The sequence below is a fragment of the Brachyhypopomus gauderio genome, chromosome 11, assembly GCF_052324685.1.
Source record: "Brachyhypopomus gauderio isolate BG-103 chromosome 11, BGAUD_0.2, whole genome shotgun sequence".
In the NCBI taxonomy this organism is placed as follows: domain Eukaryota; kingdom Metazoa; phylum Chordata; class Actinopteri; order Gymnotiformes; family Hypopomidae; genus Brachyhypopomus; species Brachyhypopomus gauderio.
In genome coordinates this window covers 22,948,268-23,020,356 of record NC_135221.1, presented here as the reverse complement: position 1 = coordinate 23,020,356, position 72,089 = coordinate 22,948,268, and the positions used below count along the sequence as shown (strand labels likewise).

At 41.1% G+C, this 72,089-nt stretch overlaps 2 protein-coding genes, 1 long non-coding RNA gene and 1 other non-coding gene across 4 annotated transcripts; 2 read left to right on the top strand and 2 right to left on the bottom strand.

Annotated features, from left to right (window-relative positions):
* Positions 1-25,893: 25,893 nt before the first annotated feature.
* On the bottom strand, positions 25,894-27,338 carry LOC143527696 (uncharacterized). The gene is made up of 3 exons (XR_013134234.1): positions 26,959-27,338; positions 26,194-26,378; positions 25,894-25,975 (listed from the first exon to the last, which is right to left on the bottom strand). It is a non-coding gene; the product is annotated as an uncharacterized LOC143527696 (long non-coding RNA).
* A 26,041-nt stretch (positions 27,339-53,379) lies between these two features.
* Positions 53,380-53,451, top strand: trnad-guc (transfer RNA aspartic acid (anticodon GUC)). Its single transcript has one exon. It is a non-coding gene; the product is annotated as a tRNA-Asp (tRNA).
* A 3,293-nt stretch (positions 53,452-56,744) lies between these two features.
* On the bottom strand, positions 56,745-59,259 carry LOC143527516 (regulator of cell cycle RGCC). The gene is made up of 5 exons (XM_077022785.1): positions 59,134-59,259; positions 58,768-58,941; positions 58,375-58,455; positions 57,895-57,960; positions 56,745-57,462 (listed from the first exon to the last, which is right to left on the bottom strand). Exons 1-5 carry the CDS (start codon positions 59,153-59,155, stop codon positions 57,455-57,457), a joined length of 351 nt encoding a protein of 116 aa, XP_076878900.1. The 5' UTR covers positions 59,156-59,259; the 3' UTR covers positions 56,745-57,454.
* Positions 59,260-59,931: 672 nt separating this feature from the next.
* Positions 59,932-62,674, top strand: pcdh20l (protocadherin 20-like). The gene is given in 9 exon segments (XM_077021049.1): positions 59,932-59,952; positions 60,386-60,455; positions 60,458-61,009; positions 61,012-61,124; positions 61,126-61,510; positions 61,513-61,572; positions 61,575-61,952; positions 61,955-62,111; positions 62,113-62,674. Coding segments are annotated over 9 exon segments (2,298 nt in total).
* The last annotated feature ends 9,415 nt before the right edge of the window (positions 62,675-72,089 follow it).

Sequence of the window (72,089 nt, the reverse complement as noted above, 5' to 3'; positions counted from 1 at the left end):
TAATTCACAGGTTTGAAAACTCGTTCTCGCCCCTACTGTGCAATTTGGTTAGGAATACAACCGAACTAAACTATCAAGTTGAAAGTCATCATAGTTTTCTTACCCATTTTGACCCAGTTCCCAACCCAACTTTAAGAATAGATTAACGGTGATAATCGCCCAATAAGAGTATCAAATTAACGAACGCCGTTAACGGCCCACCACTAATATATATATATATATATATATATATATATATATATATATATATATATATATATATATATATATAAATATATATTGTAACATATGGAACACGCAGAGAGATCCTGATGCGGAAGTGATCGATTTTTATTAATACAACTCTGTACAGTGAGCCACGTAGAAAACACAATGATGTTTTGCTGGTGTAGGGCTGTAGCGGAGTAGCGGTGGTCAGGACGGTCCGGGGTCAAGAGGCGAGGGCAGAGTCCGAGAAGTATCCAGGGATCAGGCGGAAGACGTGGTCTAGGGAACAAGCAGAGTTCGGTGCACAGGAAGACAGACAGGAATAAACACTCGGTATGCAACAACATGGAGGCAATACTTCGCAACCAGGAAGTGTAGTTTGAGTGTTTAAGTATACGTGGACTGTGGGCGTGGTGGCACAACAGGTGAACCTGATTATGTTAGTGGCCATTTCTGACATTACCCCTCCACAACGGAGCGTCTCTAGATGCTCCACGCCTCGAAGGCGGCCGGCCACGACCCCGGGGGGCAGGGAAATGTGGGTGTGCATCATGAAAATTGGCGATGAGTGACGGGCAGAGGACATTGCGTGCGGGCACCCAGGCCCGCTCCTCGGGACCATAGCCCTCCCAGTCGACAAGATACTGGAGACCCCCACGCCGACATTCCAGCAATTCCCACACAATGTAAGTAGGTTGACCGTCAATGTCCAGGGGCTCGGGGGGGCGGTCCTGTACCAGGGCTACTGACATGGGGCAGTAATGAACAGGCTTTAGGAGGGAAACGTGGAAGACAGGATGGATGCGGTATTGTGGGGGTAGTAGTAGCTTATATGAGATTGCGTTTACTCTGTGAAGGATCTTGAACGGCCCAATGTATCGAGGTTTGAGTTTGTCAGGTGTTTTGCTACTCAGCGTCTTTTCATGAATCCGAGATAATGCGTCAGCCTTGGTATTCTTGGACCCTGGTCGGTATTGCACCGTAAACCTGAAGCGGGAGAAGAACAGTGCCCATCTAGCTTGTCGGGGATTGAGTCGCCGAGCGGATTTGATGTACTCTAAGTTTTTGTGATCCATGTATACCTGGAAGGGGTGCTCCGCTCCCTCTAGCCTGTTCCGCCAGTATTCAAGAGCCAGTTTCATGGCCAAGAGTTCGCGGTCACCTACGTCGTAATTCACCTCGGCCGGTTTCAGCTTCTTGGAGAGATAGGCACACGGGAACAGTTTGGGCGGATTACCTTGTCTCTGCGACAGAACAGCCCCCACACCTACGTCGGATGCATCGACTTCGACTACGAAAGGTAACGTGGGGTCCGGAAGATGTAGTATGGGAGCGCTGGTGAACACGGTTTTCAGCCTGTTGAATGCTCGATCCGCTATAGGCGTCCACGTGAAGTGGCGCTTTTTCCCCCCTCTCAGGAGGTCAGTAAGGGGGGCCGCCACCGAACCGAAACCCCTGATGAATCGACGACAGAAGTTGGCGAAACTTCAAGCGCTGGAGATCCTTGACGGAGCAGGGCACTGGCCAGTTAGCGACGGCTTCCACCTTGTTGTCGTCCATGCTGATGCGCCCTGGTTAGAGGGTACAGCCGAGGAAGGAGACGGCAGGTGCATGAAACTCGCATTTCTCCGCTTTCACGTATAAGCCATTCTCCCGTAGACGCTGTAAGACCGAAGAAACGTGTTGTATATGTTCCTAGACAGAGGGGGAATAAATCAAAATGTCATCTATGTACACGAACACGTATTTATCAATTGGGTGCCCGGTAATCTATGCAAGGACGTAACCCCCCCCCATCCTTCTTCTCTACGAAGAAAAAACCCGCCGTGACGGGAGACGTCGACGGGTGAATGAACCCCTTCTGGAGAGCCTCACTGACATACGCTTCCATGGCGGCATCTTCTGGACGGGATAGTGGGTAAAGCTTCGTTCTCTTGGGTAAAGTCACCCCGGGAAGGAGGTTGATAGCACAGTCACAGGCTCTGTGGGGAGGGAGCACACTAGCACACTCCTTATTGAACACGTCTGTGAATTCTCTATACTGCTCAGAGACCGCATCAGAGAGAGGCGTATCAGGGCTCTCGACTGTCGAGGAGCGAAGGGGTAAGTGCACACAATTCTGTAGGCAGTGCGGTCTCCATGCTACTAATTCCCGTTTCTGCCAGGAGATGACCGGGTCGTGCTCTCTCAGCCAGGGAAAACCGAGGATCACTGAATCACGAGGGGCAGAGACCAGATAGAATTGCCTCATCTCTGAGTGAAGCAACCCGACACGGAGGAGTAAAGGCTTGGTGCGTAGATTTACCACACCAGTGCCTATGGGTTGTCCACTCACTGAATTTATTCTTAAGGGGGGATCTACTTCTTCAACGGGAATATTAATAATTTTTAATTTTAATTGTATTAATTAATTTAATTAATATTCATTAATATTAATATGAGAATTTGGAATATTAATATAATATGGAAATATTAATTAATTTTAATTATATTAATTAATTTAATTATATTATCCCGTTACTGACAAAATGACGCCGTTACCTAATGCCGTTATTTTTAACGGTGTTATTCGCAACACTGCCTATGAGCACCTAAGAGGTAACGCCTATGAGTACCCAGTGAGGAACCGTCAGGGCCCTCTACGCCCTCTCAGAGGGCCTAAAAATATTCTTTAAATATAAATATATATAATATAGTTTATCCGATTTTTACTTACAGTAAAAACAATTACAGAAATATAAGCAAACAAATTATTCACCCGTGTCTATTCAATCTGTGTTGGAAGGTGAGGGGTTAAGTGGAAGCCTGTGAGCCTGTGTCTCCCCCTATCAGGACTGTGATGCCCGCTGTTTGTTTACAGAGGGCCTGGCAGTTATAATTCAGCGCAATACCAGTTTCAAATGACAGCAAAATTGACCAATCACATATTCCCTCTTAGTGGGCGGGCTTAACTGTATGATAATTTCCGCCCGCTGTGGCGACGCTAGCTGTCATTAGCGTACCACCGCTAGCTAGTTTCGATTCATTCCTTTGATGCCCTCGTGCGCGTTGTTTACATATTCCACTCCCGAGGAACACGGAGCTGTGAACCTTATTTTGTTGGAACCTTATTTTGCTTAAGAAGTTATCTAGTACAGATGTTATTGTTTATTGCGTTTCTAAAGCTGTACTGTCATCTCAGTTTTTTTTCTTTATTGCAGTTAATTAGGAGAGGAAACAAATTTTTTCCGGGGGATGGGAGCGGTTTGCTACATATATACACCCACATACAATCTCCCTCAGTCTCCCCAAGGGGACGCCAGGGTTTTTTCTTCTCCATCTGAGTCAATGAATCCACATAGTTCACACCATCACCCACTCCCTGTCTACCTATAAGTGGCTGCATGTACATAACAAAGGGTGGCCTTAATGGGATGCAAATGTCCCCAGAACTGCCCCCTGGTGGAGGCCAGGTAGAAAACGTTTGGAATTAAAATGCTGGGAGTCCTAGTGTTCATGAGGCTTCATTTGCCCATCACTAGAGAATACAAATGAACAGGGAGTACAAAGCGGCTAAATTTACACACAGAGAAGACCAAGATTCCAAATGGCATACAAGCAAGCGATACTTACAATAACCGACAACACAAGAGACTAAACACAAGACTTAAATACACTGACCAAACAAGGAACTCAACAAGACACAGCAGAAAGCAATAATGAGGGGTGGAGAACAAGGCAGGGGAGTGAAGTCAGACACAACTAGGAATTTCAAAATAAAAGACAAACACAGAACAAATACAGAAGACATGACTGACAGGAGGGACATGACTCCACAGGGGGCTGGAGCCAATCCCAGCATCATCAGGTGAAGGCAGGTACACCATGGACAGATCGCCAGTCCACCACATAGTCCACCAACACAAACACACACACACACACACACACACACACACACACACTCACACCTACAGGCAAAATAGAGTGACCAATCAACCTAACCACTACATCGCCATGCCACCCCTACAGTATAAATATATAAAATATATAAAAGTATAAAACAAGTTACTCTATATACTTTTAATATTCTATATTTGAGATTGTTGCAGGAGACACTTTCATGTTTCAGTTCTAAAATGTTGTGTCCTTCCTATGATGATATTTAATTCTACAAATTATGCCATTGGAACTTGTTTAGGCAACAAATATCTTCACGTATGCCATGTTCTTGTGAAAGGCCTGGGTAATTGACCCGTTGTTGTTTATCATGCCAGTTTACAGCTTTCAAATCTCATATAACTCCTTCTATAAAGTCATGTGGCTCTTGTACCTTGAGGAAACAATGAAGTAATGAAGACTGGATGGACAGTTTAGTGACAGGCATCCAAGAGCAAGCAATAAGAAATCTAGAGTTTCCACATTAATTGTGTGTGGCCATTTTATACATGAAGAAGCAATAACAAAGCTGTTGGACTGGGCTGTGCAGCAGTGTCATACAGAGCTCCTTAAGGAACAATGAGCCAAGCTGCTGCACTGACTGGAACAGTAATGATTCCGTCTATGTGATGGATGGCCTGAAGAAACCCAAGAAGTGAGACAAACATCTAACAACCATGCTGAACATACTCTCTCTCTCTCTCTCTCTCTCTCTCTTTTTCTCAGTCAATACTCTAGAGTCCACCATCGGCTCCCACTCCTCTTAAAGATAATTAGCTCTAGTTTTGCATTCACATGGCCCTGTTCCCCTTAAAATGCACAGCAATAGGAGATATACGGTAATCGTATGCACTATATTGTGCACATTAAGGAGGTAACTGCACATGCTCTAAAGTGCAGTAAAGCAGTGGTGTGGTGAGCCAACGATGCAAGTGAATCACATTAACCTTACCTACTTCAGGTAATGACCCAGATGCAACTATGGCATTGTAAAAGGAACAATAAATGCATTCTTTAATATTATTAGATGTTATGCTACTTTCAACAATAAAATCAATCACCAAATATCATGAAAGCAGCTATAAAACTGTACAGAGCTGATTTTAAGTGGGCACAGCAAATAGTCATCAGGTTAAACCTTCCAAATGTGTTTGATATTAGGAGTGGTTCAGATGTTTCCTATGACACGATGTTTCATAGCTGAGGAATTGATGTTTAGTCAAGGACTAAAGGACTGAGAAGTCGATGTTTAGTCGACTGACCTTAACAGCATGCAGAGGAAAAGAGGCCTTCTAAAAAAAATTAACTGATGACTGTTTTTATTTACATTACTAAATTGCTGTAAATAAAAATCCTGGTTACTTTTATTTAGCAACTGAGGAGGCTATTTTATATTTTTGTAAACCTGGAATATTGAAGTGTGTGGTGTCTCAGAGATGCAATACTGTTTTTTTTTCATGATAAAGAACACAGCAGAAACAAAGTAAAAACCAAATGATAATCCCATTTTTGTTTTGCAGGGCTTATGGCTCTGATCCCAGAACTGTTAGAAACAACTTAGATTTCTTTTTAATTACATGTAAATACATAAGTGAGTACATTTCACAAGCTTATCATATGCCAAATCACACGAAACTCACATATTATGTTCATCTACACACCCTCTAAGACATGCTCAAGTATGATGGGAATTGCACCACTAGGTGGCGCTATACTCGAAATTCCTAGATTACACCTACATGCTTTCATGTAGAAGGACAATCATGATCTCATATGACTCTACGCAAAATCCCTAACAACTTTGTAATTGCAAGTGTTTTGCAAAACTGTATGGATTTTTGTGTATTATCCAATACATATTTATCAATCAATCAAATTTTATTTATATAGCGCTTTTTACAACAGTTGTTGTCACAAAGTAGCTTTACAAGTGCCGGGTCCTAGCCCCCAGTGAGCAAGCCACAGGCGACAGTGGCAAGGAAAAACTCCCTAGTTTTTTGCATGAGGAAGAAACCTTGAGAGGAACCAAGACTCAGGGGGGGAACCCATCCTCCTCTGGCCGACACCGGTCACCATGACAACAACAACAATTTATACAGAAAGAAGAGAAAGAAAAGGAAAAAGATGTAATAATGTCCATCATGGTGTAGGCATCCGGTTAGGCAGGAGGTGGCTGGCCCAGGATGGATCGCTGGTCTCCTCATCTCATTATTCCTCAAGCAGGCGGGCAGCCATGTGGAGAAATGAAACAGGGAAAATTAGCGCTGCATGGGGACATATACAGGACAGGTGAAATTATAAACATTTCTGGAGTGTGGCAGCAACTCCGGCATTAAGTTAAACTATTACAGCCTAGCTAAAAAGAGGCAGAACCAGAAGGTAACACAGGCTTGGGGGCATCCTGAGACAATGGCATCCATCCACTGCACCGTCAACAAACTTGAGTGACCTCGAGCAGTGACAGGATGACAGCACCAACACCCCAGTCTACCGTAAAACCCTTTGCCTGTGAACCCCTGGATCTGTACCTTTATCTAATTTACACTTTTCATATTGGTCCTAGGATTTTCACTCCATCACCTCAAATCACACCTTATAATACTCAGCAGAATGTGACATGCAAAACTTATAGAACAAATTGTAAGATTTTCACAATTAAAAATTTTGCATATGCATCACAATGGTACCGTCATGACACATGAAGTGCATATTTCAATAACTCCGCCATATTATGTCTGATTGTAATGAAAATGGACGGACACATTCACAAGACCACTGTGATGATATCTGCCAAGTTTGAGCCATCCACAAATCCGTCCACAAATGGCTGTACTGTGAATATTTTAATTTTCCATGAACATGCATGCTGATCAAAGGTAAATATTTTCCTCAAAAGATCTAGATTTGAGCCTGTAATCAGGTCATCTCCATTAGCTCAATGGGTAGAGCAAGGTGCACCCAGCCACAACGCACGTGGACAAAGGCGGTTCGAATCCCATGTTGGCTAGTACGCCACCGTAAGTTAGGCAAACTGACATATAGATTCTATTTTTTCAACATTCACAGATTCCCTTCATATACCTTTGAATGCCATCATGCCAGGTGTGCCAGTTGGTGCCCAAATCTTGCCAAACATCAGCTTGGACCCCGTAATCGCCGCTTGCGGCTATATTTATTCTTTATTATTGTTTATTATTCTCCTTTGCTGTAGATGAGTAGACTTATAAGTAGGGTTAGTTACATTCCTGAGCCAAATCATTCCACATGTGTCACGGTGAGCAAGCCTGGAAGCCACCAGAGGGCGCACTTACGGACTGACACACCCACACATACACCCACCTCAGTCCACAGCATACCCTCACATACCAAACCACTCCGTCACGTCCGACACCTCCCTCCTCTCTGGTCCCGCCTAGTTTCCCTGTTCCCATGGTTTCTCCCTCTGTCTGCCACGCCCCTGCCCTCATTGTCCCCACCTGCGTCTTGTTTCACCGTCTCATTTTCTGTGTATATAATCCCCTTGGTGTTACTCTCCTGTGTCGTCATTGTTTATACGCGAGTTCTCCATTGGTTCCCTGTTTGCCTTCGAATTTTGGTATCCTAACTCAGAGTCCTGCACTGGTCCGTTTTTTGAGACCCGTACCCACCCATATCCGCAGAGTACAGCACCCACCCGCCCATGAACCTGTGGCTATTTCAAAGTTAAATCTGTACCCGCCCGGACCCGTTAATATTCTACCCGTTACCCACCCGTGCCCGTGAAAAATCACACAAATTGAAAGTATTCCTATAGGGCACTTTATTTTTCAATGCGCCACAAAAACGTCACTACAACACAAACTAAAATTTAAGGTTGCTAAAAGTAGCAACTGGTAAAACGCAAGAAAATTTATGTAGCCAACCAGTGCCATAACACAATGCAAAACAAGAGGGAACAAATGCCAGTATAACAACTAAATAAAATCGCATAGGTTCACAAATCTATCCTAGGTTACTGTGCAGGAACAGTATATCGTCCATAGTCCCAGGTTTGAGCTGCGTTTTGCGCTCTTGGATCACAAATCCAGCGAAGGAAAAATCTCTCTCTCACAGCGCTGGAGCAGCATGCTAAGTTCTCTCTCATAATTTTTCCTTGTTCTAGCATGGCCACTGATTTAGCTTTGTAACCACCAAGCAAGCTACAATAAATGCCCGGTACTGCGTTATAACCAGCCTCTGCTCATGTTTCCACTGGAAAAGAACCAAAGTTTGGGTATTACCCCAGAACGAGTGAAGAGTAAAGTTCAGCCTGCTCTGGCCAACGGAGCTACGGTATAAGTAAGCTCCCCCTGAGCTTTGCGACCACGATCGGGAGGCGCTAATCAGGCAAAAGGTATCACTATGTTCATTACGTAGCAAATAAAAGCCTACTAAAATGACCACTTATTCACGTGCTTCTCGTGCTACCCGTATTTAACTTACCCGCCTGCATACCCACCCGTATTTAACTTACCCGCCCACATACCCACCTGTAAAATTTTGGTATGTGTAAAACCCACCCGTTTCAGCATCTATTTGCCCGTACCCGCGGGTCCCCGACCTGGTGCAGGACTCAATCCTTACTTGTTCTTGTTTTTAGTTACGTTTCTAGTTATCATTAGTAGTGTATTTTGTGTATGTTGTTTTCCCTGTCATTGATGGTTGTCCGTTGTTTATTCCCTGGTTATCCGTTTAGTTAGTCATTCATGGTTTGGTGTTTGTGCCCGCTGCCCCTTTAGTAGTTACTCCCTTAGTGTTAAGTTTCTCCCAGTAATGTTTACGTGGCTTTATGGATTAGCATGTTCTCGTGCGTATCATCGTTTCCCAGTTGTCTTGCTTACCCGTTTGTCTGTATCTTCCCCTCTGTGTTTAGCTTAGTGTTGTTCTGCCTTTTGTTTAGTGGTTTAGTGTTTTGTTATTGCCTTTATAATAAATATTCTAATTCCTGCATTTGCGTCACTCCTGCTGATCTAAATTGTTACACACTCCTGCGGTCACAATACCCAAACTAATAACACCTGGCCACCACTAATTCACCCAACTCATCACAGGTCTTGCAGTCCAGTGCTGCACATTGAAGAGTCAGTAACACTTTACATTACGTGTTTACTTACTAACGTTAACTAATGCATTAGTTAACATGAACAACATATGAAGTAACACATTAACAATAATTAACTAACGTTAATTAAACATGTAACAGGTGCATTAGTTAATGCTGTGTTTATATGAAGTGCAGAGTAAGTGGTGTTGACTAACATGAAGTAATGCATTAGTTAACATGAACAACACATGAAGTGTTGGGGCTTTAAACTTCTATCTACCACTTTAGCCCAGCGCGTTCGTTTGATGGGAAAGAGATAGCAGGAACAACATACCAAAATTATAGCAATACCAAAAAGGCCTTTATTAAAACAGGGATATCTCTGGGGATCTCACACATTCTAAACATTTACATCAGAGATATCCGAAGTAAACTGGTAACAAGCAGGTTTATGTACTACTGCTCCACCCCTTCAGTACTCTTGCATGGTCATACTTAGAGTTCTGAACGTACATGCATGACTTTGCATTATTTCATGTTCTCTGTGTCCCAACCTAATAGGGTGTCATTACAGGCAGTTGGTGCAAGTGACCTTCTGTGGAGCTTATCAGTATAGAACATATTCTACAGACACTTCACTCGCTATAGACCAAACTGTTCTCTGTTACAACAATCTGCTATATGGCCCCTTGTGAGGCCCTTCTAAGATTATGTATAAACTTTAATAGTTTAAGGCAGCAATTATTTATCTAATTAATAATTATATATCTAATTTTAATATCAATTTTATTGCTAAGCAAAAACTTATTTTCTCAACAGAAGTAACACATTAACAATAATTAACTAACGTTAAGTAAACATGTACCTTTGTTTTTATGAAGTGCAGACTAACTGGTGTTGACTAACTAACATGAAGTAATGCATTAGTTAACATGAACAACACATGAAGTAACACATTAACAATAATTAACTAACGTTTACAGTTGTGATCAAATTTATTCAACCCCCACTGAAATAAAGTGTTTTGGCCAGTTTGACATTGATTTTGATCATTTCAGTCATCTTATTTACAATTATATCAAAGAGGCACTTATAAATTAGACAAACATAACATAATATTTATGATGGAATAACCACAAATGTCTTTACTGTGCTCACATCATTATCAGTTTTATTCAACCCCCTAGTGACATTATTTTTTAGTACTTAGTACAACATCCTTTTCCAGTTATGACAGCTTTCAAGCGTGAAGCATAGCTTGACACAAGTGTCTTGCAGCGACCTATGGGTATCTTAGCCCATTCTTCATGGGCAAAAGCCTCCAGTTCAGTCACATTCTTAGGCTTGCGCACTGCAACTGCCTTCTTTAGGTCCCACCAGAGGTTCTCAATTGGATTTAAGTCTGGTGATTGCGATGGCCACTCTAGAATGTTCCAGCCTTTCATGTTCAACCATGCTCTAGTGGACTTGGATGTGTGCTTCGGATCATTGTCCTGTTGGAAGGTCCAACGTCTCCCAAGCCGCAGGTTTGTGACTGACTCCATCACATTTTCCTCCAAGATCTCCTGGTACTGAAGGGAATTCATGGTACCCTGCACACGTTGAAGCTTTCCTGTACCATTAGAAGCAAAACAGCCCCAAAGCATAATTGACCCCCCGCCATGCTTCACAGTAGGCAAGGTGTTCTTTTGTTCATAAGCCTGGTTCTTCCTTCTCCAAACATAGCGCTGGTCCATTGTCCCAAACAGTTCTAATTTAGTTTCCAAAACCTGTTCCAAAACCTTTGTGGCTTGTCCACATGACTTTTGGCATACTGCAGTCGACTTTTCTTGTTCTTTGGAGTCAGCAAGGGGGTGCGTCTGGGCGTTCTGGCATGGAGGTCTTCGTTATGCAGTGCGCGCCTTATTGTCTGAGCTGAAACTTCAGTGCCCACATCTGACAGGTCTTTTTTCAGTTCCTTAGCAGTCACGCGGGGATTTTTCTCCACATTACGCTTCAGGTAGCGCACAGCAGTCGCGGTCAGGATCTTCTTTCTGCCACGACCAGGTAACGTTTCCACTGTGCCCTTTAACTTGAACTTGCGAATGATACTTCCGATAGTGTCTCTTGGAATATTTAACAACTTTGCAATCTTTTTATATCCATTGCCATTCTTGTGAAGAGCAATAACCTCTTCTCTTGTCTTCTGGGACCATTCTCTTGCCTTCACCATGCTTGGAAACACACCAGTAGATGTCTAGAAGGAGCTGAGTATCACAGTCCTTTTAAATCTGCCTAATTGGTGCTTATCATGCTTGATTGCTGCTCATTGACATCCACAGATGTTTTCAATACCTGATGGAAAACACTGGAATGAACCTCTGTTCTTAGGAGTGGTAGTCGTAAAGGGGTTGAATAATTGTGTCAATGAAGAAATCACAAAAAGGCCATTTAATACTTTATGACAAAAAAAATTGATGCTATCTTAGTTGCATTTAGTTCTTTAACAAGTCCTTGTAAGATTTCATTATGAACACAATTACAAATGTGCACTGAATTCCATAAAACCCTTCGCAGCATTGGGGGTTGAATAAATTTGATCACAACTGTACTAATGCATTAGTTAACATGAACAACACATGAAGTAACACATTAACAATAATTAACTAATGTTAAGTAAACATGTAACAGTTGCGGTTCCTGTTTTGGTTCTTTGTTGCTCGCACCCTTTTAGAGCTTTAGTGTTAGTGTATGTAAATCAGTACAATGTAATATATTCCTATAAGGTCGCACCAATATGTTACATTCTGATGTATGTTATGTAATATATTCATTTAAGGTCGCACCAATATGTTACATTCTGATGTATGTTATGTAATATATTCCTTTAAGGTCGCACCAATATGTTACATTCTGATGTATGTTATGTAATATATTCCTATAAGGTCGCACCAATATGTTACATACTGATGTATGTTATGTACATTTGTCTTTGTGTCTTGCACATGCCATTCTCCACACTGCAGTCATGAACTCACCTACCAGTTTTTATTACTTCTGCTTAATTTGTGATGTCATGCAAATGTGTGACACTTTTAACAAGTCATCAGGCATTTACAAATTGTAAAAATTAACAGAAAACATAACAAAAATAATATGATTTATGAGACTCCATGCTTAAAGTCTCACGGAAGACAAAATTCAAGACTAATCTCTGCACTGTAAAAAAAACCTACATAAAAAAAACTACAGAAAAAAATGTAAATAAATTTATAGTGATTAAAATCACTGCTAAATTACAGTAATAATCTGTCTGTTACGGTGACAGCTCCGGATCCTTCCCTGTGGGTGTGGTGCTTCGTTGTCTTCGTGTCGTTATGTCCATGTTTGTAGTTCTGTGGGTGTGGGTTGTCCGTGAGCGTGTTCGTAGTCTCACCTGTGCCTTGTCTCGAGATCACGTGGGTAAGTGTTGATCACCTATTTAATGTGCGTTCGCGCAGTGTCTTGTGCTCGTCTTTGTCTAAAGCTTCGTGTCTGCGTGAGAGTCGCATGTTTGTGCTCATCATCCGCACGGAGTTTACGTCTTTGTGTATTAAACGTTTCATGTTCACAGTACAACGCTCGTCGTGTCTCCTCCTTCGAGCGCGTTACAGAAAGACGAGCCCAAAAGATGCCGGGGTACAAAGCAGCACGGAAGAAGGAGAAGAAGGTCAAGCGCCGTCACACCTCTTCCCTTGCGCGTCGCTGCGCAATGCCAGTACCCATCATCCGCACGGAGTTTACGTCTTTGTGTATTAAACGTTTCATGTTCACAGTACAACGCTCGTCGTGTCTCCTCCTTCGAGCGCGTTACAGAAAGACGAGCCCAAAAGATGCCGGGGTACAAAGCAGCACGGAAGAAGGAGAAGAAGGTCAAGCGCCGTCACACCTCTTCCCTTGCGCGTCGCTGCGCAATGCCAGTACCCAATGGGGAGATGCAGCAGGACCCAGTATGTGCACGCCTGCTGCGTTAAGCTCAGGTGGCCGAAGATAAAGCAGAGGCAGCGTGCTTGCTGCTAGCCGCTGAGAGGCTGTGGGACGTGGGGCGCGGCGCTCCAACCCAGGCATTCCCCGAGGAGGAGTCTGATGCGCCAATTGTGTTGGGTGTAGGTGCTTTCGCCCTGACCCCTCCCGAGTATGAGTTCAGGAGCGACGAGTCCGGAGAGGAAGAGAGCCCCCCCCCCCCCCCCCCCCCCCCCCCTCCATTTATTCAGAGGAGGAGAGCGAGGGCGAGACCAGCTGTGTCCCCTCCATTCCCTCAGCTCCCCAGACGTCCGAAGAGGTAAAGGTCAGCCCCCCGTCATCGTTATACTCTGAGCCGACGGTGTATTACGGGGAGAGCGACGAGGACACCAGCCCTATTCCCTCCAGCCACACAATCTCCACCAAGCGCCACGGTGCGGAGGAAGAGGTCAGCCCTCCCCCTTGCATCTTCTCGGCTCCCACAGAGTATTACGGGGAGGGAGAGGATGTCAGCTGCCCTCCGTCCGTTTGTGCATCACCCTCGGAACACGACAACAAGAGGGAGGGGGAGGACAGCGCCTCTGGGTGTTCAGGGAACACTGTTCACCTCGGGAAGGAGGTTCCTCGGTCCCCCTCAGCGGTGAGCAGCATCTGCCGTTCCCGCGACTCGGCCACGGAAGAACCGATGTCCGTGGGTCAGAGCGTCTCAGAGGAGGAGGAGGAGATGGAGACGGTGGAGGGTGAAGCACCGGTGACTCCGGGAGCGCAAGAGGGTCTCGGCATGAACCTCGGTCCAAGTTGGGGGTTCGGCGCGCCTCTGGAGACGGCACGGATACCCGCCAGCACGTGGCGCCGAGTCTCGGCTCCGGTGGCGCCCAAGAAGGCGGCCGATGCTCCTTGAGGGAGGCCACCGGACGCACCGAAAAGCGCAACGGGCACTGTATACGCGGCGCCCAGGACTGCCGGCTTCCTGCCGACGCTGTTGCGGAGCGAATTTTGAAATTGTTTTCTAAAGTATAATAATCTATTTATGTGCTAATCTTTACCTTTTGCCTTCCTAGATCAATTTTACAGGTTTTATTCCGGCCGCTGACCAACTTTCTGCCCTCACAAATCAGCTAGCGTAAGTTTATATATCGGCTAGACACGGTAAGTGTTTTGATTTATTCATGGCTGGTGTTGGTTTGTTTCCCTGCTCAGAGTGTGGCATGTTTAGTCTAGACCCTTTCGCCACCGACAGTAATAGTGATAGTATTTGTGAGCGGTGCAAACTAGTTAATTCTCTCGTGGCAAAAGTTGAAAGTTTAGAGCGCCGCGTCCACTCATTATTGAGGGATAGAGAGACAGGGTCTGTAGCAGCTGTGGACGCGCCAGGGAGAACTAGCGCCTCCGCGACTCCGGCGATAGAGCCCTCACAGCGGGGCGAATGGGTGACGTCTCGCCGGCGTAGTCGGAGAGCGAGGGCTGCAGCTACCGCTAATGCCAGCGCTAGCCCACCAGAGCACCACTCCCCGGTTCACGTGTCCAACAGGTTTGCCCCGCTCAGTGCTACACCTGCTGAGGAGACTCTGGTGATAGGAGACTCTATAGTCCGACACGTGAAAATCGCTATTCCTGTAGGGGCACCAGCGGTTACAGTCAGCTGTTTACCGGGAGCCAGAGCGCTGGACATTAGTGGCAACCTTAGACTGTTAGCCCATAGGAGATTCTCTAGGATAGTTATACATGTAGGGGCCAACGATATACGTCTGCGGCAGTCAGAGGTGACTAAGGTTAATGTTAAAGAGGTGGTTAAATTAGCCCAGACGATGTCCGATGCCGTAATCTGCTCTGGCCCCATCCCAATGCGGTGCGGCGATGAGCAATACAGCAGGCTCACGTCGCTAAACCGCTGGATGTCCAAGTAGTGCTCCGAAAATCAAGTGGGCTTTATTAATAATTGGAAAGAGTTCGAGGGCAAGCCTGGTCTTTTAGGCAGGGCGACGAGGACATGTTCCAGTCTGTGTGTCAGCCCCTGTGTGTCAGCCCCAGTGGTTCACCCCACCCGGGATGGCGCTGCCCTGTTATCCTGCAGCATAGCCCGTAGTCTGTTAGTTAGTGGGCAGTGTAGTACTAGGAGCTGCTGACTGTCCAGAGTCGCGACCAGGCCGCAGACTAACGGGTTAAACCTGTCTGCGAGCTGCTTAGAGGCGTCACCAAGATCCCATAGGATTGAGATTGTGTCTGTGCCCCGGGTTAAACTAAATCATAAGAAAATAGTCCGTCCTAAGTTTTTAACTAATATTCAGACTTCACATCAAATTATTACAACCTATATGACCGATCTAAAAATTGGATTAATCAATATTCGATCGCTCAACTCGAAAGCAGTTTTTATGAATGAACTTATAACAGACCAGAAAATTGATATTCTATGTCTAACTGAAACGTGGATTCAATCTGGTGATTATTTAACTCTAAACGAAGCCACTCCTGTGGGATATAGTTATATACATAGACCTAGATTTTCAGGCAGAGGAGGAGGAATATGTATAATCTATCGTGATTGTTTAGAAATTCATCAGAAGTACTTAGATATCTCAAACTCATTTGAGATGCAGTCTATTAATGTAATTAGTCCATCTGAAAATAAAAGTACATTTTCCCTAACTAATGTATACAGACCACCAGGGCCTTACTCAGATTTCTTAAACGATTTCACCGATTTTGCAGCAAATTTAGCAGTATGTAGTGACAAAATAATAATAGTAGGAGACTTTAACATACACTTTGATAATGCGGAGGATCCACTGACAAGGGCTTTTACCTCTGTATTGAACTCTGTCGGCATTAAACAAAACGTAGTAGGACCTACACATTATCGAAATCATACCCTAGATCTAATCTTAACGCTGGGTATCGACGTAGATAATATAAATATACTTCCGCAAACCGTAGCAATCTCCGATCACTATTTAGTCCAATGTGAGATTCATCTTAACATAAATACCCGCCCGTCTCCTCTGCAGTGTATAAAGCGCTCGATAATTTCATCAACAGCAACACAGTTTATTGAAACCCTCCCTGACTTAACTGCTTTAGCCCACTCGCCATCCGATCCAGAAGAGTTAGATAGTCTAACCGACTGCTTAGAGAATACCTGCAGATCAGCTCTAGATATAGTAGCTCCATTAAAATATAAAAAAGCTAGATCCAAACAGCTCGCCCCGTGGTACACTGACCAAACTAGAAACTTAAAACAAATAGCACGTAAATTAGAGCGGAAATGGCGATCCACTAAATTGGAAGTATTCCATTGTGCCTGGAAGGATAGCATTATTGAGTACAAACGGGCTCTCACTAAAGCACGCTCAGCATACTTAGCCTCACTGATAGAGAAAAATAAAAACAACCCTAGATTTCTTTTTAATACTATTTCTAAACTTACAAAAAATCAAGCAGGCACAGAACCTCAGATTCCAGTAAACCTCACTAGTAATGTATTTATAGATTTCTTTGATAATAAAATAGAGAATATTAGACAAAATATAAAACCCTTTATTAGCAATACAACTGGTATGTCATCTGGTTTGGCTGATATTGATTTAAATTACATACCGGGAGAAAAACTTGATGCTTTTCATCCACTCCCACAATCAGAATTAGAGAAAATAATTTCTTCCTTAAATTGTACTACCTGCACACTAGACTCAGTTCCCTCAAAGTTATTAAAAGAGGTATTACCAGCTGTAACTAAACCTCTTCTAACTATAGTTAACTCTTCCATTACAATAGGTCATGTGCCCAAATCATGTAAATTAGCAATTATTAAACCTCTAATCAAGAAACCAAATCTTGATCCGACTGTGCTATCTAATTATAGACCCATTTCAAACACATCATTTATATCTAAGATCATAGAAAAAGCTGTTGTCCAGCAATTATGCCTATATCTGCATAGGAATCACATATTTGAAAAGTTCCAATCTGATTTTAGGCCCCATCACAGTACTGAAACAGCATTAGTTAAAGTAACAAATGATCTCCTCCTTGCTTCAGATCAAGGCTATGTATCACTGTTAGTGCTTCTTGATCGTAGTGCAGCATTCGACACAATTGATCATAGGATCTTGCTAGAAAGGTTAGAACGCTGGGTTGGAGTCTCTGGCACAGCCCTTTCATGGTTTTATTGTTACTTAACAAATCGCTATCAGTTTGTAGAGCTCAATAATATTCCATCCAAACGTACAATAGTCAGTGATGTCAGTAACGCGTTACTTAGTAACGCGTTACTCTAATCTTACCACTTTTTTCGGTAACGAGTAATATAACGCGCTACTATTTCCAGTCCAGTAATCAGATTAAAGTTACTTATCCAAATAACTGTGCGTTACTATTTATATTTTCCCTAGTAAAATATATATTTTTGCTTTCTTCTTGGCTCAGTTCTACTTTTGCGTCTGACCGTAGCGCTCGACTCCGCACGCGACCCTGTGAGAGCGCGAGCACGTTTTACACGTCATTCTGTGCAGTGTCCTCCCGTAACGATATGTGGTAGTGTAAAGAAACACCCCTTAAAAACAGGGGAAGGAACATTTACCTGATGAATTTTAATGTTGCTTTGTGTTCCACGTTTGAAAAGTGCTGGAATTTTGACTAACGTCGCCTACTTTAAATTGCTTAAAATTGTAATGGTATTTGGTTTCACAAGCTGTCTGACTGAACTGGGGTGGGTTTCCCGAAACGTTCGTAGCGCTAAGTACTTCTTAACCTCGTACGTTTCATAAGAGGTTACGAAGTACTTGGCGCTACGAATGTTTCGGAAACCCCACCCCAGTTCGCTTGTATTACGTTTACAAATAAATTTACAAATAATACCGCGCAGCTACACAAACGTAATGTCAGGAGATACTGTAGCGACTCCTACTCCTCACGGCGAGTCTCACCCTTTAAGTGACACTGGGGGGGGGGGGGGCGGAGCCTGCGCGAGCCAGGGTTGCGTTATCAATAAAGTTTCCCTCCTCGGGATTTTTGAATTAAGCAGTTTCTGCCTCGGTTACCGAACCTGCTTCAATACATTGTTACTGTTAAAATGCACTTCCAATAAAGTGAGTATTGGAAAAATTTATTTTGCTGCTGAATTTAACTATTAAAGTAACTTGTAATCTAACGTAGTTACTTTTAAAATCAAGTAATATGTAACGTAACTAAGTTACTTTTAAAAGGAGTAATCAGTAATCAGTAATCGGATTACTTTCTCAAGGTAACTTAGCCATCACTGACAATAGTTAAATATGGGGTCCCGCAAGGCTCCATCTTAGGACCACTATTATTTACATTATATATGCTACCATTGGGTACAGTTATAAACAAACATGGTGTCAATTTTCACTGCTATGCAGATGACACTCAACTTTACATATCAGCCAAACCTGATGACAAACTCAGTTTAGGAAAAATTGAGGCCTGTGTAAGAGATGTTAAATGCTGGATGTCTAAATGAGGACAAAACAGAAGTTCTCCTTGTGGGCCCTAAGGCCGCAAGACAAAAAATTCCAAATGTAATGCTTAATCTTGCAGAGTATCCCATTACACCTGGCACAGTAGCCAAAAACCTAGGCGTCATACTCGACTCCGACCTATCATTTGATAAATACATAGATAATACTACTAGGATAGCATTTCTACATCTCCGCAACATTGCCAAATTAAGAAATGCATTATCACAGGATGATGCAGAAAAATTGGTGCACGCCTTTGTTAGCTCTAGATTAGACTACTGCAATTCACTACTGTCAGGATGTTCAAATAGGAATCTAAATAAACTTCAAATAGTTCAAAATGCCGCAGCCAGAGTTCTGACCAGAACTAGAAAATTTCAGCATATTAGACCAGTCCTATCAGCCCTGCATTGGCTCCCAGTTAAATTTCGTATTGATTTAAAAATTCTATTATTAACATATAAAGCACTACACGGGCTTGCTCCTGAATACCTCCAGGAACTTATTTCCTACTATGAACCCCCACGTCAACTAAGATCACAGGGTGCTGGTCTTTTATTAGTTCCACAAATTAATAAGGTAACAGCAGGGGGAAGAGCCTTTTCTTATAAGGCCCCCCAGCTTTGGAACAACCTCCCAAAATGCGTACGGGACTCTGACACAGTCACAATCTTTAAGTCTAGGTTGAAAACCCACCTATTTGGTTTAGCGTTTGATAATTAACATCCCCCCTTAGATAAAGCCAGCCACCTACTGCCTGACCGGATGAGCCTACACCATGATGGACATTATTACATCTATTTCCTTTTCTTTATTTCTTTCTGTCTAAATTGTTGTTGTTGTCATGGTGACCGGTGTCGGCCAGAGGAGGATGGGTTCCCCCCCTGAGTCTTGGTTCCTCTCAAGGTTTCTTCCTCATGCAAAACTAGGGAGTTTTTCTTTGCCACTGTCGCCCTTGGCTTGCTCACTGGGGGCTAGGACTCGGCACTTGTAAAGCTGCTTTGTGACAACAACTGTTGTAAAAAGCGCTATATAAATAAAATTTGATTGATTGATTGATTGACTGGAGGTACTCTGCCGCCTATTCCGCCTGCTTCGCCCGCTCCGCTTGCAATCCCAGGAGGGGTGGCGCCACCACTAGCGCTCTGGCAGGCAGCCCAACCGTTGTCATGGCTGCCTGTTCCAGTCTGTGTGTCAGCCCCAGTGGTTCTCCCGAACCCCCTGTTCCCTCTTGTGCCCTTTGTGTTTAATGTTCCTGTGTGCGTGTTTGTGCTTGTGCCCGTGTTGAATGTATTTTCCCCTGTCTTCCCAGGGAGGGTGTACTAGGGCTGTTCGCGGCGGTTCCCACCATTGGGGGAGACGGCTCTCGGAGGCTCGTGATCCCAGCGGCTCTGGACCTGCCCATCGTTGTTGGTTCGGGGCTTTCCAGCTGCGCGGGACGCTCCGGGAGTAGCGAGCCCCTGGCGGGGGGGTTCTGTTGCGGTGACAGCTCCGGACCCTTCCCTGTGGGCGTGCCGCTACGTTGTCTTCGTGTCGTTATGTCCATGTTTGTAGTTCCGTGGGTGTGGGTTGTCCGTGAGCGTGTTCGTAGTCTCACCTGTGCCTTGTCTCGAGATCACGTGGGTATGTGTTGATCACCTATTTAATGTGCGTTTGCGCAGTGTCTTGTGCTCGTCTTTGTCTAAAGCTTCGTGTCTGCGTGAGTGTCGGATGTTTGTGCTCATCCTCCGCATGGAGTTTACGTCTTTGTGTATTAAATGTTTCATGTTCACCGTACGTCGCTCGTCGTGTCTCCTCCTTCGAGCGCGTTACACTGTGAAGTTTACACAAATTGAATGTTAATTTTGCATAGCAGTGTTGTACATAAAAATACCCTTTCCTGTATTTTTTATCTCTAATAAATGTCTACTACGTCATATCAAACAAAAAACTAATTTAAACTAGTAAAACCATAGTAAAATTTAGTATTTGAAATAAAAGCTATTTGGTGTTGTCACGTTACAGACCCCGACCCCTCCCTTTTGGGCGTGTGTTTACGTTGTCTACGTCTAGTCATCTGCGTCTGTGGATCTCCGTGGGTGCGGTTATGTCTTGTGTTAATCTGTCTCACCTGTGGCTCGTCTCGTCATCACTCGGAGTTTATGTGGTTTGTCTATTTAATGTGCGTTCGCGCAGTGTCCTGTGCTCGTCTTTGTTTAACTGTAACACGTTCATTGTATTCGTGTTTTATGTGCGCTGTCTGCGCTTTATTTGTTGAATTAAAAGTAATGTTCTGTGGAAACGCTGATCTGTCCCTCGTCCTTCGCCATCCCGCGAGCGTCACAGGTGTATTTTGTTAGCAATAAGATTACACTGTAAGAGTTACTTCTTAAACCTGGAAATCTCCATGGGATTTGCCTGGTTAAATAACAGTAAATAAAAATAATTACCAGTACTACTACTACTAATACTACTACTACTACTACCATGCAAAAAGTAACATTATGGAATGAGAGGATCATATCACTTTTTTGAAAACTATTTTCCTCAGTTGTTAACAAGTCAGTAGGCCAATGTATTCTGTGACTATGACTTAATGCAAAATGAAAAGCTGCAGATTAGCTTCTTTAAATCAGAAAGATTTTAAATTTACAAAATTTTCAAGTGCCAGGCAAAAAACTGAAAGCAGATTAAATGTAAATATTCACAAGTTATCTTAACACTTCAAATTAAAAAACATATCCAAACTGCTGTAATTACGTAACACAAATTTTAGATTTTGTTGCAGTACTTCAACAAACAGTCCACAAAGCAACAACTTGTAATACCTTTTCTTCAACAAAACAGTCCAAACAGTCAAAGCAGAAACTTCAAGTACTTTTTATCCTACGAACAGTATCAGGTTGAGGACTCAGGGGTTCAGGTTGAGATGACGCTTAGTTTTTATTCTCCACTTTGGTTCCCTTTTCTGGATTTATAGTGAAAAAACACCTGTTGGGAAAAAAAGAGATTATAAGTATTTTGAAGTTTTAGTTTAAAGTAAAATATAAATAATTGTATAGTATTACGAATTAAAACCAAGCCATATTTACTCACCTTTGAAGAAATTCCAGAGTTGAAGCCAGCTCAGATGGATAATGGATGTTGAAACAGTAGTAGCTCCCGAACATCAGGCACAACGCAGAAATGAAGGAGGGGATGTTTGGGTTGATAAGGGTCTGATCGAGCCTCAGCATGTACCTTGTTGAGGAATAGCATGATTGTCCTATAAAAAAATAATTGAACAAGATATATTATGTGCTACACTCACATGATAAAATCCATTAGTAGTACAATTTAACAAATGAGATATGAAACAGACTCACCACAGACAGTGATGGCTGCTGTTAGAGACACCTGCTCCAGCTGCACATCTTCTGCCAGACTTGTTTCATCTACATAGAAGAATATGGACTCCTCCTTCTCATCAAAGTAGCTGAGAAGAAGCAGGACCATCTCTTTCACATCCTGTGAGCAGCCACTCTGCTGTCCCCGCAACCTCTGAAGTCTTGCGTAGGTCTGAAGGAACTTCTTATTCTTCTTGACACAAACAGTGGTCAGGTAGTTGAGGAGCCTTTTCCCCTTTAAATCCAAATTGCATATAAATGTCTCTTTGAGGTTGATCCCAGTGACTTCCTTAAAGTGGACTGACATGCCAATTTCATCAAACAAAAATGGCCAGTCCTCTCTGAGGAACTTGATACATTTACCTTGGTTGACATGTTGGCGCTGTGTGTAAAAAGTGGACTTCATAAGACCTTTCACCTCCTCTGGATTGGCATCAGACTGTTGAAACATCTCCTTGAGTTTTTCCATCTTTTGCTGCTGGCTTTTTTGAGTTTCTTCACGAGGCAGGAATTGTACATTCCATTTAATGCATCCGTAAATGTCCTGCATTGCTGCTCTCTCTTCTAATGGGATCTCATCTGTGTCATCTGAGTTACTCTCATGTTTTCTTTTTCTTATTTTGGGTGTTGAAGTGCGTCTCACATTTTCAATTCTGTTTTGCAACTGTTTGACAAGGTAATGGTAGCCTGTGCCTACAATGTCTCCAAATCTAGTAAAGATTTGGGGTATTTTGACACCATTTTTTTTTTGCGACATCGGTTGAATGCTTTTTACCTACGTGAGGGCATTTTTCCATTATCTCAGTCACAACAATCCGGACCATCTGTCTCCTGAGTTTTGGGCCTGGCCTTTTCCCCCACTCCAAAGGTTGCATCAGTTCCTCTGGAAATTTAGTCTATGTAATTTCAAAGTTGTCCTCCCAGGGTGTGTCAAGTTCTGTGCTGCTAGACGAGGTGGATGATGAACTTTGGGGTGAAACTGATGACAGCGATGACAGCGATTGGTCAATCAATGACAGCGATTGGTCAGGTGAGGCTTCAGACAAAAGTGAGCTGTTTTCAGAGTCTGGTCTTTAAATGACAGAAAGGAAAAAAAAATTTACAATGTACAATATGACAAGATGTCTATGCCTGTTTAGAACATTGTGCATGGGGTGCCAAATGTAAAATAAAATGTGAAAACATTTCACTAACACATTTTTTATTAATTAGATCATAAACCAAGTGTAAAAAAAATTCTAAAATTTTATTATTTAGCTCACTGTTCTTACAACGTAGCTAACTTTTATTAAATGTTACATTCAAATGTTAAAAAATTTATTTAAATATGATGTCATCATCCTGAGACAATAGCAACTGCTAGCCCTCCGATGCAACTAAAGCTTCTCTACAAGACATTGTCTCAGGATGATGAAGCCATAACACAAGCCCAGCACCAACAGCAAAGGCTGGATTCCTTTCCAAAATACCTAAATGTGACATTCAACATCTAACTTCAACATTTAACTTTCACAATTAGATTTACACATTTAAATTTAGGATTTATTATTTACATTCATTTTGTAGCATTTAAATTTATTTAGTTCAAATTAGCTAAGAACAGCAAGCTAAATGACAGTAAAATGTTAGTAGAAAAATTGTAACACTAAGAATGTGAGTACAACAATGAAAAATGTTAGTGAAAAGTTTTTCATTTTATTTCACTCTTGGCACCCCATAATTGTGTGGCATTCTATTTTTGTTTCCAAACTGAAAGAAGTGTTCTGGCTTGAAGAGGTCTTAATACGGCCAACAGTGGCACGCGTTGCCGACCCATGGTGTAAACAAAAGCTCCGTTTGCAGCCTGCAGGAGGAACAATATTCATAACTTGTCGATGTACATCAAATATAGATTTACTTTTTCTCAGTCTAAAAATGATTTAGAGCCATGTTAAAATAGATTTAATTTGACTTGCGTTGATAGGTTTTGTTGTCAATGAATAATATTGCTTCACTACACCAGTTTTCCAATAATTTAAAGCTCTTAATGCATGTAACAAGTTGGCATACAGGTTCAACAAAGAACACCACTAAATCAAGGTTTTATTTATAGATTTATTGTGGTGTATTTCAATATAAATAAATCAATCAATCAAATTTTATTTATATAGAGCTTTTTACAACAGTTGTTGTCACAAAGCAGCTTTACAAGTGCCAAGTCCTAGCCCCCAGTGAGCAAGCCAAGGGTGACAGTGGCAAGTAAAAACTCCCTAGTTTTTTTGCATGAGGAAGAAACTTTGAGAGGAACCAAGACTCGGGGGGAACCCATCCTCCTCTGGCCAACACCGGTCACCATGACAACAACAACAATTTAGACAGAAAGAAGGAAAGAAAAGGAAAAAGATGTAATAATGTCCATCTTGGTGTAGGCATCCGGTTAGAAGGTGGCCGGCCCAGGATGGATCGCTTGTCTCTCCTTATCTCATTATTCCTCAAACAGGTGGGCAGCCATGTGGAGAAATGAAACAGGGAAAATCTTCAAAACAAGCACGTCTTATTTCAATTTTCTCATATCACAAAGTAGCCTAAACAATTACCATAGTTGAAAAGCTTTCAGTGGGAGTTAAATTCAGGTCCTCTGCTCTAGGCTAACTTCTTTTTGTCATTTTGCTTAGAAGTATAGTTTCTTTGAATTATTTATTGGGGGGATCAGTTTATTTTTTTAATATTGAGGGGTCCCCCTCCTGAAAATATCTTGATAACCACTATTTTGATTCTTCCATCAATCATGGAAAAAGTACAGCATAAAAGTTGTAAAATGACTTACTTACATGTTTTGTATTTTCAAAAACTCAAAAAAAAAATGTGAAAAAAAAAAATTCAAAAAAACTTTAGTTTTTCCAGTATTTCAATGTCATATTAACAAAATTGCTTCGTTATGGCTATTACTGTAACGGGCAGGGAGTGCGAAATAAAGTGGAAGCGATCACGCCAAGTCTCAGGGAAAAAGGATGGTTTAATTCAGAGCCGTATAGAGAGAGAGTCGCGACAACGGAAGTTCAAAACGCTTGATGGTCACGTGATTCACGGAGGCTTCAGATAGTTCCAGGAAGTTCAATTTGAGTGCACAAACACACAGACAGAACTGCGATTTGAGGATTATTCTGAACATATGGCGACCAACTTTAGGCTAATTTTAGAGCATATTGCTGTTTAATGCTTTGATTGTTTTATAATTGTTATATATTACGTTCATTTATATATTTAGAGGGACAGGAAGGGGTGAGAAATTCAGATTAGAATAATTTTCTAACATTAACATATCTTTAAATCATGGTTATTTCTGTAATCCCATGGTATTGGGGACCTAAGTAATCTAAATGACTAATGTACATTCTCTGACAGAAGGAAAATTTTCTTTGACTTCATTGTGCAGAAATATACTTTAAAAGGGTACATTAAAACAAATTACATTTACATCCAGACAGTATATGACATTAAAATACATTGATAAATTATATATATCTTGTCTTTTTAATACACACTTATTTACAGCAATTAATTCATTAAATAAATCTCTAATAATCTCAAATATGAACATCGTCAAGCAGTTTTTCTGTGTCTTTTCCTCCGTGTTGTTTGTGTAGTGTCCACCATGGTTTGCTGTGTTGCATGGGGATGCTCCAATCGAGCAAAAATGTATGGTTTCCCCACTGATATTGAGAGGAGAAAAAAATGGTTGTCTCAACTAAGCGGTAGCAATCTTACCCTCACTAAAGATTACAACAGCAAATATATATGTGAGGTAATCATCAAACACTGCATTAGCACTTTTCACAATAAACACACTATTGGAAAGCTTAATGCATCATTTATTAAAATACAGAATAGTGAACAAAAAAAATCAAAGACTCCAGACAGACTCGGGTGCAGGGTGAGGGTGCTATCTAGTTTCAGGCTCCATTGAATCCCCTATGGTTCTTTGGCTTAAAGAGAGAGAGGAGAAAAAGACAGGAGAAAATTATTATTATGAGTATTGATGTTATATGAATTTGAACTTGTTGCACATCCTTGGTTGTTTTTTACACGTGTAATGAGTGTATACGTATCCAGTAAGTGTTCTCTAATACTGTGTATTCACCCACTATGGGATATGTATATGGGTAGACAAAACTGAGTTGTCATGTGTGAGGAGTAAACTCACATCACTCTGCAGGCACATTTTGAGGCAGACCAGTTCATCAGAACCAAACAGGGCAAGACCAGGCTGAGAGCAGATGCTGTTCCCACCATTGTTGTGCATCGCCCCGCACTCAGAAAGAGGAAGCCCCCTGCACTACGATGCACCACTGGACCTGTAAAGACAGGGCCCATAGCTGCTGATCACAGCTATAGTGTTGACACAGGTATAATAAGTATGAACTCCTAATAATTATATTATTTCTTTAAGTGACAGAATATTTAAAACTTAATCACACTAAATAGTATATGTCTTTTATATCCAGCAGTTTCAAAAACTGAGTAAATACGTTAATAAAATAAAATAAAAATAAATAAAACGAAATAAAAAGGAAAATAAAATAAATAAAAGGATAAATAAATAAAATAAAAGGAAATAAAATGTTAGCTGGTACTCCAAAATGGATATCTTCATTTCACCTCCTCGACCCAACACACTCTACAATCATACTCAAATGTTATATTTAACCAATACTTAGCTACCCCGCAAAAACATCGCGTTTAGGTGAAATGGCATTAAGAGAGGAATTTACTATTAATAGGCTGTCGGTCGTTAATGTGAAATCTCGCTAACCGTATTCGCGTTGTCTTAGCATAGATTTAGTTCCCTAAATCTGCTTATTAAGAGGTGGATAATTCACTAAAATGATTTAATTCACATTTTAATGCACATGCTAATTTGATTCTGATGTCCTTATAATACACAATCTGATTTTTTAAGCGTACTAACCTGTAAAAGTGTATCACAGATGGTCCACTGCTCCAGTTTGACTGCGCTGCTCGTATTTGCTGCTAACTTCCGGGAACTATTGACAGGCTCCACGATCCGCCATTGCTGTAAAAAACTGGTCCATTGGAGTGAACGGAGTTGACGCGACTCTCTCTCTATATGGCTCTGGTTTAATTGAAAGTGCGCAAACCAAAAACCCGTGACATAGATCCGAATTAAGGATATAATGACTAGCGGTCAACTGGTACAAAGACAAGACATATATAGGCAAACAAACGACCCTCAGGTGAGACAAATCACGGGCTCCGCCCACCTGAGGGACACACACAACGTAACAAAATAACAACAACAGCCGCTGTGGACGGAGGCGATCGGTAGGGCCTCACCGTGACAATTACAACATTTTTTCTGTGTTTTTTTTATCACCATGTCTTATTTTAACAAATACATTTGATTATATTCACATATTGTTTTAGTAAAAATAAAATTAAAAAAATTGTTTGACAGTTCACAAAGGTTTACTGTGAATTAAACAAAACATTTATGCCTTCCAGTTTACAGTATTTTTCTGTTGTGGTTTTACATAGTTTTTATGTAAATTTCACGGCCATTTCACAGTGTAGTAATGCATCACTAAAACATTATTGGTTTTCACTTTACATCTTTACAAAGACAAATGTACATAACATACATCAGAATGTAACATATTGGGGTGACCTTAAAGGAATATATTACATTGTACTGATTTACATACGCTAACACTAAAGCTCTAAAAAGGTGCGAGCATCAAAGAGCCAAAACAGTAACTGTAACTGTTACATGTTTATTTAACGTTAGTTAATTATTGTTAATGTGTTACTTTGTGTTGTTCATTTTAACTAATGCATTACTTCATGTTAGTCAACACCACTTAGTCTGCACTTGATATAAACACAGCATTAACTAATGCAACTGTTACATGTTTATTTAATGTTAGTTAATTATTGTTGTTTTTTCACTCTTTTTTTATTATTTGCACAAAAACTGGGTCACAAATACAGAATAGTGCTGGGGAAAGGGGTTGTTGCAGAATAATCAAATAAACACACATATTGTGACGATGGGTGCGCCATTAAGGACGAGACACTGAATCCTCTTTGCAGCAAACGTCACGGAGCTTTAATACATACATATAGTGCGTATAGCGCACGTAGAACACTGAAGATATACAGAGACGTGTAAACATTAGACAACGACGAGCACAGGACACTGCGGGAATCCACTGACGCAGACTGACGCCCAAAAGGGAGGGACCGGGGTCCTCAACGTGACAAACGCCCCCTCCAAGGGCACTACCCGTCCCGGGGTGCCAACAGGACCGAGTGCCCCGAACCCACGACGATGGGCGGATCCGACGAGCTCAGTCCTGCGTCTAGGAGGTGACTGCCCCTGGCGAAGCGTCCGTCACGAATCGCCTAGCACACCCTCCCTGGGAAGACCGGGGAAAAGACGTTAGACACAGGCACGGTCACAAACACACAAACAGGCACGCTTACGCACATAGACACAAACATTCATCCTCCCCCTCGTCGTCATCGGGGTGATCCTCTTCCTCCGACTCCTCCTCCTCTTCTTCACCGTAGTCGATGGTGGTTTCGTCAATCACCGACGGAGGGTAGTCCTCCTCCCCTTCTCCACCGTAGTCGATGGTGGAGGCGTCGCCTATAGATGGAGGATAATCCTCCTCCCCTTCTCCACCGTAGTCGATGGTGGAGGCGTCGCCTATAGACGGGGAGTAGTCCTCTACCTCTTTCTCCTGCTCCTCCTTCTCAGAGTCCTCCTCCCCGAACTCGGTAGCGCCGATCGTGCAGGCGCCCACCCTCGGAGGCGAGAGGGCGTGGGAAGGAGACGAGTGGAGATGTCTCCAAATCCTCACTGCGCCCTCGCGGAACATTTCCGCCATCTCCGGGTCCGTGCACCCACAAGCCGCAGACAGCTGGGAAGCGCACACAGGGTCCCTCTCCAGCTGTTCCTGCGTGGGCATCGCCTCCTGACGCGGGGAGGAGCCCTTCTCTCGACCGGGGGGGGTCTTCCTCTAGCTCGAGGACGCCCACCCGCAGGGGCGATAGCTCCCGAGAAGGAGAGGGGTGCCGCTCCTCCCTTACCTGCGCAGCTGTCTGGCGGTATTCTTCTGCCAGCTCGGGTATGGAGGTCTCCCGAGCCGCGCACAGCAGGTACGCACACTCGGGGTCCAGCATCAGCTGTGCCAGAGTCGGCGGGGCTTTGCGGCGCGGAGGAGAGGAAGAAGAGCGGTGATGCCGCTTGCTGGGTTTCTTCCCCTTCTTCGGCTTTGACTTCTAGCCGGGCATCTTTTTCGTGTCTCTGACGGCTCGTCGTTCTGTGACGATGGGTGCGGCGTTAAGGACGAGACACTGAATCCTCTTTGCAGCAAACGTCACGGAGCTTTAATACATACATATAGCGCATATAGCGCACGTAGAACACTGAAGATATACAGAGACGTGTAAACATTAGACAACAACGAGCACAGGACACTGCGCGAGCACACATTAAATAGACAAACCACATTAGCCCCACGTGATTACGAGACGATTCACAGGTGAGACTGATTATCACTCGACATAACCATAACCACGGGAATCCACTGACGCAGACAAAGCACGTGGACAACGTTGACACACGCCCAAAAGGGAGGGGCCGGGGTCCTCAACGTGACACATATAACAAAACAGAACTACAATCGGGGGGGTCATAATAAATGGAATTGAGCAAGAAAGAAAAGAAAAATAAATAAATAAATAATGAAATGGATAGATAAGTAAGTAATGAAAGGAGGGATCAGCTCTGGATGAATTGCAAAAATGGGGATCAGATATTGTAATAATTAATGTTCTTTTATGGTAAATGTAAATTTTTCCAAAATTGAGTATTCCGTTAACAGATTGTACCAGTGATTTATTGATAATTTAGTTCTGTCTTTCCAGTTAAGTAAAATAATCTTTTTAGCCACTGTTACAGAAATGAGGATTAATGCAGATGTTTAGGCATTGGTAGAGAGGAAAGGTCACCAAGCAGAGCTAAGGTGGGAGAAATTGGGATGCTGAGGATCTTGGACAGCTCTCTCAAGACCTCCGACCAAAACTGTCTGACAGGGGGGCAGTTCCAGAATGCGTGAAGATGATTGTCTGTTACAGTGGGACAGTGTGTACAAGTGTTGGAGTCAGTGAAGCCCATCCGATGCATTTTCTCGATAGTGATGTGTGTTCTGTGTAATATTTTATATTGAATTAGCTGTATGTTGGAATTTGATGATATTTTAAATGTGTTACTGCAAATTACTTGCCAGTTATTTTCGGTTTGAGTCTGAAGGTCTGAAGTCCATTTGTCTATTGGTAGTGAAATGGTATTGTCATGATATAGATTTGGGAGAGTAGTTTCTTGGGTTTGAGTGAGTTTAATTTTAATAATAAAGAGGAAGTTGGTGGTTGAAAATTGTAGATATCAATTACCTTTTTAATAACCTCTTTGTAAATATTGAAATTGGCAGTTTGGTGGTAGGTTATATGTCTGTTTCAGAAGGTCGAAGGTCTTGAGAGAGCCATCACTAAAGAGGTCCCCTAGGCTGGTTATTCCTCTCTTGTAACGTTTCAAGGGCGGGTGTGACGCAAGTGCAAGATAGACTAATTTATTCAGGAATAAATACTAATAAAGAAACACACAATACAGGGAGAGAACTAGAACCTAGAAACGCTAAACAGAAAGAACAAACTAAATCCCACCAGAATAATACACAAGGGGAAACACTCAATGGGAACTAATATACAATAGACAAGAAACGGAACTGAACATAGCGCATACACGTAACAAGGGAGCTAATCGAAACGCTAAGGAGAGGACACAACTAAAACAGGTAAGCCATACAACTGGGTAACGTGAACACATGAAAATACAACAACTAACTAAACGTATACACATGAGAATCAAATGAAATGCAGGGGCAACAGATACCAGAAACACTAAAACGTAGGCGAACCACTAAACAGACAACGAGAGAACGAACATCAAAGAATACTAGTGACGGGGAACCTACACAGGGAAAACACTAGTGCTAGACACTGGGAAATAAACCATCACACGGAGACTAGGAGTGAAACAAAGGGAGAACACGGGTCGCGAGAGGAACAGGTCTTACAAACAACATAACAGAGGAGAAACGAGGGATTACCGTACAGGGAATGATCGACACCGGGGTAAAACACGAGGGGGTTTTTATACACGGAAACACGACGGTGGAACAAGACTCAGGTGTACGAGACTGACGATGAGGGCGTGACAGACAGAGGGAGGAACAAATGGGAGCGGGGAGCTAGGCGGGACCAGGGAGGAGGGAGGGGCTGGACGTGACATCTCTTTTTCCATGTTGCAAAGATGATGGGTTTATTGTTAATAGTAAACATAGGGTTATAGGTAGGGGTGGATTTACACGGAGTGAGTTGAAAATTGAGGATTGCATTTGCTTTCCACCATGCAGAGAAAGTAGTGTTTATTGTGTTGTATTGGAAGCATTCATGGGTTCTGATTGATTTGTCTATAAAAATAATGTCTCGAAGAGTCAGATCTTTGCAAATGGTTTGTTCTATGTCAAGCCAAGTAGGATTTGAGTTATTGGTCCATTGACGAATATACTGTAACTGGTGTGAGAGAAAATAATGGTAAAAGTTTGGAGCATCTAGCCCACCATATTGTTATGGTTTTTGAAGGGTGGTTAATTTGATCCGGGGTTTTTTACCTTTCCAGTAGAATGAGTTTACTGCTGTATTCTATTCAAAGAGGAAAACCAGCCCAAGGGTGGGTTAACAGGTGTCATAGCAAAAAGATTCTGGGGAGAATGTTCATTTTAACAGATGCTATACGGCCAATTAAAGAAAGCGGGAGTTTGTTCCATCGGTTGAGATCCTCTTGGATATTTTGTAGTTTTGGTGAAAATTTTTTTTTGAATAAGTCTTTTGAATTTGTTGAAATATGAATTCCGAGGTATTTGATGGTTTGAGTAGCACGTTTATAAGGTAAATCCCCAACCTCAGCATCCCAGTCAATACGAGTGAGAGGCAGAATCTCAGATTTAGTCCAGTTTATGGAATAGCCAGAAACATTGCCAAAACTATTGATAAGATTGTGAACTGCTTGAGGGGAGGTTGCAGGAGATGTTAAATATAGTAAAATATCGTCTGCATATAAACTGATTTTGTGGCATTATGAATTTGTTTGAATTCCTGAGATGTTATTATTCTGTCTGATGGCTGAGGCTAGTGGTTCAATGAAAAGTGCGAAAAGGAGTGGTGAAATTGGGCAACCTTGTCTGGTACCTCTGTGTAGGGTGAAGGATTTGGATATCAGACCATTAGTGATTACAGACGCTGAGGGTGAATTATATAAAATCTTTATCCAGTTGATTAAGTGGGGCCCAAAGCCAAAGTGTTTAAGGGAGGTAAGGAGAAAAGGCCACCCTACTTTATCAAATGCATTTTCTGCATCTAGAGTTAATGCTATGGCTGGGTCTTTATTCTTGGCATATGTTTTGTTTGTGTATAGTTCTATTATATTAAATAATCGTCTCATGTTTTCTGAGGAGTGTCTCCCTTTAATGAATCCGGTCTGGTCTGGGTGTACAAGTAAGGGGATTACTGACTCTAATCTTATTGCTAGGGCCTTACTTATGATTTTAACATCTGTGTTTATTAAAGATATTGGATGGTAGCTGGAGCATTGTGTGGGATTTTTGTTTGGTTTAAGGATGAGTGTGATCAAAGCGGTGTTCATATGATGAGGAATTTTGGAATTCTGGACAGTTTCAAGAATCATATTTAAAAAAAGAGGGGACACAAGAGGCCAGAAATGTTTGTAAAATTCTACAGGGAAACCATCTAAACCTGGGGATTTATTGTTGGGCATAAGTTGTAATGCTTTTCCCAGTTCATTTATTGAGAGTGGTGTGTCCAGATAGAGTGCTTGGTCAGCAGATAATTTGGGAAGGGAGACACTCCTCAGAAATGTGTCAGCTTCGGTATGTGTAGTGGTATGTTCCGGGGTATATAGATTACAGTAGTAATTCCTAAATGTTTCATTTATTGCTGTATGATCTTGCATTATATTTCCAAGGCTGTCTTGTACTGCGGTGATATTACTTTTTTCCATTTGTTTTTTCAATTGATTTGCTAACAGCTTCCCACTTTTATTACCAAATTCAAATTATTGATGATGGAGTTTGAGTAGTGTATGTTGTGTTTTTTTTTATTGAGAAGGCAGTTGAGTTCATTTTATTTATTTTGTATTTGCAGGTGCTTGAGAGGCCAGGGTTTCTAGTCTTTTCAACTCTTGTTCTAGAAATGTTTGTCTTTCAGTTTCTTCTTTTTTCTTTTTTGTGGAATATGATATTATTTTTCCTCTTAAGACTGCTTTTGCCGTTTCCCAAAGTGTACTAGCTGTTATGTCTGGTGTATTATTGGTTTCAAGAAAGTCTGACCATTCTTTTTTGAAATATATAGTAAAATCTGGATCTTTGAGTAAATATATATTGAATCTCCATCTGGGCTTAGGTTGAGTTTGAATTCCTGTTGATAATTTGAAAGATATGGGGGCATGATCTGAAATAATAATGCTGTGAATGTTAGGCTCTGTTATTCTATGTGTAAGTGTGTTATTAACCAAAAAATAATCAATATGGGAATATGTTTTGTGATATGGAGAGTAATATGTAAATTCTTTGTTATTTAAGTTATGTAGTCTCCAAATGTCCATAAGTCCATATTCTGTCATATATTATTTGATTGTGGATGAGGAGCTGAGGGGTTTATTAAATGATAGATTGGTGGAGCGATCTAGATCCGGGTTTAATGCTACATTGAAGTCACCACCTATTATAATATGTGAGTTTGGAAAGTTGGATAGTTCATGAAAGAAAGAGTGGAAAAATGTTGGGGAGTCGGAGTTTGGACCATAAATACTAGCTAGCTTTGTGAATGTTACCATTAATTATGATAAATCTTCCCTCTGGATCTGTAATAGTACTACTGTGGATGTAAGGAATGGTTTTAAAGAGAATAGAAGTACCACGTTTTCTGGAGTTATAGTTTGAGTGGTACGTCTGGCCAATCCATCTGGCTTTAAATTTCTGGAATTCTGCTTCAGTAAGATGGGTTTCTTGTAATAGGCAAATGTCTGATTTCAGTTTATGTAGATGGTTTAGCACAGGGGTCTCCAACCTTTTTGGAACTGGGAGCTACTTCTTGGATACCAGTTATTGCGGAGGGCTTCCAGATGTTGGGGGGGGGGGGGGGGTTTGGCGGCGAACGAAAGTTGCGTGTGCGAGTGTCAATTGCTAAGCGGGAAGACCGCTAGCAACCGCGGACAATCTATAATAGTAGCAAAAACATAAACGATGCAGCGCTTTGGTGCATGGCGCTATAGTGAGCTATTTTGAAAACAAGCCCGCGGGCGACTCGTGACGTGGGTGACCCCTGGTTTATTCAATATTGACGGCAGCCTAACTTTTTGATTGACAGCTAATTGAGCAATAGAACACGAGAGGGAGTGTGTTATCGTGAATATATGTACATGCCGTTACTTGACAACGCGTCCGCGGAGTGATACAGAGAATGAGAATACCGTGCTGTTATCACACATATCTACAGGGTTAGAACACTTCTCAACCAGTCGGATTGTGAACTAACTGTTGTATAATTGGCGAATAATCATTTAGTGTTAGAAGGGGAGGGACAACTGTGAATTTTGATTGGACATAAATTTAAGTAGATTTCTCGATGGGACCGATTAGGTTTACAAATTTATATGTAATTCATTGGCCCTTTGGCGAGCTACTCGGAAAGGGGTGGCGAGCTACTGGTAGCTCGCGAGCGACGTGTTGGAGACCCCTGGTTTAGCACTTTGGTTCTTTTGTTAGTTAATTATTGTTAATGTGTTACTTCATGTGTTGTTCATGTTAACTAATGCATTAGTAAACGTTAGTAAGTAAGCGCTTAATGTAAAGTGTTACCGAAGTGTCTTCACAGTGCACAAGCCTGCTCCTTGGAACGTCGCCTACAGTACTGGACTGCATCTCTAGACTGTGCTGAGTGCACCTTTCTCACCATCGTTGCCATTTGACCTGAGTATTTGTGTTTCATGCACCATGGACAATAAAGCTTTTATAGTTTACAGCCTCTGCCTCCTGCTGCCTCTATCCCCACGTCACAACATTCCCTTTAATGCTTCAACTGTCATAGTAACCATTCCAAGTGGCATGGTGAACAACCAGAACCCATACCCATTGAGAAATATGTTTTTAGGAAGCACAGACTTCAACAAAGGCAATTTCTTGTCTTGAAGTCCAGGAGGAGAACTAGGAAGAGCAAGTGATGTAATCTATAACTCATCCTCCCTGGGCAGTGGATGAGAGTACTTCACTGTCAGTTCAGTGAGTTAACAGAAGTCATCACCAGGTGCCGTCTTGTTTCAGTACCAATACTACTGCTGACATCCAGGGACTATTGGACAGCCCAATAAATCCAGCTTTTTGTGTCTCCAGGGGGCAGGAGGGGCCTGTCCTATGTCCTACATCAGTTGGGGGGATGAAAAAGATGCTGTGCTGATATGTCACAAAACATCCACTGTTGTCAGCAGTAAACTATCACTTTTTTGTTCCAACAAAGCTCTAGCCAAAAATGAGGAAACTGATTCTCCCATTCATGTCTGGGCCACAGGATGTTTCAGTGCTTTGGCAGTTTGCTGTCTACTCTTTTTCTGTGGAAATCAGGAGATTTCCATTGGTGGTGTGATTATGAGAGATGTCACAATAGGCTCAGACACTACTGTAATAGTAATTACATAAGGAAGCCCTTGTCATTAACCTTTGAATTCATATTAAGGGTGTCATGACTGCATCCTTTCACAGAGTCGTCCTCTTCATTACTGAATGACTACAGGCAGACCCTTCTCCTGTGGGTGGAGCAGGCACGCATGGCTGAGTAGACTGGGGCATGACAGATTGGCTATCCACAGGGGAAAGTGTTTCATCTTCCACAGGCAAGGAAAACCGTGTGAGGCCATCAAGAACTGACTTGTGATGGAACACATGAAAGGCATGAAAAGGAGGCCAGATAGGTTCATGCATAGAGGGATCACCCATAATTGAAATGTTGTTGTGCGACAAGTCTATAACACATTCAGAACAGGGTATCTGCACATTTTTAAATCTCAAATTCAATGACTTTTAAGACCTTTTTAATACCTCTCACAAGAAAAAATAATACTATTACTGGGGATGCAGGTGTGTTCCACATTGTTGACGGGGGGGGGGGGGGGGGGGGGGGGGGGGTTTGTTGGCGAACGAAAATTGTTGACGTTGTTGAGGCCGTATACTCCAGCGCTCGGAATTTAGCACTAGGACCCTGGAGCGGTTATTTTCTGCATGGTCCCAGCGCTAGATTCGGCAAAGTTCACATCGCGCCAGAACAACTGACTTAACAACACACACTTATAATAATTTAATGCCTCCCCTCATAAAATTCCAGACATTTTAAGACATTTTTAGGCCTTGAATATGGAAAACTAAATTTAAGACATTTTAAGACTTTTTAAGGACCCGCGGGTACCCTGCAGAAGCCCCCAGGAAGTCCAAACCATCCTGAAATCTAAGGCATAAATCTGCCACCCAATACAACTGATGAAAAACCCTTTCACTGACTTGGCTGTCAATTAATGCCAGTTAGTCAAAGCCTTGGTATGGCAGCATGATCTTGCCTTACTTTGAAAAGAGGCCTTTATGTGGAAGACAATCGCTTGCTTTCCCCTAGCAGGTCAAGTCGCACAAGAGACCTAATTATATTTAATTCCATTGTAATGGACAACCTATAACCAAGCATTATCTGAAGACTGGGACACAGCAAACATATTTGCCACTGCTAAGTGTAAGATTACTTGCAAGATACCCAATAGGTCCAACATTGACTGTTTATGGTTGGGCAGCAGTGTTGGGAACGTTACTTTAAAAAAGTAATTAGTTATAGTTACTCACTACTTGTTCAAAAATAACTGAGTTAGTAACTGAATTACTCTATAATAAAAGTAACTCGTTACCAGGGAAAGTAACTATTTGCGTTACAGTTAAAAAAAGGTTATATGCCAATTAATTAAGTTTTTTTTTAAAGCAGTTTCAGGGGTGATAGTGGGAAATATTCCTGAGCCTGAACTTTTTCTGAGCGGGGGGGGGGGGGGGGTTGGAGTGTTAGTGTACCATATTTAGAATATTTTATAATTAATCTTTTAATTAATTAATAATAAATAAGTCAGGTAATCATTATAGTGAAATAAAAAACTAATTTCTATTAATATTCTGAGAAAATGCTGTAACCTAAAGATTTAGATTAGACACAATGTTAAAAACAGGCATAATTAATTATTTATTCATTACTGTTAGTAAATTATAGGATACCAGACAACTCAAAGAAATTATGCAAATAAAGTTTAAAAGAATTACAAGTATTATGATTATAGTTAGTTTTTACATATAAAATTTAATAAATTTAATAAATATTTTGTGTTGGTTTATTAGGACATACATTTTGTGCTTTTGTTCATGTATTACACATTACGCCGTAAGGCGGCCAGGATGAACCAGATCGTCTGACCACCTGTACCGGCTCAAAAAAAACACTCTTATATTTCTGATAAAAATGTAACTTAATCAGAATAAAGATAAAATACTGAAGTTATCTTGCATCTACCTCTGAAGCTCTTCCGATGTCTGAAATACAGGCGGTCCCCGGGTTACGACGTTGATCCGTCGTAAATCGATTTTCGGTGTAAATCGGAACATACGTACATGTATGTACGTAAATAACGTACTATACGCAGTTATCCTATCCTAAAGCTAGCCTTTTGGCAAATCCATAGCTGCGTTTAACTAATCCTGACGCCACCCACACCAAACACCAAGTTCCGTTTACGACGCAGAACCATTTAAGTCCAAACAAGGCTTTATACAGTAAATGGGAGATGTGTAGTAACCACGAAAAATCGTAACTTGGGAACCTCGTAAGGATCATATTTCGGCCTCAAAACAGATAGCATGCGCGCCCGTGTGGTTTATCATTATGATTTGACGGATTTTTCCCCCCCTCAATTTTTTTTTTCTCGCAGACATGTCGGTACGCCGGAATTCCGGCGTGGCGCCTGAAAACTATCAGGCCTGCAGTTTTCACAGTCAGTTGAAATGAGTAGATCAGAAAATTGTTTAACTTTTGATATTTATTGCACATCCACAGACCAGTGCAGGATAAAATCGTTAAAAAATCCCAAATCTTTGAAAAAAAAAAGCAAAAGTAAACAGTTACACTATATAAAGTGCATTTACATCTATGAAATTAAATTAAATTCTCTCAACCTGAGACAACTGGTTTGTTTACAACAGAAGTAAACTTAACAATAAAACCTCTATTCTTAGTTAAATAAATCAAATATCCAGTCTGGTACACATTCAGGAACTTCAAGTATTTTCTTAAATAATGTTTATATCGCCTTGAAAATTCTAGTTCTCTTCGGCTTGCGCCTGACGCCATTTCGGCCTCTTCTCCGTTTGTGTCGTGTCACTCGCGTGCTTCGGCGCGCGTGTAAAAACACTGGCTCTGATTGGCTATCATAACGCTGCCTTAGCCAATCGCTTACTGACTTGTTAAGTTTAAACAGGTGTTACACCGAGAACTGTGACCTATCGGGATCTGTTACTCCTCACTAGCCTGGGCAGTGGTCCGCTCGCATTAGTATATCAATATATATAACGTAAACGGCGTTGTAACGACAGGAAAAGTAACTAATTATATTATCCCGTTACTGACAAAATGACGACGTTACCTAACGCCGTTATTTTTAACTGCGTTATTCGCAACACTGTTGGGCTGTGATACTGCATTTTACTGAATTTTAGCTTCTGAAGGCTTCTTAAGTAAAGGTGTTGTGGCCAGTGTTGGAGAGTAACGAATTACATGTAACGACGTTATGTAATTTAATTACAAAAAAGTGTAACTGTTACAATGAGAAAATATGTAATTCAGTTACAGTTACTTCTGAAAATATTAAGAATTACAATTTTAGTTACATTAAAAAAATATAAACAAAACCTTTGCGAAATATTTAATGATATTTTTATAGCTTTGCGCCATATATTACTGTTTCCTGCTTGTTTCTGTGCTGGAGCAGCAAGCTCGATTCAGTTTCAGCTCAAGCAGCAATAATGACAGACGCCTTGAAGGACTGGAAATTTAAGGAGCATTTGTTTTTGCTACGTGTTGTCAATAAATGTGAACCATGTGCCACCATCGGCAACTATTTGTGATTATGCCAATCCTTTGTGTCAATTTCGGAGTTTGGAGGTTTATTTCCGATCAGAAGGCAACCACTATTGAAGTTGTAAGCGAGCTAACAGCAAGGTATGCTGACCGTCAAACACTGTGGTTTCCATAGTTCGCTACCTGCTGGGCTAGCTACTACCATTCACTTGAATGTGTTTGTCCTTTAGGATGCTAGCTTGATTTACAGGCTAACCAAATGAACTGTTTAAAGTCCTAAACAAGTATTCGCTGGAATCATACATGACTATTATAGACAATGACAGACGGTATCAAATGAATATTTATGGTTTGGTGTTGGTAAAACGTTTGTCGATGTCTATGACACGACTAGCCTACCCAATTGGTATAATTGGACCCATCTTAGACCTACTGTTCAACAAGCAATACATTTAAATTAAATTTGTATGAAGTAATGAAATGTATAGAATGCAGTATTCAGAGATAAAATGCAGTTATTTACAGCTAGTGTAATTAAAGTTGGTTAATAGTGTGACGCACGGCGGAGCAGGGAAGGAAGAGACACGATTCCTCCTTGACTGACGTCACTTTAGTTTTAATTCACAAATATAGCGCACAAAGCGTACAAAGAACATACAACTCTCACAGATACGAGTAAACTTTAGACAACGACGAGCACAGGACACTGCGCGAGCGCACATTAAATAGACAAACCACATTAGCCCCTTGTGATTACGAGACGAGTCACAGGTGGGTGAGACATTATCACACGACATAGCCATAACCACGGAAATCCACAGACGCAGACAATGCACGTGGACAACATAAACACACGCCCAAAAGGGAGGGGCCGGGGTCCTCAACGTGACAAATAGATATGTGCAGAGTAGATAAATTACCTAGGGAAATGCATGTGTGTGTAATGTAGTTATGGTAGTACAATGCACAGGGCAAAGAAAAATATATGGTATAAATAAATGTGATAAATACAGATGGAATCATACAGATAATATACAGATTATCCTATAGCACTGTAGATAGGGCTATACAGATGGGAATTGAAGAGGAACACTGTACAGATGTTGTGTGGATGGTAAGGTATGCATAGAGAAGGAAAGAATGGTCTTTGGGAAGAGTTCAATAAGGTGACCGCTGTGGGAAAGAAGTAGTTTCTGAACCTGCTTTTGTTAGTCTGCGTGAAAATGGTAGAGCCTGGGGGAGGAGCAGAAAAGAGTATGGCCCGATGACAGGAGTCTGAGAATCTTACATGCCTGGTGCAGGCATCTCTTCTTGTGGACCTCCTGTGATTGCCTGTCAGCAATTCCCTCTCAGCTTAGTACTCTTTTAAGGTTCACACTGTCAGTTCTCAAAAATTAAATGTTGATCATGGGTCAATGCTCATTTAAACCTTAAAGTAATCAAAAAGTAATCCAAAAGTAATTAGTTACATTACTTTTTAAAAGTACAAAGTTACACTACAATTACATTTTAAACAAGGTAACTTGGAACTGTAACGAATTACATTTTTAAAGTAACTTACCCAACACTAGTTGTGGCAATATATTATTAATTATGATTAATTATAAGGGACACCACCCTGAATTTCCATGGAAATATGTTTTGATAACAGCAACAGGTGAAATACTGTCACATCAGTCTCATGACCTGAGAGTGATATTCATAGTCTGCGCAGTGATCTAATACCTTTGGTCAAAGCAGTGATTACTTCAGCGAATAAATACACATTCATGATTAATGGTTATTATAAGTTTAACGTTATAATGTATACAACACATAAGGTCGAAAATTTGGTTTAAGATCAGAGAATTAAACCAACTGAAGTTAAGCTAACTATGAAACAGAAAACTCCACAGACCGTATAAACGAATGTAAACAATCCAAAAGCTGTGGTGATTAAAGCCAAATAAAATGGAGGAAAATGCCACATTGAGGAAACTCCTAACAGAAAGATAACATGTCCTCCATCTAGGCCAAAATGGATAAAAGCTAGGTCTGAAATGCAAGCAAAGGACTGGCAAAAATGTACCGTTTTGTACTACCGTTCAAAAGTTTGGTGTCACTTAGAAATGTTCTTATTTTTGAAAGAAAAGCAGTTTATTTTTTTCAATTTAGCTAACATTAAATGCATCAAAAATACACTCTATACATTATTAATGTGGTAAATGACTATTCTAGCTGTAAACATCTGGTTTTTAATGCAATATCTACATAGATGTATGGAGACCCATTTCCAACAACCATCACTCCAGTGTTCTAATGGTACATTGTGTTTGCTAACTCTGTAAGGAGGCTATTGGATATTTAGAAAACCCTTGAAAACCCTTGTGCAAGTAGGTTAGCACAGCTGAAAACAGTTTTGCTGATTAGAGAAGCTATAAAACTGACCTTCCTTTGAGCTAGGTTGGGCAATCTGGAGCATTACAATTGTTGGTTCGATTAAAATCACAAAATGGCCAGAAAAAAAACAACTTTCAATTGAAACTCGACAGTCTATTCTTGTTCTGAGAAATGAAGTCTATTCCATGCGAGACATTGCCAAGAAACTGAAGATTTCCTACAATGGAGTGTACTACTCCCTTCAGAGGAGAGCACAGACAGGCTCTAACCAGAGTAGAAGGAGAAGTGGAAGGCCCCGCTGCACAACTGAGCAAGAAGACAAGTATATTAGAGTCTCCAGTTTGAGAAATCGATGCCTCACAGGTCCTCAACTGGCAACTTCATTAAATAGTACCCGCAAAACGCCAGTGTCAACGTCTACAGTGAAGAGGCAACTCCGGGATGCTGGCCTTCAGGGCAGAGTGGCAAAGAAAAAGCCATATCTGGCTAATAAAAGAAAAAGATTAATATGGGCAAAAGAACACAGACATTGGACAGAGGAAGATTGGAAAAAAGTGTTATGGACAGATTAATCAAAGTTTGAGGTGTTTGGATCACACAGACGAACATTTGTGAGACGCAGAACAACTGAAAAGATGCTGGAAGAGTGCCTGACACCATCTGTCAAACATGGTGGAGGTAATGTGATGGTCTGGGGTTGCTTTGGTGCTGGTAAAGTGGGAGATTTGAACAAGGTAAAAGGGATTTTGAATAAGGAAGGCTATCACTCCATTTTGCAACACCATGCCATACCCTGTGGACAGCGCTTGATTGGAGCCAATTTCATCCTGCAACAGGACAATGACCCAAAGCACACCTCCAAATTATGCACAAACTATTTAGAGAAGAAGCAGGCAGCTGGTGTTTTATCGGTAATGGAGTGGCCAGCGCAGTCACCAGATCTCAACTGCTGTTGTGGGAGCAGCTTGACCGTATGGTACGAAAAAACATTTTTTATGCACATTAACCCAATCAAACTTGTGGGAGCGGCTTCTGGAAGCATGGGGTGAAATTTCTCCAGATTACCTCAGCAAATTAACAGCTAGAATGCCAAAGGTCTACAATGCCGTAATTGCTGCTAAGGGAGCATTCTTTGACGAAAGCAAAGTTTAAAGTAGAAAATTATTTCAAATAAAAAAAAAACATTACTTCTACCTTGTCAATGTCTGGACTATATTTCTATTCATTTTGCAACTCATTTGATAAATAAAAGTATGAGATTTCAGGGAAAACACAAAATTGTCTAGGTGACCCCAAACTTTTGAATGGTAGTGTAGACCCACCAGTAAACTTAATATGTGCAGAGTTGAATATTGCAATAAAATGCCGAGTGTGTCCTTTCTGTAAATATTAAATGAAATGCCCCCCTTTTACATAGTCCTGTGTATTTTCATTCCTGCCAATTTTATTTTGGGGGAGTCATTCAGTTGTGTTGGTAAGTATGGCCCTAACTGTAGTGTCACATGCATTTCTCCTGTTTAAGTAGTTGTAGCAGCCTCTAATTCCTGCTCAGAGTTTCCGGAGGTCAGGTCTCAGCAAATTTGACACCCAGAAAGCTATTGGGTATGGAAGTCAAGTTTTCTGAGCTCCACTGAAAGGACAGGCTAGGCATGCAGACTGTTTTTACAAACATTTGTGAAAGAATGAGTCGCTTTCAGGAGCTCAGTGAATTCCAGCATGGAATTGTGATAGAATGCCACCTGTGCAACAAATCCAGTCGTGAAATTTCCTCACTCCTAAATATTCCACAGTCAACTGTCAGCTGTATTATGAGAAAATGGAGGTGTTTGGGAATAGTGCAGTGAACGTATAGGGTACTTATCTGGAGAACCTGCAGGAAATAAAGCAAGGTTAAAGCAAAACTGTTGTAATGGGACATGTGAATATTATCTTGGTAAAGCAGTACAACCTAAAACAATTGTTATACCAAAGTCAAAGAGAATGTAGAGTATGAGACATGTGTTTAATAAGGTAAATTAAGATAACACGAGTGAATGATACACAAAGGAAAGTTGTCATGTCTTCTTTGTGGAGGAAACAGAAGCATAAATTTTATGGTTGAGTTTCCTGCCTAAAATCTAGGCAAAAACATTACACCACATCCTGTGTAGCTTTGTTAAAGTCTTACTGTTAGTTGGTAAGATGCACATTGAATTGCGCTGAGGTAAAAGTAGTGATAATTGAATCCTGAATGATTTAACCACTCTGCAATTGTTCCAGAACAATTTTTTGTAAAATATCTTATTTCCTTTTATAAATATTCTCTTTCTTCTTCTACACTGAGACTCAATCGATACATTTCTTAGCAGCCTACCTGAAGCAAACCCTGTGTCTTGTCTGCTAGTGCATCACAGGCCCGTCTTCATGTTACAGATCACTGGAGATAACGGAGAAGGCTCTGACAGGTTGGAGAAATTTCCAATGATAACCAATAAAGATCCCAGGAAGCTCAGGGAACTTGGAAATCTACTGCAAGATATAGCAGCAGTCTAAAGTCAAATTTATTTATATAGCGCTTTTTACAACACCTGTCACAAAGCAGCTTTACATTCGTATGGTTCCAGATCCCTAATGAGCAAGCCAAAGGCGACAGTGGCAAGGAAAACTCCCTAAGTCTACCTGAGCTCACTTACCGAGACTCCGCTAGAGGCCTAAACCCAATTGTAGGGTTGGATGGGGCTGGATGCAAGTCCGTAGCTGAATGGTTTTTATGAATAACAGTTAGAAACTGGAAGAAGACAAAAACATCAAACGTCAAAAACCAAATAAAACTACAGGAAACAAATACCAATAACGGATAACAACACGTCAAGCAAGGAGATCATGGGGAAACATGCATAAGGAAATAAAACATGATGGAGCAAAATACCAAGCAAGCTAGCAGAACTACGTGTCTACAAGTGACAAAGAACATGAGACCAACAAAGAAAACAAGGTTTAAATAATAAACCTAATAACTAAACCCATGTGAAAACAGGCAGGGAACCAGAAAAAAAAAACACTGCGATGCTAAGAAGTGGGCAACATCTATAATGGAAAACCTGCCATTTAACCGAAGAGAAATGGATCTCACAAGTGAGTAATTACAAGCTACACTACAGAGTGCACTTTCCGCCATTCACTTTCTTTGCCGCCTTCGTTAGCAGAGAAACCTACATCTGCAACGACCATAGTTTCTCTGTCCTCTTCAGCAGGTACGCCAGTGAACACATAACAGAGCAAAGATGAGCAGAAATTTCACGTGTTTACACAAGATGATTCTGATACTACGGAGACCTCCGGTATTAGACGAGATATAAATGAACAAGATCCTATTCAGAAATGTAATGCCTGGAGCATAGCAAAAGTTAAATATGTGTACCTTAGCGTTCCTCATGTGCCAGCTTTCTGTTACTATCTCTTACGTTAACGGGCCAGTTTTGACCCGTGACAGCCATTAGAGACCCTAAAAACAAATTGTTTATCATCCATTTTGTTTCTTACCTCTTGGACACATTGTTAGTAAAAAATATGTTTAAATAGAAATGTTTTATAAAAATTCCTGACAAAGTCAAAAAAGTCTTGATGCAATTGTTAAAAACCCCCTCAAGCTCTGTCGGGGGGGGGGGGGGGGGGGGGGGGTTGGGGGGGTAAGAGGAGTATGTAACAAGTGGAGAGATGGCAATCAGGCGGAATGGATGAATGAGAGACTAATGTAGGAAAGAATACCACAACAAAATTCCTATACTATGGGATATGGAATATATATATATCGATCGATAGATGTGGATCAGAGGTAAATAAACTAGATTTTTTTTCAGCGTGAGAAATTGGATGTGTGGCGTGAGAGCGTGTGAAGACGGTCAAATGCGTGTGTCTCACGCTCAATGCGTGAGAGTTGGCAATCCTGATAAATTCAGTCCTTTAAGTGCATCCACGATTAATGTGCAGCGTGTTAGGTCATGATTGCCTCCAAATGTAAATCCTTGTTCAAAATAAAAACTATTTTTTTAATGAATGGCTGTAATTGATTTTCTGACATCAGTTTAATATGCTTACCTCTGACAGATTTGAAGAATACCAGATGAACAAGAGGATCACAAGCGACCCTCAACAGCCTTCCATATCACAATTTATGCACACTCGTGCTGGGCAGTACAGTATGAATCATCCACAGCAGAAAGCCATCACAAATGCCTTACTATGTGACTTGATTATTGGTTGCAATTTGCCCCTGTCTATTGTGGAAAACAAGAGTTTCCGACATTTTCTGACAGTAGTTGACAGCAAATACAGTCCAATATGTCGCAGAACAATGACATCAAAAACAGAAGATCTTGCTGCAGAGAAACGTTCGATGTTAAAAACTCAGGTGAGCCGAAAAATGAGGGGTTTCCTTGGCATCACTGTGCACTGGATACACAAAGAAATGGATAAGATAGGCCTAAATTCCAAACTGTTGGCCTTTGACCGCTTCAAAGGCTCACACACAGGTGAAAGAATCTGTGAGAAGTTTGAAGCTGTTTGTGATGAATACAACATCAAAGATAAGCTAGATTATATTATTAGTGACAATGCTGCCAATATGCGGAAAGCATTCACTGTATGCTTCCCCACTGAGCAAGGTGAGGAACACGATGACGATGGTGATCATCTTGACGACCCAGAGCTCTGGCATGACTTAACCTTGAAAGATCAGGAAACAGTAGGTGCTTCTATGGGAAAGAAACATCGTCTGCAATGTTTTGCTCACACACTTCAGCTAGTGGTGAGAGATGGCCTGACAGAGACCAAAGTGGCATCTCCTGCCCTTTCAAAGTTATCTAAGCTCAGCTCACTACTGCACACAAGCACAACATTGAAAGATGTGTTTGAAGCTGAATTTGGTGAACAGAAAGGCATCCCTGCTGCTGTAATCACAAGATGGAATTCAACAGTGAGACAAGTGAAGGCAGTTCTCCAGTGTGAACATCTAAAACTCTGTGCTGTTCTTGAAATGGCTGGGCACAAGGAGTTAGTATTCACACCATGAGAGTGGAACCTGTTGAAGGAGATGGTGGACATTTTGAAGCCTTTTGAAGAAGCAACTGATTTGACACAAGGTGAGAAAATAGTCACAATCAGTGCTGTTGTTCCATCCGTGCTGTCCCTCAATCACCACCTTGAAAAACTGAAGCCTCGAGTCCGTTTCCTGAATGGTCTGGTCAGGAGTCTCCAGGCATCTTTGAACAAAAGATTTCTTGGAATCTTTATCAGTGTGGGAATGGCTAGAGCAGAAGAAGAGATCACTGCACCCTTTTCAGATCCAGTGTACCTCAAAGCAGCTGCTTTGGATCCAGCATTTTCCCTTTTGTGGGTGGAACACCATGTGTTGGGCAGATGTGACATGAAGACAGAGGTGACAAAAAAAATCAAAGGTAAAGACTGTATTTAGTGTACTTTTTGTGTATTTTAATTTCATTATTGTCTAAAATTGTAAAAAGGTTCTTTTGCCGCTGTTTGGTGTTTTCTCAGATCTGATTCTGGAAGATGCTGCAGACCCTGTGACTCCTGCTGATGAAAATCAAAAAGACTGTGAAGATGGAGGACTGTTTGCTGCTTACTGTAAGAGGCAGAGGAAGGATATGCAGACCAGTCCAGAGCTACAGCTAAGTCACTACCTTGATATTGCTGATGGACAGAACGCCCTCTCGTTCTGGACAATGAACATGCAGACTCTTCCTTCCCTGTTTAATGTGGCCACTAGAGTTTTGGCAGTGCCTGCTTGTAGTGCTCCAGTGGAGCGAGTTTTCAGCTATGGGGGCATCATTCTACGGCCTCATCGTGCACAAATGTCTGACAAACTTTTGGCCAGTTTGGTCTTTTGCAAATGCAATGCAGAATAATTTACTAAAAGTTTAAAGTTGCAGATTCCTGTTAATTGTTTAGTTCTGATATTTGTTTGTCTTGTGTCACTCACACATGTTCTCTAAGAAGCCTGGTAAGAGAGGGAAAAATGCTGTTATGGTTCTTTGTATTGTACTGTATTGTTCTATACACTGTATCTATTGTTCTATATTGTTCTATTGTACTGTATATTGTTCTATATTGTTCTATTGTAAAGTTTTGTATTGAAAATATCAGCACTTTTTATTTGAACATGGAGTTCTACTTATGACTGTTTCACAGAATATTTATTTTTGGAAAATTATTTTTGCAGCCAAGTTTAACAAATTGAACTGTGTAATATAGAGGTGTAATTGTAATAAATGTTTTTATACTTCATGTTTTCAGTTGCACATGTTTTATCAAGATTTGAGGAGAATACAGATTTAAAAAAGAACACATGGTCTATTATTTACATTTAAAATACACCTGCAACATTGGTTAAAAAAAAAAAGACTCGAAAGGACTTGAAATTCCAAGTTCCAGACTTGGGACTTGACTTGACTTGACTGTTGCCTGTCTTGACTCGAGACTTGACTTGAGTTGACTGTCTTTGCTTGAGACTTGACTCGGGACTTGAGGATAAAGACTCGGACTTACTTGAGACTTGCAAAACACTGACTTGGTCCCACCTCTGCTAACACTAACCCTAACACTGACACTGACACTAAACCTAACCCTAACACTAACACGCATGGTTAAACAAAGTTATACCAGATTTACAGAGTGAAAATACACTCTGAACCAAACTGCGATTTTGCAGTATATAATGAGGTGTTCACTTCAAGGGCAGCACTTAAAACATACACTGGCTTCTTTGAGGAATGCTTTGTTATGATTTATTTTTGAGAGGGTGGGGATTTTTGTTGTCATGCAGCTAGATCCCAGGAACTCCATTTCCAAAAATCCCCAGTTGTCTAGCCCAATAATTTGTAAATGTGTCACATTTGTCAATTGTGATTTTTCACCGCAATCGAAATTTGTCCTCTGTCCGCTTTTTGCCCATCTGTGCAGTTAGAACACACACACACACACTAGTGATTACTAGGGGGCTGTGGTGAACACGTGCCCAGAGCGGTGGGCAGCCCATGCCCGGCACCTGGGGAGCAGTTGGGGTTAGGTGTTTTGCTCATGGCGTCAGGCCTGGGAATCAAACCCACAACTCTCCAGTCACAAAACCAGTTCTCTACCACCAGACCATGATTGCCCACCTCTTCACCTCATTATTACACAGCATCTGTTTCACATTACTCTGCTCTTTACATACTTGCACTTGTTCGCTATTGCCTACTCACGTTAAAAAGAATGCTAAGTGTTTTGTCTGTATTCTGTAGTGTTGTCTGTAGTGTTGTTTGTAGTTTACAGTGTTGTCTGTAGTGTTGGCTGAAGTGTTCTCTGTGGTTTGACTTGGTTTGTTTTTCTCTATTGTCTCTTGGATTTTCCCTTTTGTTGTCTGGCTGTTGCCTGACCTGGATTGCTCTACTGTATTTTTGTCCTGGACTGTTTTTTAACTTGAACTTGGGTACTGTTATTTTACTGGTCTGGTTTTGACCCCTGGATTGTCTCATGTTTCTCCCCATCAATGAACGTCTGATATTTAAGGACTTCAGTTTAAATATAAATTAAATCTAGATTGTATGACAACGGACTCACAATGACAAGCATGGGACAAGACTAACACACACAACTTAAGCACAGCATGTAATGAGAAACAACCACACCCACAGAAGTACATATTGACACGTACTACACCTACACAAACGAAGGGAGGGGTCCGGGGTTGTATTGTGACACTGGATATAACTGAGTATCATCTGTATAGCAATTGAAATAAATTTCATACCTACGATTGATTGCACCTAGTGGTCACATACATAATGAGAATAATATGGGTCCCAATACAGATCCTTGTGAAACACCATATTTTTTACTTTTGTGCTTTCAAAGCATTCTTTATTTATAAGGACAAATTGGTAATGATCTGTCAGGTAGAATTTGAACCACAAGAGTGCTTGACCTCTTATGCCAACGAGTGTCTCCAGCCCATTCAGTAGAATGTTGTGATAAATGGTGTCGTAAGCAGCACTAAGGTCTAAAAGTATAATAAAAGAAATGTATCCTTTATCAGAGGACATAAAGAAATCATTAAATGATTCAGAGATGTAGCCTAGGCTCAGAGAAGAGTTAATTATAGTGAACAAAAGTTCTATAGTACCATGCAGTAGTTCCTTGAGTAGATTGGTACAGCATTCAGTATAGGTTTGAAGGTTTGGAAGAATTTACCAAGGTAATAAGCTATTCACGACTGATTGTGGAAAAGAACTCTAAAAGAGAATCAGAGCTGGCCAGATAGCTGCCAGAGTGCATTTGCCGAATAACAGGGTCTGAGATAGCATGATTTTTTTTATATTTTGCATAAAATGATTAATCTTATCATTAAAGAACTTCATGAAACTATTACTGTTGCATTCCTGTAGGATTAGGGATTTCATTTGGGCATAAATCCTACAGATTAGTAGATTACTAGATTAGTCTTGATACAGTCCTAAATAGGAATCTTATTTGATCTCTTTGACATGCGAACAGCGAACAGCTTAAACTAAATGCTACAGACAGCTCTCTAGGCCTTTTTAGAGTTTGGATGCTCTTTTCTAAACATGAGGTCTTCTCCGTCATGCTAATAATTAATCTACACTTCTCACATATTAATTTCCCACTACTGAGGATAACTACACATACCAAACTCAGCACCAGCAACAAGTGAATCTAACATTGTGAAATGAATAAGCCAGCCGGTGGAATACTTCGATTCGGTTAGTTTGATAAGTCAATTTTTGAGGGTGGAAAGGTCTTCCGACACCATGTGTATGTTGTCGATATTGGGTTATGTCAAATGTAAAAGTCAAAGTCAAATTTATTTATATAGCGCTTTTCACAACACATGTTGTCACAAACCAGGTTATGTGTAGCTATGTCCAAAATATTTTTTGAATGACTAAGCAAAGCTTTATATTTGACAGAAACCCTTCAAAATTATCATTGTAGCAATATGAATAACCCATGATCTTGGTTTTAATAGCTTAAATCTTCATTTTTTGAATATGGCTCAATAAAGATCAGGTGTTGTACATTGTTTGTGTATGTCCCTTTTAAATGCAAACTGGGAACTGTATGGTTTCACTTGTCCTTTTTGCTATTAATTCCCCTAAAAAGCAATGGTCAGCTCCCAGACAGTTACGGTTTTGTTTTCTATGAGACAATTGGAGATGCCCTAGTTTCCAGTCACATATGTGCAATTTCACAACAGCTGTCACTCCTCTCTCTTATGTGCCCTTGGTCTCTTTTTTTTGTCCTTTTAGTGATGTATTTGATAAAATAGACCACAACGTCTTACTAGACAGGCTGAAAACAGTCTTTGTCATTAATAGACCAGCTGTTACACTCGAGGGAGGAGGCACGACGAGTGTTGAACGGTGAAACATAGAACATTTATTTAACAGAGACACGTAGCTTCGACACAATAGTGCGAGCACGGTACAGCGACACTCACACTGGCACGAAACTTTAGACAAAGACGAGCACAAGACACTGCGCGAATGCACATTATATAGGTGATTGACACAGACCCTCATGATCTCGAGACAAGGCACAGGTGCGACTACGAACATGCTCACTCACAACCCACACCCACGGAAGTACATACATGGACATAACGACACGCAGACAACGTAACGGCATGCCCACAGGGAAGGGTCCGGGACTGTCACCGTAACACCAGCACTCTCCTGGTTTAACATCTAACAGATCACTATCAGTTTGTCTTTACAATTGGTTGCAATTGGTTGCTTTATTATTCTTATAATATATAAACATGCTCTTATGAAAATTGAGAATTGTGTAAGTAAATCACGCTTTGGTTTAGCTACCTGTATATAATAATAATAATCTTTATTTGTATAGCACCTTTCATACATACATGCAACTCAAAGTGCGTTACAGTATAAATAAAAAGAAACATTAAAAGGAGATAAGACAAAAAGACAAAAAGAAAATGTTAAAAGAAATTAAAGATAAAAATATTAAAATAACATAAAATGTAAAAAAGTAAAGTAAATAAGATAATAAAAAAGTAAAGTAAATAAGATAAAACTATTAAGATAATTAGATTTAGAAAATAATAGACAACATAATGTAATAAAGTAAATAAGATTGAGAGTTTCTTAAATAAAAGCAGATCTAAACAGGAATGTTCTGAGACTGTTCTTAAAACTATGCAGGGATGAAATGCCTCTGAGCTCTTCAGGAAGAGAATTCCAGAGCTTTGGGCCATAGTGGCTAAAAGCACCCTCGCCAATCTTTAATCGGCTTTTAGGAATCACCAGTAGATTACTGTTTGAAGACCTGAGAGACCTGACTGGAACATATCTAACCATCATTTCACTGAGGTAAAGAGGGGCAAGACCATGAAGACATTTTAAAACCATGACTAGAACCTTAAAATCTATTCTAAAGCTGACAGGTAACCAGTGCAGTATAAGGCTGCAGAGCCTGGGGTCCCCAAGTCATAAGTGTTTCTGGTAATCTGAAATGTTAATACTGTTGTCTGGCTGTTTCATGTGTTCACTCAGGTTTGTAACAATGGTGTGGGTGAAATGTCTCAAATCATCAGGATTGTGGTCACTTTTAGTTGTGCTGCTACAAAATGGCCTGATCGAACTACATATATCGACTGTTTATAACAGATATTCTTCTGTTATCCTTCTTCAGTGATGCCAGCACATAAACCTGCCACATTGCTACATGTACTCCATCTGAGTACATCTAATCCATCTGAGTACTACATGTACTCCATCTGAGTACTACATCTAATCCATCTGAGTACTACATGTACTCCATCTGAGTACTACATCTAATCCATCTGAGTACTACATGTACTCCATCTGAGTACTACATGTACTCCATCTGAGTACTACATCTAATCCATCTGAGTACTACATGTACTCCATCTGAGTACTACATGTACTCCATCTGAGTACTACATGTACTCCATCTGCTCTAATGGTTGCAGAAACTGGTCGCCTGTCTACACCCACTGGAGCATTCTGACACCTACTAATGATAGGTAGGCGACTATGTAATGTAATAGTATACCACAGAGTGTTTGTAATGTAATAGTATACCACAGAGTGTTTGTAAGCTTGGTTATCCAAAGATGATGGGTGTACCAGCGTGCCTGACACGACCCCTGGCTCATGTGTTATAGCCGTAGCCTGTGTTGTCTTCTTCTTCTTGTCGTGTTTGACATCTCACTGCGCATTATTGTGTACATCACTCCTACATGTTCCCATGCCCATGTTCCCTGTCACATGTTTCTCATTCTTATGTATAAATTAGCCTCATATAAATAAGCTTCCTATGTTGTTGCCAGGATTATTACTTGATTTGATAGATTGTATTTGTGATAGTGTGTTGAAAGCATGAAAGACATGTATGAACACTTCCTATTCAGGGACATGTCCCATCGATAGTTCAGAGAACGCTATAGAAAAAAAGGAAAGAGAGAGAGAGAAGGGATCCAATCTTAGAAGTGTTCACACTAAACAAATAATTCAGTTCAAATCGAAGTTTTACAAATGTACATGATGAAGAATGAGGATGGCTCTCAGTCTTCTGATGAACTTTGACACAACTGTGCCAGACCAACCTTGCCCCTAAACATTTGTAAAGCTACATTGTGAAAATGCTTTGAAACTTCAACTCCTCGTTAGTATAGTGGACAGTATCTCCGCCTGTCATGCGGAAGACCGGGGTTCGATTCCCTGACGGGGAGAGTCACATTTCAGGAATTTCCCTCTGGGATCAATAAAGCATCTTTATTAAAGTGACTTTAACTTTATGGCTGGAATGCTGGACCTTGTTTAGGCAGGAGTCAAGTGCCATGACCAGTACTTTTTCCCCTAGTGCCATGACCAGTACTTTTTCCCCTACACTGAAAAAAAAAAAGTGTAAAAAAACGGTAATTTTCTGGAAATGGGGGCGCCAGAAAATTACTGTAAAAAAACAGATAAGTACTGTAAATTTAAAAACATACATAAACTGTAAAAAAACGGCAATTTTCTGGCGCCCCCGTTTCCAGAAAATTACCGTTTTTTTACAGTTTATGTAAAAAAACAGATAAGTACTGTAAATTAAAAAACATACATAAACTGTAAAAAAACGGTGATTATAACACTTAACATGCAACACTGTCATTTTAAAGGAAATATTCCTAAAATTGAATGTGGTCTTTACTCTAGTTCACATTCAATTATAACAATATTGCAGTGTGGTGTAGGAAGGAGAGGTAGCAAACAGATCCACCACAGCACAAGGCTTTTTAAATTCAAACTGCCTCAACAACATAATCACGCCAGACCCCACGATCACGCAGAAGAGACTTAATTTAGACACAAAACATGAGAGAACGGCAATAACACGACAACACTACACAAACATGGCATAGAATAATTCACACAGTACAACTACATAAATTGATGAAGGGGGACTTAAACCAAGTAATGCACATAATCAAGTACACAATTAATCAACACATGCATAGACATCACATTAACAGATAACGATACCGGAGTCGCAGAGACTCATGGGAAGTAGCGCCGTTGTCACGTAGGGCAACGCCCCCTCTCGTGGCTGCCACTCTGGGTTCCCTCGTGTCTGTGTTCCGTGCCTGTTTACCCTGCCCCGCTCGTTGTCTCTGAGATTCCCTGATTGTCCGCCACGCCCCTGTCATAATCGTCCCCACCTGTTCCTAGTTTAGTTCAGTGTTCATATAGTCCCTGTATTTCCCCAGTCTGGTTGTCGGTTGTTTTGGATGTCTGACCGTTTATGTGTTTCTCAGTTTCGTGTTGCCCTGCTGTCGTTTGTTGCTTTCCGTGTCGTTATGCCCCTGTACCTGTCCAACCTTGATGGCTCTCCTGTTATGACCCCTGCCTGCCACTACGATGACGATTGTGGAATGCCCTGCAATAAATCTTGCTCTTCTCAGCGATTGTGTCCGTCTCCTCGCTCCGTGGCGCGAGCCACGTTACAGCCGTCCCCCATTGGACCGACGCTTCAATATAAAAATATATATAACATTAATAGTTAAAATGAGCCATAAACTCCGAACCGTCAGAACACACATTTCAACGCTACGGTTATAGTTAAACTATGATCGGACAGGAATGCCAGACACATGTTCTAGCACTATATGAACCGATAAGAATATATTACGCGTTAACTAAATAAGTTACATGCACTGAAAGCTGACGTTGCAAATACTCATTTGAAGAAACACTGATTTCAAAACTCATGCATTTGGGCTGCAGCGGGGTGATAACGAAAGGTTCTTCAAACAATATGCACAACCAGAACAACTCTTCATGCACACTGTGCAGTGGTCCGATTCAAACAGGCCCCACCCCTACCAATCATAAACTTAACATATTCAGTTATCTTTACTTAACATGATCATTGCAATGCCTATTTCAGCTCAATAATGATAACAACTAGTTTTATTTAGTAATGGCAATATTTTTTATGAAACATGAAATAATAATTAATGATTACTAAAATAATTTATTAAAACCTAATCCGGGTTTACAGTGTAGATACAGTGATACAGATACAGTGCATATTTAATAGTGGATTGAAAATGAGATGGATCTGGAACGCCTTAACTCTTTATGTATGTTATAAATATAAAAATAAATCACAGTCAAGAACATTTTACTTTTTACTCACTTTTATAACATGAAAATCACATATTTAACATGTCAAAACTTAAATTAAAACATGCATCAATGTTGTCTTGTAATATTTCCTTGAAATTAATTCCAGAAGATTCTATTACTTTGTCTCATTAAGATTAATCAATATTACTTTCTTTTTACAGTTTGTTTAGTTAAAATTATTATCTAAGAATTGTTAAAAAACAGATTTATAATGTATTTAATTTATACAGATTTTTCTTGTTAAATCACATGACATTTTTAAATAAACAGTTTGTTCTGGTAATTGTAATACACTTTCCCTGTCATTTTAAAATACAGGAAAAAACTGTAAAATTTATTGGGAAAAACCTGTAAAAAAACTGTTTTTTTTTACAGTGTAGTGCCATGACCAGGACTTTTTCCCCTAGTGCCATGACCAGGACTTTTTCCCCTAGTGCCATGACCAGTACTTTTTCCCCTAGGTGGCCTGCTAGATCAAATGCATTGAAACAAATGGCAATAAACAGTGCATAATCTCTTCCTCTGGAGAACAGTGTACAACAATGATACCTGATTAGCACTGGGACCACATGTTTCAGCTCACCAGTAAACATTTTAAGCATTCTTCAAATAAGGGAGACAACGCAAGATGCAGACTGATTTCGCAGGTTGAAAGAAAAGTTGCATATTCATTGTTGCATTCAAACAGTATTTGTAATCTCTGATTTCAACAGAAGTAAAATTCCACCTCCAAGAGCTTATTTATTCTCGTCCCTAGATTTACATGCCCCTAAATATAGTTGCTTGATGTAATGATCACATGCTACAAGTACCTGTAATAAATCATTAAACAGCTCATAACAGCCAGTTGCAGTAAAGAGGCAAGACTGCTTCCTACTAACCTCGGGGGACGTGGGACACGCTTCCTCTTTATGTGGCCAGTTTCTCAGAGAGCAAGAATTTGGTTTGCTGCATATTATATAACACTGCAAATCTGTTCCAAACTGTGCAAAAGCCAAATCTGATGTGAACTGAGCAACAAGGTATTGAATATCTTTTCAATACCTTCAACCTTCAATATCCTGTATATTTATGTTATACAGGAGTACAGGATGGAGAGCACTGCTGACATTTTCGGTTTTAAATGAACCACTGTATGATGAGCTATAAAAAAAAGCAGGTTGGGCCAAGAGGGTGGCTGACACACTTCCTGTAAAGGCGGTTGATAAACCACAATTTCCTTGTTTGTTTGCACATTGTAAACCAGAAGCCAAATCATATCTCTTAACTGTCTTACTGAGATATTGAGGAAAACATGGTTAGAGGATAGAAAAAAAAATGCTTTCAATAAATGAACCCAAAAGTTAAAAAAAAATTTCATTATAAAATTTTATTACATTTCAAATTTCAAGTTTTAATTATTTACAAATATAGAAAATTGTCAGTAAGAAATCTTTACATTTGAACTACAAATGTTATGTACATAAATGTAGTATTACAGTAATCACAATATAAGAACAATTCTGAACTAGCTGCCTCAAGGACTCCAACTGGGATTACACATCACTCTGCAAACACTGTTGGGACTCTTAAAATGTCACTGTTGACTGCGTATAAAAGTTTGTGAGATCTTGAGCAGACACTCTTCCAAATGGCCATATTCGTTACAAGTTAATTATTACTTAACAAATCTTTTCAATTTGGAAACTCAACTGACTTCTAAAGAGTGTGAAATGTGCTAATCATAGACAAAAGACTTCAGCCTGTTTCAGGAGTGTTCTTGTTCAAGCCTATACTGTGTGACTCATTCACACTAAGGAACAGTTAACAAAAGTACTAATGTTGTTTAGTCTAATAAGTTGGGCTAAAATAAAGTCATGCTAGCTGGTTCTAGCCTGGGCCTGTTTTCCATATTAGCATTTTTGGGTGAACTACTCTTTTAATATCCTGCTCAATGTAAGCAGTTTTATCTTGGGAGAAGATATCACAGATGCCAGTTGTTAGGAAGCTCTTTCGGGTCTCGTGTGTTTGTGTGCATGCTGGTAGTCTCTGCTCCCATTCCGCAATCACATGAGCTTCATCTACTCACATCTCTGTTAGGAAAAGTAAAGTTGTGACTGCTCAGAACAAAAAGGGAGTGAAGTGGTGAGAGTTAGTGTGCTCAAACCTTCTACTTATGTCTGAAGACTTGTGATTCATGAGCTGCACTTGTTTCTCCAGTGATAGCATTGACTGGCCTTTTGTTGAGGGTGGCCCTCAGGGCTAATTTAGTGGCAAGACTGTTACACTCCCAATGGACATTTCTTATCAATGAATTGATCCTAATTCAAGCTCTACTAGTCTGTAAAGAGTTGATTTTCATTGGTGCAGCATTTCCATGTCACAAAATATGTATAAATGTTAGAGACTGTACAATCTACCCAAATATTTGGAAAATGACCAACAGATTCTGGGTATTGTGTGTACTATGTTGTCCTCATAAAACATTCTCTTTCATGCATTTATAATCAGGACGGTGGTCCTACCTGCTAGCTCTTTGTCCAAGTTCTCGATGAAACTCTGTAGATCTGATGTGTCCCCAAGCTTGGCAGCTGTAAGGGCCAAGGGGGGAGTGATAGAGAAGGGGGAACTTAGTGAGGACTCTGGAGTGTGGGAATGTGTAGACAAGATACTAAGTGGCAATTTCATTGGAATATTCTATATTGTAAGAAATGCGTTCTGACAGAACTACATAAGGGAATCGTGGGGGAGGCCGAACTCAAATCTCTCATCTCTCCCAGAAGCAGCAAATTCACAGTTGTCTGTGCAAACGCCTTTGAACTTGACTTGAAAATAATAAATGTCTCATAAAACAATGCATATCAAAGCACAGTTAGCATGATGCACATGAGGTATTGTCCTCCTCCCTTCAAACACATACACACATGCACTCATTTACATGCACGCCAATGCCCACAGCTTTGTTGTATAAATGTGATAGCTATTAGGATCGAAACGTAATATACCTTTCTGTGCAGCTGTCATACTTGAGGTGTTGAGCTCCTCCACACTAGCATTTAGGCTGTTTCCGTGGGATGGCTCGCTGCCTGAGTGGGAGAAGCACAAGTAGTGAGCGAAAAAAAGATTATTTAATGTTCCTATATCTTCAATATTCAATACTTGACATTCGTCAGAAATATAGGTTTAAAATTATATTAACTAATGTGGAGCTGTAGCCATTTTAATTTCGTTTTATGTTCATGTTTTGTCTTTACATTACAAATCAGTCTTCAACTCGAGACAAACTGCTGAAATGGTTTATGATAATAAAAACTCCAGATTACAAACTTTCACGACCAAAAGAGGTAATCACAAATGGTTCACAAATATTCTATGTTTTTTGAACAGAAGACACTCACCGTCGTCTACGTCGTCAATGCCGCTGTCACTCACGCCATCGTTGAGTCCAGAGCGTCGTTTGGCCTCGCTGAGGTGATGTTCGTAAGAACACAGCACACTCTGAGACGGAGCGCACAATTCCTCGGCAACCTCATTAAATTGCTGAAGAAGATCCCCCAGCTCCATCTCAAAGTCTAGAGTTTGACATGTGCATAATTCTAGTTCAGTTAAGTTAGTTAATGACTAGTTCAGTTAAGTTCAGTTAAGTCTAGTTCAGTTAAGTTCGTTAAATTCGTTAATCCGATATATTTAAGGATACTTTCTAACTTAATGTGGGTACCTAAAGATATTGCTTAGACAAATTAAAAGAGAAAATGATAACTGACCTGAAAAGTTTGCGGCAGACATGCTTTATGGAACCTCTTGGTTTATAGTAAATTTTTGAGAACTCAAGTTTGTGATCTTTATATATATTTTGTGAAACGGAACTGCGCTTCAGCCAATGAGGTCGCAGTGACGTCTGACGCTGTATGTAATGTCGGCAGCATCAACGTTTCCTTCATGCGAAGGGTTTCCACACCGCCTACAAATAGGAATGTTCCTACAGGCCTACGTTATTGGGTAGACAAGAATCCTTTCTGTAAAATAATGTAGAAATAACTTTGTTGTTTGGGACTTTTTTGAGAACATTATTTCGGATGTTTTCAGTGTGGAAGGGATACTACGTTTACTGTTTCGAGCCTGGTCAGTCATATCCATCCAGCGCCTCACGATGGCGACACAAGAATACAGTCGGCATTCCAACACCGATTTCAGTTCAAGTGTCAAAAATCTTTTTATGTAGCAAATATATCATTATTTTAAAAATTAATAGGCGGTTGAGAGACTGTCCTGCATTTAAATTCGTCCATTAGTAAACTCGTTCTGTAACAACTTTTCAGACTTTAGTAGACAACTTTTGAGACGTGTTCTTTAAAAGCGCTACTGTTTTCTGAAGCCAACATGAATACGTAATGTGAAAAACAGAATGTAATCAGACCAGTCTTTCCCCGGGGATGTGAATCTCCTTTAAGTACCTGCAGTGAAGCTTAAATCTTCCCACCTTCCGAAAGGTTCGTTAGACTTGGGCTTCCTGCTGCACGGTTAACATGTCTATAGAACGGGCAGATGTGGGCCACGGAAAAATGAACTTGTCTTTATTACAGGTATTCTTGCATAATTAGAATTTCGATCAAGTTAAACATAGGCTATTAAGAAAAAAATTGTTGCCTGTCTATTTCAGCTATTTTCTTTTATTCAAAGCTGAGCCGGAGACGAGGCAAAAGTCCATGTTTCCTTTGTGGAATTACCCGTAAGGAACATTAATTAATGCGAAATGTTTTGCTTATTAACTTTTTTATTAGGCTTTGTTTCAGTAAATGTGAACCTGGGTATTAATCAGTTTCCCTGTTATAGTGAATCAGAACACGGCTGTCATGGTTCAGCTGAAGGTTTTGGTGTTTTGTTTTTTTACATTCATAATAGTTTAAATATTATATGGTCAAAAATGCTTTTCTTTGTTTCCTTTCCTTTTTCCTGCTAAACCTTTTTTTCCTCGTTTTTATTTGTATTTATTTGTTTGCTTCTTTTTTTACTTAGAGGGTGCTTCTTGTATTGTCTGTCAGGCAAGTCGAATGTCTCACTCTGCTACATTTCTCAACACTGGAGGAGTTCAGATAGGCAGCCTGAGCAGAGTGTATTCTCCCCCATACCAGCTATTTGTGAATTCATACCTGAGAGTGAACAAAGAAACAGGGAACCTGTACACAACTGAACAGAAACTTGATCGGGAAGCCTTGTGTCCGTCACAGAAGGCTGGACACTGTATCATCTCGGACAATGTGCTTGTTGGCCCTGAACATGTGGTGAAGATAACCGTAGTTGTGGAGGATATTAATGATAATGCTCCTTATTTTGAAATTTGTGAAATCCATTTAAAGATTCCTGAGGATGTGGCTGTGGGAGCAAGGTTCCTGTTGGATAAAAAGTCTCAGGATGACGATGTTGGCAGCAATGGAGAGATTAGTTACCATTTGGCTGGAGCTGCAGGCTTTTTCAGTGTGTCTCAGGAAGGATCAGATCTTATGCTGATTGTGGAAATCAGACTAGACCGGGAGGCTCAAGATGAGCACCGCGTGTTGCTCATGGCTGTGGACAGTGGTCCTGTACCTCAGAGCGCTACAGCAACTCTCATCATCACAGTGATGGACATTGATGATCACTGCCACAGTTTAGCAGTGACAACCCTCACAATGCCACAGTGCCTGGAGGAGCGATTCAGGGCTCAATAGTGGCCCAGTTACTAGCCACAGACCAAGACCTGGGTGACAACGCTCAGCGCTCAGATCACCTATTCCTTCAGTCCTCATATCTCAGACCAGGCAAAAATACTTTTCCATCTTGATAGCATCACAGGAAAGACAACCTTAGCCATAAATGTGAGTTTGGACAGCCCAGAGAAACATGTGCTGAGAGTGGTTGCAAATAGTCCACATTGCTCAGCAGCACAAGAACAGATAACAGTGTACATGCAGGCAGTACCCAGCCCGGAGACAACGATTGAGATCAAGTTTCTAGTGGAGGATCCAAACCAAACAATAATGTTACAGGAGAATGAGCCCCCCAGTCTCTTGTCTATTTTACGGGTGAGAGACATCCCAAACTTTCAGGGGGTTTTGTCCTTAGGGACAGACGACACAGCATTCACTTTGAAGATGCAAGGAAACAACTGCTTTCAACATTAAAGCCTCTAGACTATGAGCTATGTAGTGACTATCATGTTACTGTTACCAAGGCAGTCGTGTGTGTGGAAGGAAAGTGATCAAAGTGAAGGTTAAAGATGTAAATGGTAATTAACCCCATTTTGAGCAGCCTCATTATCATGCGCAGATAGAGGAAAACAATAAGCCTGGAATATTTTTAATGCAAGTTAGAGCAACTGATGCAGAAACCCAGCTCTATGGAGAAGTGTCTTACTGGATGGTTCATAATAGCCCTGTTGCCTTCAGTATTAATGAAACAACAGGTGTGATGTCAGTATCAGAACCTTTGGATAGAGAACAGCAGGGCACATATGTCCTCACAGTTCTGGCCAGGGACCATGGCACCCCATCCCTGGAGGCTCTAGTGTCTGTGACTGTCCTGGACCAGAATGATAACCAGCCAACCACCACGCTGAACGCCTGGCCCAGGTTGGGAAGATCCAGGTGGAAGATGCTGATGAAGGTGCCAATGGGACAGTTGAGCAGGTGTGGGTGCTGGATGAACACGTACCCTTCACAGTAGACAGAGAGCAGCTGACACTTCGCTGCATAGATGATTTGGATCAACCAGCCACAGATCATTTTTCCCACCAGCAATGACTCCTGCCACTGTGTATCAGCCAGCACCAAGCCTGGCATCACAGTCACCAAGATCTACGCAGTCGATCATGACTTGGGTGTTAACTCTGAAATCACGTACCAGATTATATCCATCAAGTCAGCCAGTCCATTTCAGATTGATCCACATTTAGGAGATATCATGCTGTCATGGCACATCGCGAGCAGGGACTACAGCATGCACCATCTGTTGATCCAGGTGAGTGACAAGAGAAGACCTACAGCCCTGCAGTCCACCGTGTGGATCCACCTGTTAGTCAACGAGAGGTTGGAGAAGTGCAACCTCACCAGCATTCCTGACTACTTACTCAACGTCTTAAAGACAGCAGACTCAGAAACATACTAAGACTGTCTAGGAGAGGCCTGGCTCTTCCTGTTGTGTGGGCTTGGTCTGGTAGTGTTGTCAGCATGCATGCTTCTGGTCACCACTGTGATTTGTGTGAGGCAGAGAAAGTTGGGACAAAAAAGAATAAGTTCAAGAAAGCATGAACTGAAACCTTTAAATTAAAGAAAACTTCTATTGCACACAAGCTCACATGAACATTTTAAGGTAAATAATAAACATGAAATCTACTCATTCTGCATTGCTGTACTTCCTGATTTAAGGACACTGGAAACAGTGTAACGGTGCAAAACAGTGGGAGAACCGAGCACTGAGACCCCAAACATAAAGACATTCAGTAATGCAAGAAAGATCTAAAACAATGTGAAAATGAATTCAACTACAGGAAAACATGCTGTCCACCAATGCCACTTTCTCACATAAACCAATTGAATTTGGTCTATCAATTTGATTTGGTGCTACAATTAAAGAAAATATATGAGTTTGTTTTTGGAAAGTCTTGGTAAGATAGAAAACAACATAAAATAGTATTTCATTCTTGTTGTTGATTTTAACATACACATTAATGATCACAACGACAATTAAACCAAGGGTCTCATATTGGACCCTTTTGGTCTCTTTAATTAGGAAATGAGACTAGAGATGAGTGTTGGTTATTAAATGATGATGTGTGAATGGAACATGAGATGGAAGCTATTAAACAGTTAGCAGTGTAGATTTTTAAAGCAGCAAGGATATAAACTTTACTATACTTTACTATAAAGAATAAAGTGCCAAAAAGCAAAAACATATGTAAGTTGCAATAAATGCAAAGATGCAAGTTGTACAAACACAGTAATACAGCAGCATATGTAAATGTAATATAAAAAACTTGAGTAGAGACTACAGTGTGTGTGTGTGTGTGTGTGTGTGTGTGTGTGTGTGTGTGTGTGTGTGTGTGTGTGTGTGTGTCAGAGACTTCAGTTGCGCAGTCTGGCTTGTGGAATGAAACTGTTATGCAGTCTGGTTGTGTTGGTCCCAGATGGTAGGAGAGCAAAGTCCATGTGATGGGTGAGAACCTCCACAACACTACATGTGATGGGTGAGAACCTCCACAACACTGCATGTGATGGGTGAGAACCTCCACAACACTACATGTGATGGGTGAGAACCTCCACAACACTACATGTGATGGGTGAGAACCTCCACAACACTGCATGTGATGGGTGAGAACCTCCACAACACTACATGTGATGGGTGAGAACCTCCACACTGCATGTGATGGGTGAGAACCTCCACACTGCATGTGATGGGTGAGAACCTCCACAACACTACATGTGATGGGTGAGAACCTCCACAACACTGCATGTGATGGGTGAGAACCTCCACAACACTGCATGTGATGGGTGAGAACCTCCACACTGCATGTGATGGGTGAGAACCTCCACAACACTACATGTGATGGGTGAGAACCTCCACAACACTGCATGTGATGGGTGAGAACCTCCACAACACTGCATGTGATGGGTGAGAACCTCCACACTGCATGTGATGGGTGAGAACCTCCACAACACTGCATGTGATGGGTGAGAACCTCCACAACACTACATGTGATGGGTGAGAACCTCCACAACACTACATGTGATGGGTGAGAATCTCCACACTGCATGTGATGGGTGAGAACCTCCACAACACTGCATTTGATGGGTGAGAACCTCCACAACACTACATGTGATGGGTGAGAACCTCCACAACACTGCATGTGATGGGTGAGAACCTCCACAACACTACATGCTTTGCGGGTGTGGCAGGTTTGGGAAATGTCTGTTGAAAGAGAGACCCCCATGATCTTTTCAGCTGTTCTCACTACTCGCTGCAGTCTTTCGGTCTGATGCCATACAATTCCTGAATCAGACAGTGATACAACTGCTCAGGATGCTTTCAATGGTTCTTCTGTAGAATGAGGATGGGAGGTGGCAGGTGACCTTTCCTCAGTATCCTCAGAAAGTGGAGACGTTGGTGAGCTATCTTGGTGATCACATTGGTATTGAGGGTTATAGCTTTTATTTTTGCAGCCACTGTTAAGGTTATAGATTTGTCAGGTAGTTATTTTGTGTCGTTTGATATGTGACCCTCACTAGAACTTAATACACGATGCATCAGTTTTAAGAAGATAAGAAATTTGTAAATGGCAGCATAAATAAACATTTTTCATGACACTTTTCATGAGTCAAATGGGCCAATACAAACATGGGATTGGTGAAACCATTAGAATGTCTTTATCCACCAATGGCCCAGTGACCTATCCACATAAACTTATCATGACAATGTCCCATTTTAGTTCAGCTTTTAAAAATGAAATTTAATTTATAAAGTAGGCTACTTTACTTGCCTTGATCATTTACTGCTTAACATCTTAAAGAATATGTTTCACTCAGTAGCAACTGATATACCTCAGATGGTAAACACCTTACTCTTATTGGGCATTTTTCCTAACTCACTAAAAACTGCAGTTGTGAAGCTTCTAATAAAAAGAAAAAATGGAAGTGTAATTATTTGTTCCTTGTCCGAGTCAATGATCAGACGATTAGAATCAGTGCGACGTTTTATTCACGAACATACAAAGTACCAAAACGAAACTGAGCAAGTAACTCACGGGGTGCACAAGGAGAGAGGACCAACACCGAGCATTCTGATTGGCTATGCATTAGAACACATGCAGATACGGTGGCCCATAGTGATCAATCATTTAGACAAATGATCTACATTCCTTTCCTTTAGCATGCATCTCCACATGAAATAAATCAGCACTGTTTAAATACTAACATGAAACATTTCTTACCATGTTGTTTAAAGATTTAACACACAACACACAATAATGTAGTCTTTGATATCAAACAGCATATCAAACTGAATTAACACGTTCCTCCCAAGAGGACATATTCATAATACTATCACAGCATGAATAAAATAATTTAGTGCCAACATCCAATAAACATTACATACATATAAATCCTATTGCATGTATTTTGGGTTGGGTCTGCTGATGCGGCCTGATCGTGTCATGTAGGGTACATTGCTATTCTCAGTGGGGATATGTGTTGTTGGTCTGACCTGTGATGGTGATGTGTGTTGTGACTGCATAATGATTGACTCTGGTGTGTGTGTGGTGTTGTGGGGAACACTGTTTGTTGTGAAAGTGTTCTCAGAGTCCAGGTGCTCAGTGTGCAGTTGTGGTGGCGGTTCTGCAACAGGAAGAATGTGTCTACGATTCCTACTATATGTACTATATGTTGGATTGAATGATGTAGGAACGGGGCTCCTTGCACATCTCCTTCACAGTCCCAAGTTTGGCATGACCTTTGGGGGTCTGCAAACGGACCACTTGTCCTTCTTGGAGAGGCTGTAGCTGGTGACTTGACCTGTCGTAGTGGCACTTTAGAGCGAGCCGCTTGTTGAGAAGCTGTGCACTGACTTGCTGGGTGCTTTTTGGGGATGGTTCTAGTAGTTTTGTACATACAGGGATGGCTGCGCGTGTTTGACGTGACATCAGACGTTCAGCAGGTGAGCCCAATGTTGGATCACGGGGGACGTTCTGGAGGTTCAGAAGATTGAGGAATACATCGGTTCCATCTCTCTGAGATTTTTCCATCAGCTGCTTGGCACTGCGGACTGCTCTCTCCGCAAGGCCGTTTGACTGGGGATACTCAGGGCTGCTGGTAGCATGGATGAAATCCCATTGTTTGGCAAAATCCTTGAAATAGCGGCTAGTATATTGTCTAGCATTGTCAGAGAACAGGATGTGTGGTGTACCATGGACCGAGAAATGTCTCTTCAATTTAGAGATCACAGTTGATGATGTCATGTCACGGAGAAGGTCGATTTCGAACCATCCGGAATATGAATCCACCAGCACCTGGTATTGTTTGCCCTGCCACTCAAATATGTCTGTGGCTACTGTGGACCATGGAAGTCCTGGAACTGGCTGGAGCTGAAGAGGTTCTTTTTGCTGATGAGACTTAGTGCTGTTACACACTGCACATGAGAGTAATTCCTCAGTTATGTCTTGAGACATAGTTGGCCAAAAGATGACACTTCTAGCTCTGCACTTGGTCGCTTCAACACCTGGGTGGCCTTTGTGCACAATGTTGATGTATTCTTTATGCAGGGATTTGGGAATGACTGCCTTGTGACCCTTCATGATGATACCATCCTCCACTGCGAGTTCATCTCTGTAAGGGAAGAAGAGACCGACAGCAGGCTGGACTAAGTTTTGTCTGATGGGCCATCCTCGCTGGATGACTGCACTGAGGGCCTGTAGCACATCGTCCTCTGCTGTGTGCCTTCGGAGTTCCTCTAGACGAGCTGTGGAGATATAACTGACTGACATGACTTCATAAGTGTCGTTTTCAGGAGGGCTCTGGGAGATTTGAGAGCGTGGAGCTCTTGAAAGCGTATCTGCAACATACATGTATTTGCCCTTTTTGTACACCAAGTTAATGTCATAGCTCTGAAGCCGGAGTAGCATTCTCTGGAGACGGGCAGGGGCTGCGGGAATCGGTTTCTTCAAGATAGTCACCAGAGGCTGGTGGTCAGTTTCCACAATTGTGGGCTTTCCGTATACATAGTCCCTGAATTTTGTGCACGCAAATACAACTGCTAGAAGCTCCTTCTCAATTTGTACGTAACGTGTCTCTGCATCTGTGAGGACACGTGACGCAAACGCTACTGGTCTTCCATTTTGCATGCATGCAGCTCCTAGCCTATAACATGATGCGTCATAGGTGAGCGTGATTGGCTCCCTGACATCATAGTACGCTAATACTGGTGGGCTGGATAAGCATGACTTTAGGCGATCGAAGGCCTCCTGGTGCTGCTGTAACCAACACCATGCAGTCTCTTTGTGGGTCAACATCCTCAGAGGTGTTGCAATGTCACTCAGGTTTGGGATGTACTTGCCAAGGTAGTTAACCATGCCAAGAAAACGCTGTAGTGATGTGACATCTGTGGGGACTGGCATGTTGGTGATTGCTGCCGTTTTAGAAGGATCAGCTTTTAAGCCTTCACTTGTGAAAATGTGGCCTACATAGGCTACTTGGTCCAGGCGAAATTTGCACTTTTCAGCATTTAACCTGAGATTGATCTCTCTTGCACGGTCAAGAACTCTCTTCAAGTTGGCATCATGTTCAGCTATTCCACGGCCTCCGACAATGATGTCATCGACAATGACTGAGCATGGTTGACCCGCAAACAGGTGTTCCATAGAGCGCTGAAACACCTCGCTTGCAGAGTTAATGCCAAATGGCATCCGTAGAAATCTGTAACGGCCAAATGGAGTGCTGAATGTCGTCAACATTGAGGACTTTTTGTCGAGACGTATTTGCCAAAAGGAATTTTTTGCATCCAGAACAGAGAATACTGTTGCCCCTGACATCTGTGCTGCCACCTCCTCAACACTGCGCATGGGGTGATGAGGTCTCTTCAATGCTGCATTGAGGTCTTTTGGATTTATGCACAGTCTGATGTCCTGCTTGCCCTTCTTATGCGCTGCTACCATGAGACCCAGTCTGTGGGCTCAGTGACTGGTGTTATAACACCTAGACATTGCATGCCTTCAAGTTCAGCTTTTACTCTTTCTTGCATCGCGACAGGGATGCGGTGGGCTGGCCGGACCACAGGCTGTATGCTGGGATCCATCGTCATGGAGTATGTGACTGGAAGTTCTCCGAGCTCGTCATTGAACAGCTCTTTGTACTGTGTGAAAATGTGTGTGCCAAAATCTGTGTTCTCCATAGTGACTTGGTGGACATCAGAACTTATTTTAACAACTCCCATGTCCATACATGCACGAAATCCTAACAGCGGTTGCACCTCTCTGTCCACTATAAAGAAAGGCAATGAATGTCGCTGCTCTTTGAAACAGCATGATAGCATAACCATACCATCAGTCTTAATGGTGGTGCCACCATAAGCAACAAGATTTGCCGTTTTTTTCTGCTTCGCAAATTGCTCGCCATTAGTTACTCGTTTGAAAGTCTCTAGTGGCATTACATTGCATTTTGCACCTGTGTCAACTTTCATTTCAGTGGGCTTGCCGTTTATGTGTACAGTAACAAATCCTTCGTCTTTCTCGTTGTCTATGGGATTGACCCAGTTAACATCGTTTTCAACATGGACTCCATCCACATAGAATGTTCCATCTTCACACGCGTGTTCATCCACTGCTACTTCATGCACAGATTGTTTAAAGTGTGTTTTGTTGGAGTTTCTTTGACTCCGTGATTTGGACTTGCAGCAACTTTTATAATGGTTTAGTTTTTTACAATTATGGCACTGTTACCTGAAAGCTGGACATTTCTCCCGCTTAGCTGCATGACTACTCCCACAATTACTGCAGTTTTTGATGGTCTGGGGAGAGAACTGAGGTTTTGACTGGTGCTTTCTGCTCGAAACTGGCCTTACTGCATCGACACACGCGGCTTGTGTGGCTAGCGTCTTGCTATTTTCTTCTGTCATTTCGTGAATGCGACAGATTGAAATGGCTTTAGTGAGCGTTAATTCGCTATCTCTCAACAGAGATTTTCTTAGAGTCTAGTAATGCCGCATACGATTCGGTCGCAGATAAGCTCATCAGTCAAATCACCAAACTGACAACTTTTAACTTTTATCCTCAAGTCACTGATAAATGCTTCAATGCTCTCACCTTGTTTCTGATTTCTTGAATGGAACTTGTGTCTTTCCATCGTTTTGTTGCTTTGAGTGTTGCATATTTCGCGGAACTTTCTCTTTAAGCATTCCGGGTCTTCTCTGGACTCTGCCGGGGTTAATATTTCGCCGTCCGCTCCGGGCGTGCGAATTTCAGCTGCATAGACAAACGAACGCTCTCGTTCAATGGCTTCTGGTCCAGCAATATTGAGGAGAATATAAGTCTTTGTCTTCGCAGGCTTGTCGAAGTGCGCTGCGGCAATAAAAATATCATACTCCCGCTCGAAAACTCGCCAATTCTCGGCAACATTTTCATTAAAAACGAGAGGTTCAGGCCTACGAAATCCATCGGCCATTATTTCTAGACAGCGTGGTCTTCACAGCTAGCACAGTGGGGGGAAAAAGTAACCGGTTGCCCCTTCAGAAAATACAGGCGAAAAGTCCGAACCATATTCTGACACCATGTAAGTATTTGTTCCTTGTCCGAGTCAATGATCAGACGATTAGAATCAGTGCGACGTTTTATTCACGAACATACAAAGTACCAAAACGAAACTGAGCAAGTAACTCACGGGCTGCACAAGGAGAGAGGACCAACACCGAGCATTCTGATTGGCTATGCATTAGAACACATGCAGATACGGTGGCCCATAGTGATCAATCATTTAGGCAAATGATCTACAGCAGGGGTCACCAACGTGGTGTCGCCCGCGGGCTTGTTTTAAAAACAGCTCACTATATTGCCATGCACCAAAGCGCTGCATCGTTTATGTTTTTGCTGCTATTAGCGATTGTCCGCGGTTGCTAGCGGTCTTCCCGCTAGCAACTAACACGCGCACATAAACCCAATACCCCCTCGCTCAACAACTTTCGTTTCGTTCGTTTCGTTCGTATGTTTTACTTTTGCTCAATCTCAGTTTCAGTTTCAATCTTTTGATACCATTTTTATAGACAGACTTTCTGGACTCTCTGCAACAGTCCTAAAGTTGTTAAGCTCATACCTGCAAGTCAGGAATTACTTTGTGGAAATAGAAAAAAATATTTCTGCAAGAGTCCCAGTTACTTGTGGTGTCATGGCAACAGGAATGAGAGAGGCAGACAAGCTGCATTTTTGGACTCACTATACCCTCAAATTTAAAGAGCTTGTAACCATGGCATTCTTCTAGACTGTGATCTCACAAATCATTGACTAAATAAGCATTTTACCACCTTAAAACAGCAACAAGGTCAACATCTGACCTAGAGAAACTCATCCATTCTTTTATCTCCAAAAGGGTTTAAAACGAATGGCCTCCTAACGGCACTCCCAAAAGAGATTCAAAATGCATTTTCTGGGGATCTCATTCGCTGCAAAATAAGAAAACACATCACCCCCATTGTTAAGACCTTACAATGGCTACCAGTATACTACAAAGTTGACTTTAAGTTATAATTACGAGTCTATAAATTGCTTAATGGTATAGAACTGTATCTATCTGATGTGCTGTGGTGTTATGAGCCAGGTAGAACCCCAGATCAGGGAGAGCCAGTGTTTTCGCTATTATGCTGTTTTTAAATGGAACCAGTTGTCAGAGGACATTTGAAGAGACTCAACACAAGATTATTAGAAACTAAACACTGGAGCAGATCCTGGAGCTCTGCACTTTTGACAGTAAACAGTAAACTTTTAAACTGCACTTTTATTGCTTTTAATTCTTAATTAATTTTTTACAAGTTTTATTTATGCAGTTTTTATATTTTGTTAATCATATTATTTTAAGTCATGTTTTATCTTTAATCTTCCTTTTTTTATTATTCCATTTCATTTTTTATTTTAACGCAATTAGTATTGTCATGCTACAGCCCCGGACCCCTCCCCTTGGGGGTGTGTCTACATAGTCCATGTCCATGTATGTACATGTGGGGGTGTGGTTGTGTGTGTGTGTGTGTGTGTGTGTGTGTGTGTGTTTCACTAGTGTCATTAGTGTTATGTGTTTCAAGCAGATGTTAGTTAAGATCTAATTAAGATATTCAAAGAGTAATTTTTAACATGAACAATAGCCATGATCAGACAGTAATTACAAGAGCAAACCTACATTTTGTGGGTTAAATGCTAAAAGACTATCCAGCTAGAAAGTAATCTTCTGATGCAAAGATTAGAAATTAGATTTCTTCTTAGCAAAATAATCTAATGTTTCTCTTCTAGTAAGGTCAAGTTGTTGTTCCAAGTGAAGCCACACAAATGGGTCAGTAGGATTTGTGGACTGGTGAGAGACAGACTGTTCAAAACACACTGTTATCTGGACCATGCAAATTAGCCCACAGCAGAACATTTAGACTTCCTCACCACTTAATCCACATAAAAGAAGTGGTCAAACTGAGTGAGCTTAAACAGGCATAATACTGCCTTGATTCTGTCTATAAAGTATGATATTTTAGTACTGTAGTATCATTAGTTGTAATAGCAAAAGTAATAGTAAAAGTAGTAGTATTCATTCATTCATTCATTCATTCATTCATTCATTCATTCATTTTATTAATTCCATGAGAAACCTATGCATGCCACTTTTATTATGGCAGAAGCGTTTGCTTCCTCGGGAGAAGATTTGCACTTAAGGAACCACTGTTATAATGCATCCACTTTTTACTGGAAAAACTTTTTCAATTCTTTATTAAAGAAATTTTTTAAAACTATTAAGTACTTCTGTCCTTTGTATTGAGAGCAGAGGAGAGGACAAGAGAAGGAAAGAGAGAAACGAGATTACAAGAAGAAGGTGTGCTAAAGACCTATAAATAATTATAGGTCTGAAGACTTGGTTCCAATACAATGGACTGGACTGTTGGAAAAGTGAGCATATAGAATATTAGTAATGCCCATAAAAATATGTAAGCATGTCTGTATGTTTATGCAGACAGG

Excerpts from the sequence above, each read along its gene's own strand:
- LOC143527516 (XM_077022785.1), bottom strand. The coding sequence starts at position 59,155 with ATGTCTGCCGCAAACTTTTCAG. Across the intron at positions 58,942-59,133 it reads GTCTGCCGCAAACTTTTCAG|ACTTTGAGATGGAGCTGGGG; the intron begins GTCAGTTATCAT and ends GTCAAACTCTAG. Across the intron at positions 58,456-58,767 it reads CATTGACGACGTAGACGACG|GCAGCGAGCCATCCCACGGA; the intron begins GTGAGTGTCTTC and ends TCTCCCACTCAG.